The sequence below is a fragment of the Aquarana catesbeiana genome, linkage group LG02 (genome assembly GCF_042186555.1).
Source record: "Aquarana catesbeiana isolate 2022-GZ linkage group LG02, ASM4218655v1, whole genome shotgun sequence".
In the NCBI taxonomy this organism is placed as follows: domain Eukaryota; kingdom Metazoa; phylum Chordata; class Amphibia; order Anura; family Ranidae; genus Aquarana; species Aquarana catesbeiana.
In genome coordinates, this window is record NC_133325.1 from 583,874,828 (window position 1) to 583,946,916 (window position 72,089).

Here is a 72,089-nt window from a genome sequence, read left to right on the forward strand (position 1 = left end):
CATTATACATATTGCTCATTGGCAAATCATCTATCATTGATCTTCTTTGAGGATATACTGTAAGCACACCTATGGGTACTCCACCAAGGCTCACCATTAGAGCAAATTTACCTGGTATTTAATTATACTGTACAGTACATGTACAATGAGAGACTTCAGACACTTTTCTTCTCTTAACGATTTATTGCACGTACTATATAATATCAATACCACTGACTTTGTTCTTTGCATCCATGCATTGTGAATACCCAGATTTTGTATGTTACAACATTATACTCTATCCCCATTTGCATTGTTTATAACTAATTTAAAAATTGATCAAATAGGTGGGGTAGGGGGGCGTGACCAGATGTCGGTGTGAGTGAGCTCTCTCCTTGCTCCGGCCTCCATGCTGCCAGCCCCATCCCCAGCAGCTTAACCGAGCTCACTACCTAGTATGTCTGCCTAAATACAGCCTAAAATACAGCACGCGCTGCAGCTACTTTGTTTGGCTGTCCGTGTCCCACCTGTGAGAGGCGGTGCAGAGCGGAGGACGCTGGTGTTCGAAGCCGCTACGGAGTGTCGGCTCGTTGCTGTGGTGCTGTGCTGCCGCGCACTCGGCTCAGTATATGCCGCCCGTACCTTCCTGACGCTGTTTGCTTCGTTACCTGGCAACGTTCGGGGCTCTCGCGAGAGCCGAGAAAACCCCATGTGATTCAGCCACGAGTCGGAGGATCGGACGTGCCAGCTAGAGCGATCTAGCCCCCCCTGCTACAGCTACAGCGGCAGACGCCGAGCGCACACAAGGAGGGCATACAACCCTTGAATACTCCAGGACAGGTACGGGGGTATCTGGTTCTAAGCTCAGGAAGACCAGAAGTTATAGAGGTGGGCTTATGTAGCACCTTGCTGATAGTACACAGCAGAAGAGAAGTATGAAAGTGTAAAACAGGGGAAAGGAAAGGGGAAAGAAGGAGAACGAGAAAAGGAAGAAAAAGGTAAAGGAAACATTTGCTAAGGAGTGCAGAAGTTAAGCATTAGCTGTGGACTGTAAAACGCCATACATATCTTAGAGAGCGGGATATAAAGGGGGCGACAGTAGTAACACCCAGGAATATCAAACTGGGCAAGAGGGACTGTTAAAACTTTATTTTGTTACCTACCCCAATGATGACCAGGAAGAAGGGTGAGGATCCCCAACAGCCACAGGAGAGCTCAACAGCACAGCCTACCCGCTCCTCTAAGGAAAAGGGGAACTTGGCGGTACCGGCATCTACAGCAGCTACAGCAGCAGCAAAGTTAGAAAAATATGCACACACCCCTTTGCATTCCCCTGCTAAAAGCAATCAACTACCTCATGAGAAGACACAGACAGGTCTGACGGGGGATAGAAAGAGCGTGGGCAGAATGTCAGCAGCTTCAGTTGCATTACCAGCCAGCACTAAAACAACAAATAAAAAAAGCCCAGAGATAGACTCCCTGGAGAAAGGTGTGGTGCTCACCAGCGGCGCTTCTTCTGACTCAAGCACAGTTGGTGAACTTGAACCCACATTAAAGGAGGTACTGGCCGCGGTGAACTCATGTAAGGGATCCCTGAATGATCTGTGTAATCAACTAAGGGGCCTCAAGGAAGAACTACACTCTATGGGCCAGGAGCTCCAGAAAGTACTAGAGAGGACCACCCTTATAGAAGAAAGACTGAGCCAAGCTGAGGATACAGTATACCCAATGCAACGAGAATTTAAGAGCATGCAAGCGCAGTTTTAAATATATAGAAACAAAATGGACGAAATAGAAAATAGGATGCGCAGATGCAATGTTAGGGTGATGGGTCTCCCAGAGGGAAGTGAGGGCCCCCGTCCTGAGGTATTTATGGAAAATTGGCTCAAGGGGCTTTTCGGGACTGATATTTTTTCACCTTTTTTTGCTGTTGAGAGCGCACCGAATCCCTACTAGGCCCACTGCATCAGGGGGCCGCCCTAGACCAATGATTAGTTATTTTGTTACTTTGTTACAAGGATAAGGTGACACTGATGCAAAAATCCAGAGAGAAAGGAGACATTCTTTATAATGGCATTAGGATTTCACTGTACCCTGACTACTCTCCGGACCTGCAAAAAAGAAGGGCATGATTTATGAATGTGAAACGTGCTCTACGGTCTCACAAAGTTTCATACGCACTGTTATACCCAGCGCGCCTACGCGTAGAAGCTTTGGGGACAGTTCATTTTTTTGATACAGCTGACAGGGCCACAGTATGGTTGGAGGACAATAAAAAGAACTTATAGAGCCGGGAAATAAGGAAAAGGAAAGGGGGGGAAAAGGAAGGAAGAAAGAAGAAAAAAATGCTGAATTATTAAATGCTGAGTAGGGGGTGGGGTTGGGGTTTTTTTTGTTTTTTTTTTTTGTTTTGTGCAGCATGGGCCGGAGGTTGGGGAGAGTGAGGGTTGGAGGGGGAGAGCTCTTGATGGGAGCTGGTGCACGATTGAGGTTGTGGGGTGTTTTTTTCTTTTTCTTTTTTTTTTCCCAAAGTTTCAAGAATATTTCCGCTTAGGGGATTTGGTATAAAAGTGGTGGGGGGAAGGGGTGGGGGGCAGGCGGAGAATGCCGGGAGGGTAGATTTGTTAGTAGGTTGGGTACGGAAGTATTGGGTAGAATGGGTTGATGGGTGCACAAGGGTCACAATAAAGGCCTCCAGGGCTAGCTGAACCGGGCATGGGAGGGGTAGGGGGGGGTCACTGGATAAAGGGTTAATTATCCCATATGTGGGACTTAAGCACTATATTAAACTAAAGCAGGGGAGGGACAAGGGTAATAAACTATATAAGGGTTTGAGTTATCTACACATGCACGAGGAAAGAAATGGAACTTTGGGGGTTGGGGAGGGGGACGAGGGGGGGAAAGCAGTAGCTCCCCCCCCTCGCCCCTCACACCTCTAATTACAGTAATAGCACTGATTATTGATTTAGAAACCACAGATAAGTTAAAACAAATGACAAATCTTAAAGTAGGAAATTTGGTGTGTTTGATTGGGAGGCTTGGGCAAAATAGTGGTTTATATATTAACCCTTTCATGACTAAGCCTATTTTTGAAATTTGGTGTTTACAAGTTAAAATCCGTATTTTTTGCTAGAAAATTACTTAGAGTTCCCAAACATTATATATATTTTTTTAGCAGAGAAGCTAGAGAATAAAATGGCAATTGTTGCAATATTTTTTATCACACGGTATTTGTGCAGCGGTGTTTTAAACGCAAATTTTTGGAAAAGGGGCACTTTCATGAATTTTAAAAAATCCAAACAGTAAAGTTACCCCAATTTTTTTGTACAATGTGAAAGATGATGTTACGCCGAGTAAATAGATACCAAACATGTCACCCTTTATAATTGCACGCACTCGTGGAATGGCGACAAACTACGGTACCTATGAATTTCCATAGGCGACGCTTTAAATTTTTTTTACGGTTACCAGGTGTGAGTTACAGAGGAGGTCTAGGGCTAGAATTATTGCTCTCGCTCTGACGATCGCAGCGATACCTCACATGTGTGATTTGAACACCGTTTACATATGCGGGCGCGACTTCTGTATGCGTTTTCTTCGCTGCGCGAGCTCGCGGGGACAAGGGCACGTGTCGTAATGCGTAGGGATTGGCTGGAGCGGCACAAGCTGAAGCACAAGTGAGAGGGCGCTGAGAATGCCAGACTATTCACTTATTTACTCTGCCTGTTTTTATTGTACTAAATGTAAGAGCATTATCCAAATAAATACCCCCCCCTTTGATGTCAAAACGTTATCACACTAGTGGAGCCTTTCTTCTCTCTCCTCCTCCCCCATTTTTATCTCCCCTGATATTGAGTTCCACCAGAGCGGAGTGACATAGAAGAAAGTATGGAGAGATAACTACAAGGAAGGAAAGGCTCCCAGACACTGCTTCCACGCCTTAAAGATATAACTACCAAAAGCCTGATTATTGCAATTTTAAGGTGAGAGTTCTGTGAGACCACACTAGGAGGCACCACCACAAGAATAATATACCCAGCATACAAGATAAAACAGATCTGAATAGAAGAACCATTTATAAATACCTTTCTAATATCGCCATCTATCTATTGTTTCAAGAACTTTATATTTATAATTTTACAATTTTATCACCTGCACTTTTAAGGTTACATTTAAGTGAATTGTGATTGCATTTATTTTATAGATTATTGCTGGTACTTTCTCTGTTTAAAATGTATTTTATGACGGGTTGCACATAATATTATTTATTCAGAATTTTAGAAGGAATATTTCACTCACAAGTATTTATTTATTCACGATAATTTATTCATGATATTCTAGCCTGTCTTCGTTCATGGCATTTGTATCACAATATTATTATAGATACCTGCACGTTTTCACTTCACTATAGCACCATCACTTCACTGAAAAACAGTGGGAATTGCTATATGTTGCAACATAGAGATCGTTGATCCTAGCAACTACAGCTGCAGCAACCACTATATAAAAGTCTTAATTTTGTCTATGTTTACACACTTTTACACATATTTATTGAGTATTGGTAATATTGCGCGAAATTCATTTAAATATCTACTTTAAAAAAACATTTTTTTTTTTATTTATTTTATTTATTTTTTTACTTTATAAATTGAGTTTTAAAAAAAAAATTTTTTTTTTAACTTTTATTGCTGTCACAAGGAATGTAAACATCCCTTGTGACAGTAATAGGTGGTGACAGGTACTCTTTATGGAGGGATCGGGGGTCTAAAAGACCATCCCTCCTTTACACTTCAAAGTATTCAGATCGCCGAAAACGGCGATTCTGAATACTGAGTACTTTTTTAAATTCGGTGCCATTGGCAGCCGAGTAAACGGGAAGTGACGTCATGACATCGCTTCCGCGTTTACAACGAGAAGGCTGGAACGAAGCCGTCCACAGCTTCGTTCCAGCCCGCCCCCAGCCGCCAAAGGGGCCCGGTAACAGCGGCGGGAGGTGGCGGGAGGGGGGGGGGATGTCCCCTCCCGCTCCTCCAGTATAACAACCGAGCGGCTTTTAGCCGCATCGGTTGTTATGCTCGGGTAGCCGATCGCCCGCTGTAAACAACGGTACCGGGATGATGCCTGCAGCTGCGGGCATCATCCCGGTATAACCCCGGAAAGCCGAGTACGCATATCTGCGTACGGTCGGCGGGAAGGGGATTATATTGTATAAGATGGTGGTCCTGGGGTCACCCCCCTTTCTGGCCCTAATTTTGTATTCTTTTGTTGAGTCTTTTTTTTGGTTTCTCTGGGTTGCTTTTTTTATCAAAATTTTCTTTTTATTCTTTTCTTGATGTCTAGCACAGTTGGTATAAGCTCGTGGAATGTTAGGGGCATGGGCGACCCTGCCAAAAGAGCTGCTGTATTTTCAGAATTAGAAACCCAGGGTGTTGGACTGATTTGCCTGCAGGAGACGCACCTGACAAATGAGTCCAAGTCACGAATTGGGGGCAGGAGGTTCCAAACGCAATTCCACTCAGTTTACTCCTCCTACTCAAGGGGAGTGAGTATTTTGGTTAAAAAAGGGGTGGCGTTTACCTGCAGGGATGTCCGGATCGACACACTGGGTTGCTACATTTTCTTACATTGTCTGATAGACGGTAGAGCATTTGTTATAGCAAATATATATATCCCCCCCCCCATTTAAGTTGGAAATTCTACACTGTTTGTTGGAATATATGGAAAACAAGATAGGCACCCTGATGATTTTGGTCGGGGACTCTAATACAGTCCTTGACAGTCGTCAAGACAGGCTTCCACCTGGTGCCCGGACAGAAAGGGCAATGGAGGGAAGGCTCACTCAGTTCCTGGAGGAAATGGGGTGGTGCGATCTCTGGAGAATCCATAACCCAAATGTCAGGCAATATTCTTGCTACCTAGGGGCGCACTGCACATTATCCTGCATAGACCTAACTATAGGCAATAAAGAAGTGCAACCCCTGGTGCATAAGATAGAATATGGCCCAAGAGGGATATCAGACCACTCGCCTCTGAAACTAGCGGTGCACACCCATGATAGACAAATACAGAAATCCTGGACAGTAAACCCAGTATGGTTGGAGGTAATAGGGAGCACGGAAGAAATATCCACTAGTTTAAAAGAGTTTATAATATATAATTCAGGCACTGCGTCAGGGGGGGGGGGGGGTGGTGGTCTGGGACTCCTTAAAGGCCTTTCTTAGGGGGCTCTTAATCCAGCATATAACAAGGGTGAAGAGGAAAACTAGAATGCAGGGAGAATGCATCAGAAATGAGGTTATGGAGTTGGAAAGACAGTACGTGCTGGACCCTAACCAAGGGATAAGGGAGTTATGGATTAGGAAGCAACAGGAATACAAAGCGGTAATAATCAGAAATGCTGAGAACAGAAGATTTTTTCAAAGGCAGAGGTGCTTTGAGGAGGGGGAAAGAGTGGGCAGAATGTTGGCTCTACTGGCAAGCACTAATTCTCCATCCTCAACAATCTCTGCGATTAGGTCCCCAAATGGGGAAATTACAGCCGATCCTGTGAAGGTCAAGAAGATATTTTTTGACTTTTATAGTATTCTGTATAAATCAAAGCAGCCTACAGTAAGGGGAGAGATGGATAGATTTTTGGAGGGACTTGAACTACCAATTCTTTCTACAGTAGACAAAGCTAACCTAGAGTCCCTTATAACATTAGAAGAGTTAAAGAGCGCTGTGGCAGATATGCCCAACCATAAGTCCCCAGGCCCAGACGGACTCCCCCTTGAGATATATAAATATTATGGGGAGGTTTTGCTCTCCACCCTCTTGAGGACACTAGAGGAAGCGGCTATAGATGGTGGATTACCTGCCTCAATGACAGAATCTAATATAATATTAATACAGAAAGAAGGGAAGGAACAACTGGATGTATCCTCATACATAATAATATCCTCGCTACTTTGCTCGGACATTAAAATCCTAGCAAAGGTACAAGCAACTAGGTTAAGTAAATGCATCATCAGCCTGGTACATCCAGACCAGGCAGGGTTCATCCCCCAAAGGTCTACTAGTGTAAACATCAGAAGGGCATACCTGAACTTACAGACCCCAATGGAGGGAAGGGACCCCAGAGCTGTTATGTCCTTGGATATAGCCAAGGCATTTGACAGCCTGGAATGGGGATATCTCTGGGGGATAATGGAAAGATTCGGGTTTGGCCCATCATTTATCAATTGGGTGAAAATTCTGTACAGCTACCCAACGGCTAAGCTAAAAGTCAATAACGAGTATTCAGATAGTTTAACACTTGAAAGGGGCACAAGGCAGGGGTGTCCATTATCGAAATGTTGTGAAAAAGAAGGGATGATTAATGCGCTACCCAAAAGAAACAAAACCAGCTGCTACAAACCATGTGACAAAAAGGAAACAAATATAGAATAAATTGTAGCGCTAAAAACACACATATATAAATGGTAAATGTAAAGTTCAAAGTGCATATAAGCGTGATGTCCCAAAAAGAACAGATATAAAATCCAAAGAAACAAAAGTCTGCAGTGAAAATGAAGGATCCGTGTATCAATCCTGTCTGCTTCCCAACCTTCAGCTTGTATATCATCAACTTAAGCGAATAGATGGAATACACTTACCAGAAAAGTTGGATTCTACTGCCATGAGCATAGAATCAATGGAGCTTAATGCCACTCAGGGCGAAGTGGTGAAGTGTTGGAGGCAAGGGTAGAGCCTCTGCAAGGCCGGGACTTCCCCTCTTTATCCACCGAAGCAGAGCCGAAAGTAGGTTCCAAAAGACAAAGTGGTTTCTCAATTACCCAGGGTATGTGGAAAAAAGAAGAAATGCTCCCACATAGTGTAACTTCCGGGTATTTTATTCATAAAAAACCACAAATACATATAAAAAGTGATCACAAAATGAAGTAAAAAGCGGTGTATAGGGTCTGTAAAAAGCCGCCCTACGCGTTTCAGTCCAATGACCTTCATCAGGGGCATATGGGACCCTCATAACACTGCCCACATTTATAAAATACTATATGTCATCTAAAATAATCAAGACCAATAGGCTGTGAACAGACGAATAACAATGGATATCATTGGACCTAGGGAACATCACCTGTTAGGGTGTACCACACCCCCTGAATATGTCCAATTGGTTGACTTGTAGTGTAAAGTTAACTATGTCTTTTAGGCCAATGTAAGTTTAAAATTTCTCCATGTCCATATCTGTGTCTATGGCTACATGGTGGGCGTCCTCGTGTAGAAAACCCGGGAAATACCGCTGAACGTGCGCGTGTGACATCAGTAACTAAGGTGTGCAGGTGGGTTGCCTAGCAACCATGCACGCTATTGCCCGAAAAGCCTGCGAAATAGAGAGGCGTGTCAGCGCGGCCGTCACATGGCGCTGAATAGCCGGAAACATGCGGGCTGTGCAGGAGGGTTGCTTAGCAACCCTGCACGCTACTGCCCGAAAAGCCCGCGAACACAAGAAACGTGTCCGCGCGGCTATCACGTGATCTCGGGTTATCCCTCATGTGATGACTGTCGTCATTCACATATGGATACTCGAGATAGGTTGCCAGGCAACGGCGTCACAAGGCAAGGAGGGCCTGCGAACCCAAGCGGTGTGTCCGCACGGCCATCACATGACCCTGGGTTATCCATCATGTGATGACAAACATCATTCACACGTGGACACTGGAGACAAGTTGCCAGGCAACGAAAACACAATGTCGGGAAGGTCCGCATTAATGCGGACACACCCGCACTGCAGTCACCTAATCCAGGATGGGTCTCTCCCATGACCACTGACGTAAATCAACATTAAAGAATACGTCAGTGGGCTAGGAAGGATGGATGGCATAGTGAAATGGGCACCCTGACCGAATAATCCTAATGTCACTCAAAATGCAAAGAGGGGGCGTGCAAAGAGTGAAAATTAAAACTAAAATGAAAATTCAAATGTAGAAAAACTCATAAACAAAACCATATTTACTTAATATGTATGTGAAGGAAAAGGTGAAAATGTAAATGAATGAAGATGGGGTATTTAGGGCCGGACCTCAACCAAGCCCGACTCACTAAACCCCATAGGAATAAAATTAATAATAATATGTATCGTGACTGAAAGGTCAAGAATAAAGAGTATGTTTAAATATGCAGAAATCATGCAATTACTAATACATGTGTGCAGATACACGTGTAGAGAGAAAATATGTATGAAAGTGTAAAAATGAAAAATAAAATATGTGTGGAGTGTATAATCATGTGTGGAAATAAACTAAAAGAGGGTTGCTGTGGTGACAGAAAAAATAATACTAATAGGAAAAACAAAAATAAAGTTATATTATGATAGATTGATAAACGAATTCAGATCCCATTCCACATTAAGCCCAAACGGGAAATAAGATCTAAGCTGGTATATCCAGTACGTCTCAAGCTTGGATACCCCCCGTAGGCGGGACTCACCCCGCCAATGGGGGACAAACTTCCTTATAGAGGAACCTCTGGGTTTACACCATATAGAGGGCAACAGTGGGGAGGTAATCAAAGACCTAGATCATATAGTCGGGACTACCCCTATGAGAACCCGATACATACCCAAAATCGTTATTTACCCTTACAGGAACATCCAATATCAGATGTATATCACGAGTCCTACCCTCAATATGATAGAGAGGAAGATGTTTATAATAGGTCACCATACAATTACAACCAGAAGGGTTTAAATTTTGAACACGCATCGGGTTTTCAGAGGCCCATAGAAAACCATTCAAGCTATCAAGAAGGAAAAGAGGGACCAGAGGGGGGTGGAAGGCTAGAAGCAAAAAGAAAAAGAGTCTGAGAGGAGTAGGGATTTTCAATCTCAGCACTGTCCTTTTGACTGAAGCCGAAAAAACTGTTCTAGACAAAGGACTCAAATTTGTACCTCCAAGACCCTTAAACAAATTCTGTACATTTATCGATGTGTTGAAATTCACTAGAAAACTAAACATACAGAGACACTTTTTGAGCCAACCCTCGGTCTCTACTTCAACCAATAACATTTCCAGGAATAATGAATATACACATTCGGGATTAGCTAATTCCTCATTATTTAACCCTCCTGGAAATTTAGCCCCATCCCTTCAGGTTTTTAAGAACCTGGTCCTGCAGGACTTGGACTGGCTTCCTAAACCTAAAAGAAGGACTCATATAGATCCGCAAATCAAAATAGGGCTCAAAGAACTTTGTGATAGGAAAGATCTCATCATAAGACCTTCCGACAAGGGTGGGGGCATTGTAGTTCTCAATAAGAAGGACTACATTGGAGAAATGTCAAAGATCCTTCAGGATCGAGACACTTATACTCCTATAAACTTTAATCCTACCCATAAATATAAACGAGCTTTGGTAGAATTGGTTAATGAGGGTTATGCTTTGGGGATTCTCAATAAAAAAGAGAAGAATTATTTGGTGCCCCTTGTTCCACGGATCCCCGCAATATATTATCTCCCTAAAGTCCACAAGGACCCAGTCAATCCCCCTGGCAGACCTATTGTCAGCGGGATTGACTCGGTCACTTCCAGGATAGGGAGATATGTGGATTTTTTTCTTCAACCACTGGTTCAATCCACTCCGTCCTACCTCAAGGACACTAGGGATGTTATTCAACGTCTTGAAAAGGTTAAGCTTAAGGAGGGAACGTATTTGGTTACAGCCGATGTGGCTGCGCTATATACGTGCATACCACATCTGCTGGGATTCAGTGCGGTTGAAAAACATCTATCCAGAAACCACACTTTACCAATATTGCAGCACAACTTTATCATGCAGCTTTTACGGTTCGCCACCGGCCACAACTACTTCTGGTTTCAGAACCAGTTTTATGTACAACAAAAAGGTGTGGCCATGGGGGCTAAGTTTGCCCCCAGCCTGGCCAACCTTTTTATGGCCCAGTGGGAGGAGGATGTCGTCTATACCTGCCAGAGACCAGAGTTTGCTCTCTGGGTCAGGTATATTGACGACATCCTCCTCATATGGCAGGGGGACCGTGTGTCGTTGGATGCTTTCATGGCATTTCTGAATGCCAACGACCGCGGTATTTCCCTGAGTTATGAGGCCAGCTTACATTCTATTCATTTTTTAGACTTGGAAATTATGGTGGTAGACCAGCATTTGGAGTTTAAAACTTACTTCAAACCCACAGATCGTAACGGGTATATCCCGTCTGACAGTTGTCATCACACCCAATGGTTACGGTCTGTTCCACGCAGCCAGTTTTTACGATTGCGTCGCAATTGCTCCCAAATTAATGATTATTATGCCCAATCTCAGACGTTGAAGGACAGATTTATAGCTAAGTGGTATAACGAAGGAGAACTAGATGCAGAAATCAATCGAGTGTCACAGATTGACAGGAACTCGACACTCATAGAACGGCCCTCTGACACCTCTGATTCCAGAGCTAAATGGTCGTTTTTCACTACATATTCCACCCAGTTTAAAGAAATAAGGGCCATTTTTAGAAAACACTGGAAAGTACTCAAGAGTGATAGATTTCTAGGTCCTGCGTTACCGGAAAATGCTGGGGTCATTTTCAGAGGGGCTCGTTCTATACGGGGACAAATTGCCCCCAACATCATAGATCCCCCAAAGAAAATTTCCTTCTTCCAACAATGCCAAGGCTACTACCCGTGCCGTAGGTGCAATGTATGTGCACATAATGTGTTAACGGGACGAAAAATGGATACCTTTGGTTCTACCATCACCTCACATATTTACCATATGAAAGAGTTTGCCACCTGTACCACTCAATATGTAGTTTATTTGATCACCTGCCCATGTAAAAAACAATACGTGGGCAGGACTATCAGAACATTTACCATACGTGTAAATGAACACATTGCGGGTATAAAAGGTGGCAAGGATAAACACTCGGTACCCTGACATTACTTACTTCACCACAATAAGGATCCCACGGGAAGTACGTTCCAGGTGATTGACAAGTTTGTCCCCCATTGGCGGGGTGAGTCCCGCCTACGGGGGGTATCCAAGCTTGAGACGTACTGGATATACCAGCTTAGATCTTATTTCCCGTTTGGGCTTAATGTGGAATGGGATGTGAACTCGTTTATCAATCTATCATAATATAACTTTATTTTTGTTTTTCCTATTAGTATTATTTTTTCTGTCACCACAGCAACCCTCTTTTAGTTTATTTCCACACATGATTATACACTCCACACATATTTTATTTTTCACATTTTTACACTTTCATACATATTTTCTGTCTACACGTGTATCTGCACACATGTATTAGTAATTGCACGATTTCTGCATATTTAAACATACTCTTTATTCTTGACCTTTCAGTCACGATACATATTATTATTTTTATTCCTATGGGGTTTAGTGAGTCGGGCTTGGTTGAGGTCCGGCCCTAAATACCCCATCTTCATTCATTTACATTTTCACCTTTTCCTTCACATACATATTAAGTAAATATGGTTTTGTTTATGAGTTTTCCTACATTTGAATTTTCATTTTAGTTTTAATTTTCACTCTTTGCACGCCCCCTCTTTGCATTTTGAGTGACATTAGGATTATTTGGTCAGGGTGCCCATTTCACTATGCCATCCATCCTTCCTAGCCCACTGACGTATTCTTTAATGTTGATTTACGTCAGTGGTCATGGGAGAGACCCATCCTGGATTAGGTGACTGCAGTGCGGGTGTGTCCGCATTAATGCGGACCTTCCCGACATTGTGTTTTCGTTGCCTGGCAACTTGTCTCCAGTGTCCACGTGTGAATGATGTTTGTCATCACATAATGGATAACCCAGGGTCATGTGATGGCCGTGCGGACACACCCCCTTGGGTGCGCAGGCCCTCCTTGCCTTGTGACGCCGTTGCCTGGCAACCTATCTCGAGTATCCATATGTGAATGACGTCAGTCATCACATGAGGGACAACCCGAGATCACGTGATGGCCGCGCAGACACGTTTCTTGTGTTCGCGGGATTTTCGGGCAGTAGCGTGCAGGGTTGCTAAGCAACCCTCCTGCACAGCCCGCATGTTTCCAGCTATTCAGCGCCATGTGACGGCCGCGCTGACACGCCTCTCTATTTCGCTGGCTTTTTGGGCAATAGCGTGCATGGTTGCTAGGCAACCCTCCTGCACGTTCCGCACACCTTAGTTACTGATGTCATACACGCACGTTCACCGGTATTTCTCGGGTTTTCTACACGAGGACGCCCACCATGTAGCCATAGACACAGATATGGACATGGAGAAATTTTAAACTTACATTGGCCTAAAAGACATAGTTAACTTTACACTACAAGTCAACCAATTGGACATATTCAGGGGGTGTGGTACACCCTAACAGGTGATGTTCCCTAGGTCCAATGATATCCATTGTTATTCGTCTGTTCACAGCCTATTGGTCTTGATTATTTTAGATGACATATAGTATTTTATAAATTTGGGCAGTGTTATGAGGGTCCATATGAAGGTCATTGGACCGAAACGCGTAGGTCGGCTTTTTACAGACCCTATACACTGCTTTTTACTTCATTTTGTGATCACTTTTTATATGTATTTGTGGTTTTTTATGAATAAAATACCCGGAAGTTACACTATGTGGGAGCATGTCTTCTTTTTTCCACATACCCTGAGTAATTGAGAAACCACTTTGTCTTTTGGAACCTACTTTCGGCTCTGCTTCGGTGGATAAAGAGGGGACGTCCCGGCCTTGCAGAGGCTCTACCCTTGCCTCCAACACTTCACCACTTCGCCCTGAGTGGCATTAAGCTCCATTGATTCTATGCTCATGGCAGTAGAATCCAACTTTTCTGGAAAGCGTATTCCATTTATTCGCTTAAGTTGATGATATACAAGCTGAAGGTTGGGAAGCAGACAGGATTGATACACGGATCCTTCATTTTCACTGCAGACTTTTGTTTCTTTGGATTTTATATCTGTTCTTTTTGGGACATCACGCTTATATGCACTTTGAACTTTACATTTACCATTTATATATGTGTGTTTTTAGCGCTACAATTTATTCTATATTTGTGTCCATTATCACCCCTCCTATTTGCTCTAGCAATGGAGCCATTGGCGGAGACTATAAGAAGGTCACCGGCGCTGCGGGGTTTTAGGAGGAGGGGCGGCGAGGAAAGAATTGCGCTTTACGCAGACGACGTCTTAGTTTTTCTGGGAGACACGGGTCCATCCTTGGAAAAAATGATGCAGCTGGTAGAAGGATTTGGGAGGATCTCGGGCCTCGTAATTAATTGGGAGAAATCATCGCTTTTACAGATTGACTCAACTACTAGTACCCTCCCTGATGGTATCCCTGGGTTAAATATAACAGATAAGATAAGGTACCTGGGAATAGTAATGACTAACGATCCCAACCATTACATCCGAGACAACCTGGCCCCTTTGCTTGAAAAAAAAAAAAAAAAAAATGTGACATCTGGTGCCGGCTTCCCCTATCTTTGGCGGGACGATCGAACCTGATTAGAATGATATGGTTGCCACAGTTGCTATATATTCTCCATAACTCCCCATATGGATCGGGAGAAAATGGTTCCTGAAAATAAACTCTTTATTTAGGGAGCTAATCTGGAAGAAGGGCCAGGCCAGGATCAGCTTACAGGCATTGGAGCGACCTACTCGTGAAGGAGGGCTGGCAATCCCTCATCCCTATGGCTATTATTTAGCCGCCCAATTACAGCACATTGGGGGGTGCGAACTCCCGGGTGATGTACGCGCTAGTAAAAAATAATGTTAGAAGGTAACCCACATAAGTTCTTGGTGGAAGCATTAGAGGCAGGCTCGCTCCAAAGAAAGCTGCCATCATATAAACTAGTAACTAAAATCTGGCAGATAGTTAAGAAGATCATGGGGTATAGGGGCATCACCGAATTTTCACCCATTTGGCTTAACAAATCTCTGCGGGAAGTGCTGTCTATAGAAAGTAACCCCATTTGGGAACGCCATGGAGTGCGCACACTGGCTCATTTGTATAGAGATAATAACCTAAAATCCTTTATGGAGTTGAGTTTAGAATATGGAGTTCCGTATAATACATTTTACAGTTACCTGCAGATCAGGCATGCACTAAATACTCAATCCAGGGCCTGCCCTATGGAGTGGAGTAAAACACCGCTCCTTAATAAAATAGTCAAAGCAACAAATACTAAGGGTCTGATTGCGGATGTGTATGCGCAGCTGATAGATAAAATGATAGTCCAGCGTGCGACCCCTGGTCCTAGGGAGAGGTGAGGGGCGGACGTGGGGGAGTTGACGGACACCCAGTGGAAAAAAATACTGGAATCTGGGCCGATAGTGTCCGTCTCTCCGTCACAGAAGGCCTCGCACCTCTTCCTCTTACATAGAGCATATTATACCCCCAAGAGGTCGTAGACCAGACGACAAGTGTCCTAGGTGTTTAAAGACAGGAGACCTCATACATATGGTATGGAGGTGCCCAAAACTAGCAAGATACTGGCCGGAAGTGGTGGGAACAATAAACTACAGGTTTAAAGTTAAACTAGACTTGGATGCTAAGGTGTGCATCTTAGGGTTGGTAGGAGGTAACATGGGGAATCCCAACATGACCACCGCTATAATAAGGTGTCTATACCAAGTGAGAAAACTGTTGGCGCAATCCTGGCTTTCACCAGTATTAAGATATGGAGGCCCTGGCTCCAGGGGCTGAATACACGACACCTTTTTTGAAGTTAACTGTAGAACATAGGAGGCCCCCTGGGGGCAGGGGAGAATAAAGGCCCAAACTGATTAGACCTACGAGTAAGAGCAAGCTTTACTGTGATACAGGCTGAAGTAGAATATTGCGGAATCCAGTGCTAGCAAACTACGTGCGGTGACGCTCATTGGAGGGAGGGAGGGGGGGTGGTATTAGGGTGAGGAAGGGTTGGGAGGAACATAAGTAAGGGGGGGAGGGTAGGGAAGCAAAACGAGGGAAAAGCAACACGCTGTACCCTGGTGTCTTGCATTTGTTCTTTTTTCTTTCTGTTATAAATGATTATATTTAACATTGTGCATTGCAGCGTTAGCTGAATAAGGTTGTTTTCCTTGCAACTTTTTGTTTCTGGAACTTTTATATATATATATATATATATATATATATATATATATATATATATTATAACACAGCGTGTTTTGTAAACTGTTTTTTCTATGGCATTTAATAAATAATAAAAAAATAAGAGTAACATAAAAAAAATAAAAAAAATAAAAAAATGATCAAATAGAGTTTAAAAAGGCCCTTAAAATAGATTTTGCCACTGCTGTGGTTGATCTCTTGGTCTTTGTTTTGCTTGCGTCTAAATTGCAAGGTTACTCTGTGGTATAAGCAAGGAAGCTAAGACTTCTGCAGTGTGTAAATGTCCTTTTACTATACAAAGATGCTGTACATACAAAACTATTACAATCTTAGGAATACAATACAAGACTGACAGATATCTATAACAAGCAATATGCCTAGCAAATGAACAGCCTATGGTCTATAACAGTACAAATACACTTAAATGTTACTTATCTTCTGTATGTTCGTGATCTCCATTGGGAACGATTCTTCTGGAAATCAGGCACTTTTCTTCTATCATGAGCGGCTTCTGATCTTACAGCATGATGATGTGTGTGTCCCAGTCTCTACTCATCCCTTTGTATTTGTACAAGTTTGTTGCCAAAAGTTAATGGTTACAAACTTGTTTCCATAGCAACCAACTAACAGTCATTCTTTCAGTTTGAGAGCTGAAAGAATCTCAAACAAGTAAATCTCTTACTTGTTTACTGTAGCTATAGAGACAATAGCCTATTCAAACTGTCAATTTGAATACAACAATGGTATCTACGTACACATTGTATGAAACAGCATTTGTTTGAGAAATCTACTCAAGCCAAAATACCTGACAGTAATCTATGAGCAACCACTATTGTGTAATGTTATGTCTGATTAATATAAAAAAAATCATATTTTAATAAATGCAACACATTCCGCCCTAGATTTGTTTTTCTTTCAGACTCCATACAGAAAATCACTTCATTACTAAGAAAACTCATTCTAAACATTAATTTTTCTTGAATGCAACACCTCCCATATTTCTGTCATTGAGAAGATGTTTCAGTCTTTAACTAATTGTTCATTAGAAAGTTAATTCTAAAGTTCTTTAGAAATAAGTCCAGGCTTGTAATACATCAAAGGCCTTGTTCTCCACAGTTTTTGCGATCTTCCGTCATCCTTTCCATCATGTAACTACTTTTCTCTGGTCTTCCTATGGATCAAATTGGAGACAGCCTGTGGAGTGAAAAACAAAGCGGATTATCTGTTCCTTCTAATAATACATAAACAGTAGATCCAGGCCCTTCAGCTAAAATCTCTTCTCTAAGTGGCTTCTTGCCTGGATATCTGACTAACACTTTGCCCCCTGCCTGTACCCACTTCTGACCCTCCCAAAGAACATCAATAGGGAGGACAGGAAATATACTGATATTTCCCAGAAGATCCCTGCTGTTTATTTTGGAAGGTTTGATGTTATGTAGCCTCACTTTCCACTCTTGCTGAGAAGTATCCACTAACCAGAGTCCCAGCCACTCTTCAAGCTCATCTGCCAATGCAAATATAACTTTAAACCTTCCTGCCAGATTCCCTCTCATTCCTAGATAAGCTTCAGCTTCAGATACGTCACTCACGGTTTCTATGTCATGGGAAGCAGTAACATGGTATCTGTTAAGCCCTGTTCTTTCAGGAACCTTACATAAATACTGTACTCTGCATTCCAGCTGTGGAATCTGTGTCCCAGCCCCTATCATCCTCTCATATGGTATTCTTTTGGCTATTGGCCTAGAATTTAACAACATGACTGTCTGTGTGAGGACCCGATCCCACCCCCTTAGTGTATTTGTGGGTGTAAGTTTGTGTATCTGGTCCTTCAATAGCCCATTATATCTTTCAATCAAACCAGCTGCCTGTGGATGGTATGGGATGTGGCACAACCAGTACACTCCAGAATCTTTGGCCCACTGCTGTACTGTTGATCCAGTGAAGTGTGAGCCGTTATCACTTTGGACTTGTTTGGGACAACCATAAGCAACGACAAGTTTCTGGAGCAGTTGAAGCGCTGCTGCTTGATCTACACATTTGCAAGGATGAACAAGCATAAGGAATAGGTGTCCACTGCAGTGCAACAATATCTCAGTCCATTGTTTCTCTGGGGCAGGGGACCGATTAAGTCAATCTGCCAGATCTCTGCAGGCCTCTCACCCCTCTTAATCGACCCGGTGGAGTACTTTTGTAATGGCCATTGTCGCACTTCTCCACACACTGTACAGTTCCCTATTACATTCTTTATCATGTCCATGGATATAGGCAATCCTCTCTGCTGTGCCCATTCATATGTTGCTTTCTGCCCCAAATGTCCAGATTGCTTGTGGGCCCAGTTGGCCAAGTTCATCAAAACAGGATCAATTGGCACACTTTGGCGATTTCATCTGCAACTCTGTTATAGTTCTCAAAGTCTGGGACTAGGGGCACATGTGCATCAACGTGCCCCACTTTTATGGTGCGGGAGTGAGCTTCCTTCCAGATGTAGTCCCAGACTTCCTTGCCTTCCCACAGCACCTTTCCATGAATCATCCATTCATTGGACTTCCACGTGGGCATACAAGTTGTCAGTCCTTTAAAAACCACCCAGCTGTCAGTGTAGATAGTGACATGGGACGAAGGATCCTCCTGAAGAGTCATCACTACAGCTTTCAACTCTGCATACTGACTAGACCAGGGATCCTCAAACTATGGCCCTCCAGCTGTTGCAGAACTACACATCCCATGAGGCATTGTAAAACTGTGACATTCACAGACATGACTAGGCATGATGGGAATTGTAGTTCCTGAACACCTGGAGGGCCGCAGTTTGAAGACCCCTGGACTAGACCCTCCAATTCCGGTCTCCTGCAGGACTGTGTCGGTACTTGGGTTGTAGGCTGCTGCTGTCCATTTACGCCCAGATGAGGCGACTATGGCTAAACCATCAGTGAACCACGCTGACTCCTTCGTGTCTTCTGACAGAGACTCAAAGAGTGGAGCCTCTTGAATGGGGGATGACTGCAGCACAGGAATTTCTTCTTCTGGCCGGGTGCTGGTAAAAGTAACAAGCCCTGCCAACTGTTTTGAAATGTCTCTAACATCCCCAGCTGCAATACCCCCTCTTTCTTGAAGGTACCACTTCCATTTCATCAGTGTCTGGTTCTGGGCTACAGCTGCCCTAGTGGTCACTCCATTATCTCTCACCCATCCTGCTATTGGCAATGCAGTATGGATGGTGACTGTGTCCTTTCCTGTAATGGTCTCTACATGTTGAAGTGCTGTGTAGGCCCCGAACAGGTACTTCTCTAGGGGCGTGTATCTCTTCTGTGCCCCTGCCAGTTGTTTGGACCAAAATCCAATGGGTATTGCTCTCAGTCCTTTCTTTTCATTTGTCTGCCATAGACTCCAAGATATGGTGCCATTCTGCTCCACTTCATCCAGCTGAAATGATACTCCTTGTCTCACACGTCCTAATTCCTGATGCTGAAAAATAGCTTCTTTAGCAGCCAGGAATGCAGTCCGTTGCTCTGAACCCCAGTCTTTTTTCTGGTGACATTATATATAGGCCTCTGATTCAGTCCAAGATGTGGGATGAATGATCTCCAGAACCCCTGGATAGTTTGCACAACTGTCTCTGGAATTTTCCTCTGCGGCCCAGTCCACATCATTCCCAGGAATTTCACCTTTGTGGCAGGTCCTTGGACTTTGTCTTTGTTGATAGCCCACCCTCTGTTCTCCATGTGATGTATCAGCAGGTGCAGTGCTTCAGTTACATCTTCTTTTCTTCCAGAGATCATGATGTCATCAATGTAGTGAAACACAGCGACTTTCAAACTCAGGGTACTTAAATCTCGGGCAATCAGTCCATAACAAATTGTATGAACATAGTCTTCAGGAAGCATGGTGAAAGTGTACTGGTGGCTGTCCCACACCATAGCAAACTGGTCTTGACACTCTGGGTCTATCAAAATCGAAAAGAAAGCATTAGCCAGGTCTATCACAGCATGATATTCTCCTGCATCTTTAGCTATTTTCTCAACAACTGAGATCATATCTGGTACAGCTGACTTCAATGGAGGTGCCACTTTGTTTAGACCTCTGTAATCCACAGTCATTCTATATGTCCCATCAGGTTTCTTTACTGGGAACACCAGAGACAAGAAAGGACTTACAGCAGGTCTAAGGATCCCTACTCTCAACAGTTCTTGAATGGTCTCCCCAATTTCTTTGTGGCCTCCAGGAAGTCTGTACTGCTTGAGACAGACTGGCTTCTCTAGTGGAGGAATGTAGTCTATTTCGCATGACCTCTGACCACAGCCTTCACTGCCCTTACCAGATAAACTTTATCAGGATACCCGAATGTGAATATACCTCTTTTAGTCTGAATTGAGTGACCTTAAAGTACATCCATCCTAAGAATATTTTCGGGTAACTCTGATACCAAAATATTTGTCATAAATCCTGATCCCTTGCCAATAGCCAATTTCACCCGTATCCTAACTGCTGGTGTAGTTTGCCCTCTTAAACCTTCTACGTAAGTCAATTCTCCTTTGTGATGGGAAGGATTTCCTTGCAAAAGTGTAACTTCAGCTATCAACTAAAGCCATTACATGTGTAGGAGAAGATGACTTCCCCCACCATACAGTGACAGGTGCATATGGGCGTCGGTCTCCTGCTGTCACTGCCCTCACTGCTATTACAGGAGACTCAGCTTCCCTTCATAAAGGATAAGGAACCTACCAATCCCCTTTTCTGAGTCCCTCTAACTCCTCCCCAGGATAAAGGGGTTTGGGTTCATGTTCAGTTTTTTCGGAATTGGTTTGGGGCTAACAGGAGGGGTCTGTTCTGTTTTCTCTAAGTCTAGGCTGATGTTATCTTCACTAGGAGTAGTGTTTCCCTACTAAATGTTTCCACCTCTTCAGTACTACTGCCTTTAATAGGTCAACCCACATTTCTTTCCTAGAAATAAATAGCCTGGTTTTCTCTTCACCTCCTGTCTTCTCTACCCCATTCCCTTTCTTCTCTGTTCTTTTCTGCTTATATTCTTCCTGTCTGGCCTTGACCTTATCTACTGCCCTGACAGGTTTTGTTTTAGTCTCCTCTAGCTCCCCCAACTGGTTTAAAAGGGTTGTGGCTTCATGAATCTTGCTGTTTAATCCCAGGTCTCCCAACAAGGACAGTAATGGAGCCCTGAGATTAAATGGCGCAGACTTCATCAGCTTAGAGCGCAGAGCAGACATAAAGGGTTCCATATCTGGACCCATCCATTCTGGATGAATCCGGTTATACAACCCATCTCATGTAACCTGGAAATACCCTCTCCTATTGATCTCCAGGAGTAGGTATTTTCCAGGCCAGTAGGACTAGCGTATACTCGGACTATTCCATCTTTTACGAGGTCTAACAGTGAAAAATTCACGCTAAACTCTTGGGCTTTTCGCATTGCCTGACGCAATTGTGGATCATGGGTTAACACTCCCATAGTCACTATGTGACTATGTAATAGTTATATATACTTTTTAGATCTATATTAATAAAAATTAGAATTTTACAATAAATGTGTTCTAATCCATTTTTGGCACAGAGATAATCCCACTCCCCTTGCCCCCTTCGTATACTCCCATAGTCACTGCTTCCTTACCTGACAAAACAACACTGTCCGCCCCTTCATCCCATAAGCATAGGAGCCAACTCAATAGGGGCTCCCCAGACCTTTGTTTGTATTGTTTTGCCAGCTCATGGAGTTCAGTTTGTGTAAACTCCCGTACTTCTTCAAATTCAACATCTCTGGGGTTGCGATAATGCACCTCCCCATCTGTCATATCCTCTCTATCATGTTGCCGTTTCCTATGCTTAGTAATGAGAGGTCTGGCATACTTTTTCTTTCCCGCTAGCAGATCATCATGCGAAATATCAAACGCTATCTCCTCATCCTCACTATCATTTGAGGAGAGCACATCCTCACAATCCCAATTTTGGGATGTGACAATGGCACGTACCCTGGCTTTACTAACAGGTTTACGGCCCTTCCTTTTTCCTTAAGGCATTAATTGATTTGGTCACACCGCTCTTGCAAATCATCAGCCCGACTAGCGGTTGAACGTACACACTCTGAAGCAACTGCTAGCTGGTCTTTTATACCTTAACTTCTGCCTTCTCCCTTCTATGTGATTTGGTATAAATAGCATGAAGGAAATACCAGCTCACTGTGGACACTGTCCTCTTCTCTTTTTTACTTAAATCCAATCCCTTAAGGCTAAAATCTACAAAATGATCTGAGACTTTATCACACCAAGTCAGGTTCAATGGAGAAGCATACTTCACAAATTCTTTAGCAAGAGGCTCCCACTCATTGTCTCTGGCCCAGATAGGTAAGCTGCACACTTCCTTCTGGCCACCAGAACCCTCTGCAGCCTTGCTTTTCCTAAACAGCTTACGCAGCATTTTACCTAGCACAAGTTACACAACACACTACAGAAAAACAGGTCTGCTTCAATGAAATTATAGCACAGATCATGGCACGAGCCCCCAAATGTTTTGCTTGCATCAATCAAGCAAGGTTACTCTGTGGTATAAGCAAGGAAGCTCAGACTTCTGCAGTGTGTAAATGTGCTTTTACTATACAAAGATGCTGTACATACAAAACGATTACAATCTTAGGAATACAATACAAGACTGACAGATATCTATAACAAGCAAAATGCCTAGCAAATGAACAGCCAATGGTCTATAATAGTACAAATACACTTAAATGTTACTTATCTTCTGTATGTTCGTATTCTCCATTGGCAACGATTCTTCTGGAAATCAGGCACTTTTCTTCTATCATGAGTGACTTCTGATCTTACAGCATGATGATGTGTGCGTCCCAGTCTCTACTCATCCCTTTGTATTTGTACAAGTTTGTTGCCAAAAGTTAATGATTACAAACTTGTTTCCATAGCAACCGACTAACAGTCATTCTTTCAGTTTGAGAGCTGAAAGAATCTCAAACAAGTAAACCTCTTACTTGTTTACTGTAGCTATAGAGACAATAGCTTATTCAAACTGTCACTTTGAATACAACAATGGTATCTACGTAACCATTGTATGAAACAGCATTTGTTTGAGAAATCTACTCAAGCCAAAAAATCTGACAGTAATCTATGACCAACCACTATTGTGTAATGTTATGTCTGATTAATATAAAAAAAAATCATATTTTAACAAACGCAACACAGTCTTAGAATGTTTCAAGTAAATGGATGTAGCATTAAGTGATGGATTTCTTGAGGTTTCTAATCTCATTTCCTACATGGGTCTCCTGTCCATACGCATGTAGAGAACACAGTTAAAATGCTGAACTTTGGAACAGTTGTTTAATAGGCATGATCTTAGAGGGATGTCTCTTTGGAACTCTGTTGGTTCAGTGGTGTATTTAGGTTTTGTACTGCCCTAGGCCTGACTAAACACATGCACCCCTAATTTAAATACGACCCACCCCTTCCTGTCAAAGTCACACCCCTTCCTGTTTAAGACACACCCTAGCATCTGTACACCACACCCCTTCCTCTTTAGGCTTCACCTTTTCCTCTTAGAGCTCCACCTCTTTCTCTCTGTACATTAGCACACAAAATCACGTACCATTCATTCCATACTTACATCAATCACTCCAGTTGTAGTTGGCTGGCTCCTGTCTAAATGTGAGTTAGGGACCTTGTAAGCTCCTTGAGGGCAGAAACTGATGTGAATGTACAATGCAGGTCTCAAAATTTCAAGTCCTGAGCCACTAGCCAGGCCTTAAGAGTTACTCGCCACCACTTGGCCCACCCAACCCTACTCTGTCCCGCCCCGCAACATACCTCACACCTAAACATTTCTCATGAAATGACACTGTTAAATGTTTTATGCAGAATTAAGTTCTAAATTAAATATTAACAACAACTTTAATAATATCAACATAAAGCATATCAGTACCCATCGGTGCAGCCTCATCGGTGCTGCCTATCAATGCAGCCATATCAGTGCCCATCAGTACAGCCTCATGAGGACCACCAGTGCAGCCTATCAGTGACCATAAGTGCTGCCTTATCATTGCAGCTTAAGAATGCCACCTAATCTGTGCCCAACGGTGCAGCCTCATCAGTGGCCATCAGTGCAGCATATCAGTGCAGCTTAAGATTGGTGCCTCATCTGTGCCTAACAGTGCAGCCTTATCGGTGCTCATCAGTGCAGTCTCATCAGGGGCCACCAGTGTAGCCTATCAGTGGCCATCAGTGTGGCCTCGCCAGGGGCCACCAGTGCAGGCTTATCAGTGCAGCGTAAGATTGCCGCCTCATCTGTGCCCAACAGTGCAGCCTCATCAGTGCTGCCTTTATCAGTGCTGCCTACCAGTGCTCATCAGTGCAGCCTACCAGTGCTGCCTATCAATGCTCATCAGTGCAGCCTACCAGTGCTCATCAGTGCCGCTTATCAGTGCCCATCAGTGCTCATCAGTGTCGCCTATCAGTGCAGCCTACCAGTGCCCATCAGTGCAGCCTAAAAGTGCTCATCAGTGCAGACTATCAGTGCAGCTTAGGAGTACCGCCTCATCAGTGGCAATCAGTGCAGCCTAGTCAGTTTCAAAATATCACAGCTTACGAGTGTATATTAATTATGTTTTGATTATAGCATGGAGCACTTTGCAGTGCATTGATTTCAGCATGGCGCACTTTGCATATGCTGGAATCTATGCAAACTTATTAGACAGTCCATATTCAGTGAACGTTCACGTACTGCAAAGTTTGCAGTACATGAACTTTCACTGAATGTGGACTGTTCATTGAGTTTGAGCATGTATGGAGCACTTTATTGCAATATGCTCTAACAATTTGCATTTCATCCATGTTGAGCACTGCCATTGCCACTTTATATGAATGATGACTTACAAAAATACAGTAAATGTAATTAACTTACCTGCTGTCCTGGCCACCACCTGAGGGGGTTCCCGTCATCCTCCTCTCTTTTCCTCCTACAGTCACAGAGAGACCCCGGGTCGGGGAGAAGATGCATAAGGATGTCGTGCGAAGGAGGGTAGGCGGAGCATTAGGCTCCAAATCTGCCACTGGAATGACATGCACCCGGTCAGGCCAGTCGCTGGCCGTTTAATGGGGATAAGGAATAAAGTGTGGCGCTGAAAAAGACTTGTTCTTTATTGAGCAAGACCCACCAGAATAACAGTCTGGGGGCCAAATCTAGCCCAATAAGGTGTTTGATGAAAACAGGACTTTCGCTAATCCTGTGTGTAAATAATACTTATACGCAATGGGAAAAGGGTATATCTGTGAGGTGGTCACTCATATAATCCCACATATAAAGTGTGTGTGTATTACAAACAAGATCCAATGGAAAACAATCAAATGGGGAATTAGTTGCGTTAACCCCAAAGGAATATCTCTGTGAGATTATATCAATTAAGTGTCTTATTAAAACGTAAAAAAGAGAAAAAAGGAGAAAGAAAAAACAGTGGCAAAATTAAAATCAAGTATATGAAACACTAAAAAAATGTGAATACACATCTATTGTGCTCATGAGCGGATCTGCAAATGTGTTTGCCTACTCATAACAGGCAACATTCAGGTGCATATATATTAAATCGATGAGTACAAATGGGAAATGTATAAATATAAGTGCAACAACATTCATGCAAATGGTGTTTTTGCTATAGCCTGGATGAACAGTGAAAGTCCAAATAAAAGTCCTCTAGAAATATAACTGGAAACTTGACCAATGAGGCTTCTTTTGTAATGTAAGGTTGGTTCCTGTATGTTCTGCTGGTCAAACTGCTAATGTAGATAGAGATAGGTAAAAAATACTCTTACCAGAGGTGGTGGACTCACCAGCCAGCCATAGTAGCCAGAGGTGGCAGTGTGTGCATGTTCACTGTTCATGTGATTTGTACTGAGCTTCTCAGCAACATGTCAGCTAAGTGAAAACGACCTGGGACTTGGTAGGAAGATCTTCTTTACAAGATTTGTTTGAAGAACCGAGCACTGAGTATGGGAGGCTGTTCTTTGGGGATCCTCATCTTCCGGTGTCTCTACTAGCGGATGAAACAGCATTGCAACCACCTGCTGTCTGCTCTGCCATAAGCCTGCTTTGACTCCGAAGCCACTGGCTGGTGAGTCCACCACCTCTGGTAAGAGTATTTTTTACCTATCTCTATCTACATTAGCAGTTTGACCAGCAGAACATACGGGAACCATCCTTACATTCCAAAAGAAGCCTCATTGGTCAAGTTTCCAGTTATATTTCTAGAGGACTTTTATTTGGACTTTCACTGTTCATCCGGGCTATAGCAAAAACACCATTTGCATGAATGTTGTTGCACTTATATTTATACATTTCCCATTTGTACTCATCGATTTAATATATATGCACCTAAATGTTGCCTGTTATGAGTAGGCAAACACATTTGCAGATCCGCTCATGAGCACAATAGATGTGTATTCACATTTTTTTAGTGTTTCATATACTTGATTTTAATTTTGGCACTATGTTTTCTTTCTCCTTTTTTCTCTTTTTTACGTTTTAATAAGACACTTAATTGATATAATCTCACAGAGATATTCCTGTGGGGTTAACGCAACTATTTCCCCATTTGATTGTTTTCCATTGGATCTTGTTTGTAATACACACTTTATATGTGGGATTATATGAGTGACCACCTCACAGATATACCCTTTTCCCATTGCGTATAAGTATTATTTACACACAGGATTAGCGAAAGTCCTGTTTTTTTCAGCACCACACTTTATTCCTTATTTCTGATTCACAATTTGTCTGATTGTTGTGTTGGCAGCTTTCCATATTTTTGGATTGGCGCAATATTATTTCCAATTCGTTTAATGGGGATGTCAGGCGCTCACTCCCCCTGGCCAAGTACGCCCCATACTGCTAATGATTTTAGCAAGTCCCATGCTACGGGCCACTGTGCCGGGGGCTATATTTGTGCGGGAGCCGGAAAGGCAGCCATGGGAGTCGGGACTCGGGAGGATGGATCGAGGGAGGGGGTTTTCGTGTGGGGGGCGGCTTTGGTGCTGCTCCCCGAAAAGTGCCGCCCTAGGCCTTTTTGGCCTAGGCCAAGATACAGCACTGTGTTGGATACCATTATCAACTGTTTCCAAGAGTACTCAGCTTCCTCAATGGAAAAATTCTATAGAACAAACTGCAAAATCTTCTTGCTAACGATTAAGAAGCATCCTCTTTTCTATGTCCACCACTGCGCCATCCTTGTCCAGACAACAAAAGTTTGCCTCCCAGGCTACACAAAAGGTCTGAGTCTTCTCAGCATGAGGGTGTGTACCCACTTTCTAGAGTGGTGGGGGGTTTGTTAACCTTTACAGACACTTGACCAACTTCCATCTCAGATATCTGGGTGTGTGAGGTAGCGCCTCCTAGGTAGGGTTTTGCTTCCTTCCACCTTCTTGGTTTTTCACCACCAACCCTCCGACACAGATTAACAGATCTCCATCAAGCCCTCTCAGGTCTTATGAACAAGGTGTAATTTCCCCAATTCTTGTGGCAGGATGTTTCACCATACAATCATTTTCTTTGAGTTCTTGAGAGACATAGGTCCCACTCCTCTGTGTTTATGATCATGCTTTAGGTACTTCTGTACACTCCAGAAGATTTACCACCCTTCATTATCAGGCCAGTTTTTGCAATGCGACGCTGCGCTACTTGGGCGGTCATATAACCAAATTAAATTGATATCTTTTTTTTTTTTTTCCACAAAAATAGAGCTTTTTGAATAAAAATTGTCAGAAACCATGAAATCAGACCGAGACAGAAGTACAGTTAAATCACACTTGTTTAATAATAAAAGTAAAAAGAACAAACGTAGTCAAAACATAGCCAAAGTTCAGTGACCGGAATGGATAGTCAGCCAAGCCAGGAGTCAGGAATCAAATTAGTGGAACAGCAAGCATGATCTGTAGCCAGAAGGGATGTCAGCAAAGCCAGTCTTATTTATTTATTTTATTTTATTTATTTCAGGTACTTGTATAGCGTCGTCAATTTACGCAGCGCTTTACATATACATTATACATTCACATCAGTCCCTACACCCTCAAGGGGCTTACAATCTAAGGTCCCTAACTCACATTCATACATACTAGGGACAATTTAGACAGGATCCAATTAACCTACCAACATGTCTTTGGAGTGTGGGAGGAAACCGGAGTACCCGGAGGAAACCCACGCAGACACAGGGAGAACATGCAAACTCCAGGCAGGTAGTGTCGTGGTCGGGATTCGAACCAGTGACCCTTCTTACCGCTAGGCGAGAGTGCTACTCACTACACCACTGTGCCGCCCCAGTCTTAAAACAGGAATGCAGGAGATGGTTTCTTGTGATGTGACCAAGGCAAAGGCAGAGCTCATCTGGACTGGACGGCTTAAGTAGGCAGGACTGACGAGCGGAATGATCAACAGCTGGGTAACTGTGGAGAGAGATGGGAGCTGGCAATTAGCCGACAGCTGAGCGGCCAGCTCAGAGAAGGAAGGGCCTGACAAGAAAATATAAAATCAAATCTCTTAATAAATTTTGGCCAAAATTTAGTCTGCTATATGTCTTTGGTAATAAAAAAAAAATCCCAACAAGTGTATATTGATTGGTTTGTGTGAAAGTTATAGCCTCTACAAACTATGGGATACATACTGGAATCTTTATTTGTTTTTTTTTATACTAGTATTGGCGGCGATCAGCCACTTATAACAGGACTGCGATAGTGAGGCAGGCAATCTGACATTAACTGACACTTTGTGGGAACTAACTAACTGCCACCGACATCACCAGTGCCATTACTGCAGTGATCAGTGCTAATAATATGCTGGGACACTGGGCAGGAAAGGGTTAACATCTAGGGCATTTAAGGGGTTAAATGTGTGCCTAACAAGTGTTTGTATATGTACTGTGTGCTGCTTTTACTGTGGGTCTAGTTGCTTTTATTCCCTGTTAGCAGGGAATGAAAAAAACAACTAGAACCCCTGTCACATTAACAGAGCTGTGTTCCGTCAGACTCAGAGCCAATCGCTGGGTGCCAGCGGTCAATCACTGGGCAGGACCTGGTGATCGACATGTGCTGTGATGAATCACAGCACAGCTGGGCAGGTGCCTGCTCCACCTACCTGGAAATGCAGAATATATATTATATATATACAAATATAAATAAATCTCTTAAAAGAATCCCGTTGTCACACAATATCATTCATTTTCACATATAACTTTTAATATTGTTAAAAAACATGGAATTTGCTTAGAACTAGTTATCTTACCATTGAAGAATTTTGGAGTCCACCGATGTCTTCATATAGAAAGGGTAGAATTATACGTGACCGATTAGTGAAATCGGACCAATTTTCTTCAGTTGCTCCCAAAATAACATTTTTGGGACCAAAAAACGTGGGATCCTTCCCTTGCCTATCCTGTATCCAATGCAACTCAATGATTAGGGGTAAATATTTTACACATCAGCATAGAGGTTTTAATATTCCTATCAAGGGACGCTACACATGTCAATCATAGTTTGTAGTGTACGCTATTAAGTGTTCATGTGGATTAGTGTATGTTGGGGAAACTACACAGAAGGTGAAAGACTGAATTGCCAGGCACAAATACTCAGAGACAAGCTAACACAGCTGCCACTTGCCCGACACTTTGTAGAACAAGGACATACAGTTTCACAATTAAAATATATGGTACTAGAAGGCATTGAAAAAAAAACAGCAGAGGTGGTGATCGTGAACTCACCCTTAGGAGAAGAGAGGTACATTGGATACATTTTCTCAACACTATTTCTCCAACAGATTTAGATCTTTGTTTATATAAAATTTTAATTTTTTTTAGTGTAATTTTTATTTAGTTTTTATTTTCACACATATAATATATATGTTTATTAGATTGACAATAGGACAATGGGATGACTTCTAAGGGAATAATGAAATTGCGAGCAGCTAAATCATTTTTGTATCTATGGTGTGAAACTAATATTTAAACTAGACATTTTGTTGAAGCAGAGAGTAATTAAGCCATGTATTTGATTCCACATGATGATATTTGTAAGCATTTATAAACACATGATCTTGATGTGGTTGTTAGATGTGTTCTGACTGATTGGAAGAAGGGCGTGAACATGAAAGTCCGAAACGTAATCTTTGTCTGAACGAGCTTTGAAATATTTTTGTCTGAATGACTTTTGGATATGTAACTTTTCTTGGAAATAATTGAAAAATAAATGAACGATTTTTAAGTGCAGCAACCTTTGAACTTTATTCGTATATATGAGGTCGTGGGAAGACCTGTTTGCTGGCACTAACTTTAAACCGGGTGCGGTTCTCCTCTACACTATAATATATATATATATATATATATATATATATATATATATATATATATATATATATATATATATATATATATATATATATATATATCATCAAATGTAGAGCATGAAGGACTCCGCCACTCGCTGGTTCTTCTTTTTAAAGAGCTTTGTTTGCCCATTTTTATTAAAAGAAAGTTCAAAAAAATAAAGATAGGTTTACCTCGCAGGGGTTTCAGCATTCCTTTTCATCAACAAAACTACATTCAGCCTAGTTGGCTCTCACTTGCAGCACTGCAGCTCTGGCCTTACCCTCCAGGCCCTTGTCTGTCTCATACAGACTGTTTCACCGACCACCTTTGTGCACACAGCTAACAGCCTTTTGCTGCACTGGCTCCCCCGTGGAGCCCTCCTGACTCCTGGTACTCAGACTTCCTGTCTTCTGGGGTGGAGCCCAGAACTATGGTCAGGTTACTACTAAAAGCCCAGCACACACCTGACCAATCAGTATGCTGGCCATAGGCGTGCGCACAGGGTGTGCCAGGTGTGCCTGGGCACACCCTAATCGCCTTGTGTGGTGCATATTCCCCCCTGTTTAGACCACTGATATTTCATCCACAAAAAAAAGTTACAAAATAAAATAATTTCTAAAATATTCAAATAAAACTACTGACACTGTCCACTGCCCTACTGACACCATCAGTACATATACACATGCATATGTATTTGAGCTTTGGGGTGCACACCCTAATGCAAGAGGCTGCGCACACCTATGATGCTGGCTGTTTTCAAAATCAGGACCCAGGACTGGGGATTTCATCCCACCCGGATCTCTCAGAAATCTTCAGGTCCCAAAGTGGACCTTTCTAAGAAAGCCAGTTTCATCTTCATGTTACAAGCTCCCTGGAGCCCCTCAACCCATCTGGTTGAGAATTCTGGGTCACACCCTCCTTCTAGACCCTGGCAGGGCAACGCTCTGCCACATATCATCCCCCCATTTTGACCCCAGAGGGGGCGTAACACATCAGCCAAACCTCTTCAAAATGGCGCCTCTGTGCCAGTTACCACCAACAAGGGCCAAACCCAGGTCTTATCAGGTGACTTTCCCTATGTCCCCCTGCTACACTGACTTGGGTACTACAAAGACACCCCAGTACAAGTTCTCCAAATGCAGGAGAGGACGGCAGGATATACATCGGCTGTACACTCCAACATTCTAACATTTCTCTCAGCATATCTGTCATAAAAAGGCAGTGTGATTCTACACTCAAGACCTTCCTGGGGTCCTTAATGTTCCTTGGGATGTGGAAAGACTCATTTACTGATGGCTTAGAGGTGGTACTTCTTAAAGGGGCTTCCTCCCCACTGGAGGTATCCAACGCAATAACCTGGTGCTCTCCTAGAGCGCAACCGGGTGCAGGAGTCACCACAAAACTCTCAGGCTCAGTGTCAATGATTTGTTCCAGGTCTTTTCTATGGATAGTTTGGTATACCATACCAATTACTCCTTTATGGGTTGTGGGCACAACCTCTGCTATGTGCTCAATCTCTCTTGGCCCTTCCATCTTCTGAGGAATATCCTCTGCAATAGCAGCAAGCGAGCCCTTGTCCAAAAGCTGCTCTGCAGTCCCTCCATTTAGCACAGCAGAAATTGTGTCCGCTCCACTGTTACACACTGACCCTTCTTTCAATAAAGCCAACAGACTTGTCGCCCATCTGTCCCAGTCTATTTTCTCTGTGCTCCCATCAGACTTACTACTCAGTACCACTCCAACTGCCAAAGGAGACACAGGACAGAGTGGCTCCACAGCAGACACATTGCACATATCACTTTTGTTTAAACAAACCTGTGGCAAAACATTTTTAAACATAGTAAGTTCCACCTTGCTTGGGTGGCGCTTCATTAAACTCATGAAGACTTTTGCTGTCAGCAGTGACAGACCACAGTAACCCATTATCACCACAAGTAATTTCAGACATTTTAGTTTTATCATTTGACACATTATCACCAAGGTCAAGTACCCTCTTATCCATCAGAGTGGCACCACAGTCGTCCCGGGCAACCTCTGGCTCCAACATACAGAGCTCCCTTGAGGTTTCTAGGGACACCTCTTGAGCCTTATATACTGTTGCTAAGAGGAATAGCATATCCTGCTTAGAGATCACCCCTACCTCATTAAGCAACGCATTATCAGCATTAGTCAACTCAATACCAGTATGATTATACTCCTCAGTAAGTTTCAAATCATCAAATTAATCTTTGGCACTTGCCTCCCCACTGGACAGGGCACTGCAGTGAAGCAAGTCCTTTTCTGCACCATCAGTGGATCTCCCTTCTGGGATCACTTCCACTTCAGTGTGAGCAACCATACCATCAGTCTTTCCCATGATTTTAACAGCAAAAATCTTACCCATCAATGTAACAGGTCTTGACTTTCTTGTACTGCACTCCCACTGGCCCACTCCCTCTCTGTTGGCATGGATGGCTGTAAATACTTTAACACAGGAATCCTGGCTTACAGGCGAAGAGTTAAGCCCAGCAACAATATCAGCAGCTGTATTCCACAAGCGGGGACAAGAAAAGATCCCATGCCCCAGTTGACCACATTTCTGGCATAGTACTTGGTGACTTTCTCCTGTTGCTAAGGGAGATGGCACTCTCCCAACATGCAGAATCTCACTTGTATCTCTATGGGGATAGTGGGATACCTCTTGCCTGTAGCTCCTCCTTCCCATTGGCACATTTTCTCCTGTTGCTAACGGAAACGGGGCTCTCCCACACACAGACTTCTCTATGAAGCGGTGTTGCTTTAAACTTGCCATGATCCTCTGTAGGCAATAGTTTCATCTGGCAGTCCATCAACCTGACAACATAGGCATTGCTATGGGCAACTGCACTCCTCTCACACTTCTGATATGCCTGTTGCTCACTCCTGGCACTCTCAGACCTTTGCTAGGTAGCTTTACACTGGACCCTGGGAAAAAGGGCACTTGGAGACTGCATGCCCCCACTCACTGCACCAGGCCCGGACTGGCCATAGGGCATACCGGGCATTTGCCCGGTGGGCCGCCTTCCGTCGGGCCGCATGTTGTAAATTCGATCCCATGTTGAAACCATGCATTCACTCCTCTCCATTCTGTCATCATTTCTCAACTCCTGGGGGTGCGAGGCAATGCGAGCGAGTGCCGGCCATGGTTGCTCGGTGATCAGTGCAAGGCCCGCCCCCAGGCCCGCTGACCATTCAGGCTCTCGGGCTGAGTGCCGAGGGCTGCGGCCAGTAGGGGGACTTATGAGAGGCTCCTGGATGGACGGGGCAGCATGGATTCAGCCGCGGGATGGGTGGCGTCAACGGGCTCCTGGTCCTGAGAGGAGAGAGAGGGACCGAGAGAGCCCGGGGAGGAGGAGGACACTTCCTGGCCTGGGTAAGTGTTACTGGATGTGGGACGGTGGGAGGAGGGGAGGGAGAGAGACCAGTGAGCAGCTGAGAACTGGAGTGTGACAGCCTGCCTTCTATACAGACAGGGGAGAGACCACTCTGAGAGGAGACCTGTGTATGTGGGTGGGGGATGTATTGTACTTTATACAGTATAATGGTGTTACATAGCAGATATGCTGATCAACCCCCCCTCTCCTTCTCCCCCCCTCTCTCACTACCCCCCCACTTCCTACAACCCCTCCCCCCTCTCTCACTACTTCCCCTCCCCCTCTTTCATTACCCCCCATTTCCTACACCCCCCTCCCCCCTCTCTCACTACCCCCTCCCCCTCTTTCACTACCCCACCACATCCTACACCCCCTCTCCCCCTCTATCACTACCCCCTCCCCCTCTTTCACTACCCCCCACTTCCTACACCCCCTCCCCACCTCTATCACTAACCCCTCTTTCACTACCCCCCTCCCCCTCTTTCACTACCCCCCACTTCCTACACCCCCCTCCCCCTACTACCCCCTCCCCCTCTTTCACTACCCCTCACTGCCTACACCCCCTCCCCCACTACCCCCCACTTCCTACACCCTCTCTCATGACCCCCCAATTCCTACACCCCCTCTCCCCCTCTCGTTCTCTCTCCTCCCTCTCTCACTACCCCCCTCTTCCTGCACCCCCCCTCTCCCCCCTCTCTCAATATCCCCATCTTCCTACACCCCCCTCTCTCACTACCCCCCCACTTTCTACACCCCCCTCTCTCACTACCCCCCCCCCCCACTGCCTACACCCCCTCTCCCCATCTCTCACTACCCCCCTCTTCCTACACCCCTCTCCCCCTTCTTCTCTCTCCCTCCTCTCTCACTACTCCCCTCTCTCCCTCCCCCACCTAAATCCCCTTCTCTCACACTCCTTCTCCCTCCCCCTCTCTCTTGTACCCCCCCTCTTTCTCCTCCCTCTCTCCCCTTCCTCCATCTCTCTCCTACTTTCCCATTACCTCCAATTGAAAGCTCTATTTGTGGGAAATAAAGGACATACATTTTATTTGGGTACAGCATTGAGTGTGGGTGTGGACACAGGGGGCCCATGATCTCTTATTGCTCAAGGGGCCCCATGAGTTGTCAGTCTGTGCCTGGTATGGGCTGCTCAATCTAAAATGCCTGGGCCTATTATTTGTCCCAGTCTGGGCCTGCACTGCACTGCAAACAGCGCACTTGGTTCTTAACAGGGCCTCCCCTATTGCATTCTCTTGTAAGCTTGGGACTTTGCACATTGATAGCTGGCCTGCTTGCACCAGCATTGCCAGGGGCAACAACAGACACTTTTGCACCAACATCTTCACTCAAAATTTTTGCCTCATCTCCGCTGTGGCTCCTCCTTGATGCAAACACACTTTCTCTGGTTGCTATTGACTTTTTCCAGCGCTCTCTAGATTCGACTGCTCCTAGGAAATTGTCGTCATCATCTCGCTTATGACCCATCCAGCGGTACACCTCTTGGTACTCCTCCGTCAGAAATGGTTGCACCAATTAAACCCAGCGACATTTGGGCCTTTCTCTGTAGGAAGCAGTTATCGCAAACTCACCCAAACTCACCCAAAAAGTCTTCAATATGTTCAAAAGGCAACATAGGCTGTATAGTCAGCAGCACAGATTTCTCCTTTGTTGCCACAGGCAACCACACCCATCTGCTCACTCCTTTCACTGAGTGATGGTTTCCCAGACACAGATGCAGACTTTGGTAGATTCTCCATACTCATATTCACCTGTGCACTCATTGCACCAGTGTTGCTAGGGACAACCCCAGCCCTCTTTCTCCTTGGCAAACTCTGATTAGTCATGTATGGGGTTTGATCAGGCAGTAACAACCCCTCCAGCCATAGAGCTCTATCTATCATCTCAGCCATCCTTGCTTTTTTTTAAGAGCTTTGACCGCCTCAGGAACAAATTGGAGCACTGTCTCTTTAAGGCTAGTTACCTTTTTCTTGCAGGTTCTCCTCACCTGGACACACAGATTATGCAGTCTCATGCATCAAAACACAGTTCATATAACAGATGAACTTACTTGATTGTAGGGGTCTCAGATTGTGCCCACAGCACTTTTCCACCACGTGTAAAGGATTAGCATCAAATGTAGAGCTTGATGGACACCTTAACTCGCTGTTTCTTCTTTTTAAGGGCTTTGTTTGCCCATTTTTAATAAAAGAAAGTTGAACAAACAAAGATAGGTTTCCCTCGCAGGGGTTTCAGCATTCCTTTTCATCAACAAAACTACATTCAGCCTAGTTGGCTCTCACTTGCAGCACTGCAGCTCTGGCCTTACCCTCCAGGCCCTTGTCCGTCTCATACAGACTGTTTCACCGACCACCTTGGTGCACACAGCTAACAGCCTCTTGCTGCTCTGGCTCCCCCGTGGCACCCTCCTGACTCCTGGTACGCAGACTTCCTGTCTGCTGGGTGGAGCCCAGAACTATGGTCAGGTTACTACTAAAAGCCCAGCACACACCCGACCAATCAGTGTGCTGGCTATTCTCAAAATCAGGACCCAGGACTGGGGATTTCATCCCACCTGGATCTCTCAGAAAGCCCCGGGCTCCAGATCCCAAAGTGGACCTTTCTAAGAAAGGAGAAAACTGAAAAGTCACTTTCCTCTTCATGTTACAAGCTCCCTGGAGCCCCTCAACCGTCTGGTTGAGAATTCTGGGTCACATCCTCCTTCTAGACCCTGGCAGGGCAAAGCTCTGCCACTATATATATATATATATATATATATATATATAGGGTGCATGTTATAGGCCGATCCCCGCCAATTTTGTGTGATCGGAGCGATCGCGGCGATTGCCGCGATCGACGCCGACATACACAGCCATGTGTAATTTCAAATATGGCACCGAGACTGCAGGGACTCGGCGGAGCCGAGATACACATACCCGAGAGTCCTCGGCTTTTCTCGGCGCCGCTTACAGTCCTGTCCAGTCCCGCCATTGGACCTGTGTGATGTCCATCATAGGGCGGGACAGGCGGGACTGTAAGCGGCGCCGAGAAAAGCCGAGGACACTTGGGTATGTGTATCTCAGCTCCGCCGAGTCCCTGCAGTCTTGGCGCCATATTTGAATTTACACACAGCTGTGTATGTCGGCAGGGATCGTGGCCATCACACAAGGCTGCACTGGGGCAAGGCTGCACTGGGGCAAAGCTGCACTGGGGTAAAACTGCACTGGGGCAAGGCTGCACTGGGGCAAAGTTGCACTGACATGGCTGCACTGACAAGGCTGCACTGACATGGCTGCACTGGGGCAAAGCTGCACTGACAAGGCTGCAATGGACACTGGGGCAAGGCTGCACTGACAATTCTGCACTGGGGCAAAGCTGCACTGACAAGGCTGCAATAGACACTGGAGCAAGGCTATATATATAGCGCTGGTAGATTTGCGATCTACCATATGTTAGGTAAATTTAGTAACTTGTTCGTTAAATAGGTTAAGTTTGCCTCTGTTTCAGCTTTGGCTGACGTTGTGAGTGTTTCCAGGCTGACCGGAGGATGTCGCTGTTATCACTGGTCAGTGTTGGAAGGGCAACGTGTCGAAGAGTATGGATGCTCTTCTGTCCTTTAGACAACTCGGTGGAGGTGGTCCTCCGAGTTGCATTCTGGGCGAGGGTATTTATGGGACAGACGCCATATTGTGGGGTTCGTTTTACAGCCACCTGCTGGCCCTCCTGGCCGACAGGTATGCGTTAGAGAAGCGGCGCAGGGGTGGGCCCAGAAGCTTGTCTGGGGCCTACCACAGCAGCCGAGGAATGGTCCTGAGCTGTCTATCCAAAGGGAGGAAGCTGGACAACCGAGGAGATCCCAGGGAAGTACCCCTCATGGAAGGATCACGCAGCGTGCTGGCCTGGTGACTCGGTTGGAGGACGTATCCTAAAAGTAACTATACAGCATAGTGTTGCCGGGTTGGCTTAAAGGTTCAAGCACTGTGACTGACGTTCATTGCAGAAAACCCAATACATCCTGTGGCAGAGGATCGTACCGGTTTATCCCCAAACAAGTCTGTGGCAGAGACTTTTGTTCGTGCTACGTACTGGCTGCTAGGCAAGTGAGAGAGGCCTATCCAGGTGAGCAAGGAGTGTGTCCCACGAGGGGAGCGCATTCTATTATAATATTCAAATTCTACCAGGACACTTGTCAAGAACCTTATGAGAAGATATTTGAGTTTCTTCTGCAGTTTCCCTTCTGCCTCTTTCCTGCTATTTCCTTAGTAAATTGTTCAATAAAGCATTGAAAACGTACTCAAGTGTTGGTGCGTGTATTGTGCAGAGGTAAACTCAATGGAACCCCTAGACCCGGTGCCGGTAAAACAGAGGGAAGGAGAGTGAAGGTGACAGGCCCGCTTAAACCAGCAGCTCCGGCGAGAGTTAGTGCTACATATCTATATATATATATATATATATATATATATATATATATATATATATATATATATATATATATATATATATATATATATATATATATATATATATATATATATATACACACACATACATACATGATTCTGTGCAGATCGACCGCCCTGTAGCAGTAAAGCTACATGAGCCAGCCGGCAAGTGGTAGTAAGACTTCTTGTGTCCCTCAATAAATTCCAAGAAAAGGAATTCACAGTAAGTACAGAAGGCCTGTTTCTTGTTCATACATCACGGAACACAGAGCTATATTCATTACATCATGGGTTAGATAGCTACCTTCACCTTCAGGTGTTGGACACTGGCAACCCTAATTGTAAGGAGAGTTCCTCCCCTATATAACCCCTCTCATATGGAGAGCACCTCAGTTTTTTCGCCAGTGTCTAAGGTGTTTGGTCACATTGAAGATGTGCTAAAAAAAAAGCTTGGGCCAATAAAAAACGCCTAAGATGGATGGTACCCGGGCCTCGTGGGAGAAGAAACAAGATTTTGCCTGTAATGTCTCTCTTTGTGGACTGGGCTCTGGGATCCAGCACTTTGGGCACGTATTAAATATGCGCAAAGGTTTTTTCTTCTACAGGTCCAGGGAAGAGGCTCCTGTAAGTAGAAACCCAGAACCCTGAAGGTTGGCACAACACTACCCGCTGTGATGGGTGAAGGTTGGGTCTTGCTGTTCTCAGGAGTGTCCTGCAGTGGATATAAGGTAAGTGAAGACAATCCTAGGTGAATACATAAGGATTGTCTTCTTTGAGTAGTAAGGGGGTTTTGGTAGATCATAAGCTCAATAATAGCATGCAATGCCAAGCTGCGGTTTCCAAAGCGAGCAAAGTCCTTTCTTGTATAAAGAGAGGTATGGACTCCAGAGAGAGAGATATCATTTTGCCCCTGTTCAAATCATTAATAAGACCTCATCTGGAATATGCAGTTCAGTTTTGGGCACCAGTTCTCAAAAAGGATATTGGGGAACTGGAGAAAGTGCAGAGAAAGGCAACCAAACTGGCATGGAGGAGATCAGCTATGAGGAAAGATTAGAGGAACTGAATCTATTCAATCTTGAGAAGAGGAGAATAAGGAGGGATATGATCAACATGTACAAATATATAAGGGGTCCATATAGTGAACTTGGTGTTGAGTTATTCATTTTACGGTCAACACAGAGGACAAGGGGGCACTCTTTACATCTAGAGGAAAAGAGATTTCATCTCCAAATACGGAAAGTTTTCTTCACAGTAAGAGCTGTGAAAATGTGGAATAGACTCCCGCCAGAGGTGGTTCTGGCCAGCTCAGTAGATTTCTTTAAGAAAGGCCTGGATACTTTCCTAAATGTACATAATATAACTGGGTACTAGCATTTATAGGTAAAGTTGATCCAGGGAAAATTCGATTGCCTCTTGGGGGATCAGGAAGGAATTTTTTCCCCTGCTGTAGCAAATTGGAGCATGCTCTGCTGGGGTTTTTTGCCTTCCTCTGGATCAACTGTGGGTATAGAGTTTGGTATATTGGATTGTACGATATTATTTTATTTATTTATTTTTTTTGTGGTTGAACTGGATGGACTTGTGTCTTTTCAACCTGACTAACTCCTCCTTGGTTTTTTTCTTAAATTCCCATAGGTTTCTTGTACCTTCCCAGTCCGCCCATTGCCACTAAGAGGTGAAGAGCCTCCACAAGGTCCTCATGCAGGTGCTTCTGAGTTGCACAGTGCTGTGCACATTGTTGCTAACACACAAGCAACTGGTCGCATGAGTGCGGGAATGCACATCAGCGGAGGATAACTTCCTTTTTTTTATCAGTCCACATGTTTACTTAAATACATGAGTTGGATTGTACAAGATGCATGTGGCAAAACATGTTATTCATATAGAGATACATGTTTTCTGTTCGTAGTGGACTTTCATAGTCGCATGAGGATGCTTGATCGTTTAGGTGCCTGTCTGCGCAGAAATGCCTAAAATAGCATAATTGCCTAAGAACGCATTGGTGTTTGTTTGCATAAGGTACGGGATCACACAAGAGTGCTTGATCTCACAAGAGTCCTTGTTTGCTCAAGGATGCTTGGTCACGCAGAAAGGCTTGTTTTTACAAGAAATGCCTAAATCGCATAATATTGCTTGGTTGCATAAAAATGTGGGATCGCACAAGGTTGTTTGATCTCACAAGAGTCCTTGATTACCCAAGGATACTTGGTAATGTGGAGAAGCTTGGTTTTTACAAAAATGCCTAAAAATTGCATAAAAATGCTTGATTGCATAAAAAATGCTGGATCACACAGGGGTGCTTGATCACACAAGAGTCCTTGGTCACACGAGGGTACTTGTCCGCACAGTAGTGCTTATTATGCATAAAAGGTTTGATAGCATAAAAAATTCAGAATCGCATAAGAACGCATGATCACCTAAGTTGCATGATCACCTAGATTTGCATGGTTGCATAACAAGGCATGTTAATTTAACTTATGTTCACATAAGAATACGTGTCTGTCTGGATACATGATGTGTAAATTACACATTCAGAGATGCATGCATGATGCTCGTTCCACAGCACATGCTATAGGTATGCGTCTATACAGCGCACACCTTTTTATGTTTTTGCCTTAAACATATTGTAGGAAATTCATGCTTCCATGAACACACACTTTTATTGAGGCATAGGGCGTTTACTCTTGCCACATACACATATGAAGAGCCGTTTGCATATGTGTTTATTTGCATGACACTACAGAGGTTGTCTGCATTTCACAGGGAAACAGCACCTTCTCCAGTTAGTAGGCTTGGCCTTGGGTTAGCCACCATGTTCGAGTTTTAAAGAGTGCTAGGGCCCGCCTCTAGCGGGTCTAAGAGGCCAGGTATAGCAGTAATGGCATGCCAAGGCAGTCTGCTGCCGAGAGATCAGTCTGTTGCATGGCTGGACCTAGGTGCGTCCAGCATGCTCAAGTATCTGGAACTCCTGGATTAGGATCCCAGTCTATGGTACATTCTCAGCCAAGGAGACTCAATGTGCTCAATACAGTAAAGACTTAAGAGCACTTAAGCTGGGTCCTCAACTTAGAGAAATCGTCTTGCAGCCCCTTTGGAGGCTGGAGTATTAGGGTATAGTCATAGGCACAGCCCAAAGCAGGGTGTCTTTACCCAGGTCAAAGGCCAAGACCATAAAAAAAAAAAAAAAATTTTGGCCTAAGTAGGCAAGCAGGGGAAAGACCTTCCATTTACCTTTGTATGAGGTTGTTGGGGAAGATGGTAGCCTCATTCAAGGCTGTTCCCTTCGCCTAGTTTCACTCAACCCCATTAAAGAACAGCATGCTGTCTGCTTGGATCAAGAGAATCCAAGCCTTGGATTTTCCAATGTGCCGGACGTCAGAAGTATGTAAAACCTCAGTTGGTGATTACTAGCCAAAAGTCTAAGGAAAATCCTTTATTCCAGCACCAGGAAAGTGGTAACTACGGATACCAGCATCATAGGCTGGGGTGCAGTCCTAGAAGAGCTTTTGGTCCAAGGGAAGTGGTCCAGAGCAAGAGGTTCCTGTCCGTCAATATTCTGGAGGTTCGGCAGTACGTTTGGCCCTCAGGACCTGGACATACAGGTCACAAGGTGGTCCTGTCTGGATACAATCCGACAATGCTACAGCAGTGACCTATATCAGTCACCAAGGGGGCAACAGGAGTCTGGATGCCCAGAGGGAGGTGAACCATTTGTTTGTTAGACAGAGAGGCATGTTTCCTTGCCTATCTGCAGTCCTATTCCAGGGGTGGAAAAATTGGCAGGTGGATTTTCTAAGCCGCCAGCAGCTGTACCTAGGAGAATGGTCTCTACACCCCACCATATTTCAGGCCATATGCCAGAGATGGTGTACCCCGGATGTAGATATGATAGCTTCCAGGTTCAACTAGAAGCTAGACAACTTTGTCTCGAGAACAAGTGATCTGCTAGCACTAGGCTCAGATGCCTTGATAATTCCTTGGGATCAGTTTTCTCTGATTTATGCGTTCCCTCCAGTTCCGCTTCTTGCGCGATTCTTTCACAGGATCAAGGGGGGAAGGAAGCCGTTAATTCTAGTAGTCCCGGTTTGGCCCAGAAGGTCCTGGTATGCAGAGATCGTGTGAATGGCAGTTTGAAGGCCATGGGTTCTTCCGCTACGGCCAGATCTGCTTTCAGAGGGGCCAATTTTCCATCCTTCCTTACAAAATCTGAATTTGACGGTTTGGCTATTGAGACCCACGTCCTAAAAAAGCGTGGGATCTCAGGTCCAGTCCTAACCACTCTGGTTAATGCCAGGAAGCTGGCCTCCAGGCTCATCTATTATAGAATCTGGAAGGCATATGTCTCCTGGTGTGAGTCCAAGGGATGGCATCCTAGAAGGTATGTCATTTACAGAATTCTCACTTTCCTTCAATTAGGAGTAGAAATGAAGCTGGCCTTGAACACTATCAAGGGTCAGATCTCGGCCTTGTCGGTATTTTTTTTCCCAGAAACCGATTGCCTCTCATTCCCTAGTCCGGACCTTTATCCAGGGGCACTGCGTTTAAATCCGCCAGTCAGGCCACCTGTGTTTCCAGAGGCGGCTCTAGACTTTGTGAGGCCTTAGGCAAAACTTAGACATGAGGCCCCACTCACTCCCATAATGGGAAAAATAATTCAAGGGATGAAAATGAACTGTATTAGGAGTGTACAGTATAGGGGAGTGGACAGTACAGGGGGTAGGTAAGTGGGCATAATAAAGATATATTTTCCTCAAGCAGAGCTGCACAGGGAAGCTGCTCTCACAGATCCTACCTATTCTGGTAGGCTGTCACAAAGAGAGAAATAAAGGGGGATGGGTGGAGAAGGAAGAAAGGAAGGAAGGAAGGAAGGAAGGAAGGAAGGAAGGAAGGAAGGAAGGAAGGAAGGAAGGAAGGAAGGAAGGAAGGAAGGAAGGAAGGAAGGAAGGAAGGAAGGAGAAAAAGAGAGAAAGAAAGATGGAAGGAAAGATGGAAGGAAAGAAAGAAAGAGAAAGAAAGATGGATGGAAGGAAAGAAAGAAAGAGAAAGAAATATGAATGGAAAGAAAGAAAGAGAAAGAAAGAGAAAGATGGAAGGAAAGAAAGAAAGAGAAAGAAAGATGGAAGGAAAGAAAGAAAGAGAAAGAAATATGAATGGAAAGAAAGAAAGAAAGAAAGAAAGAAAGAAAGAAAGAAAGAAAGAAAGAAAGAAAGAAAGAAAGAAAGAAAGAAAGAAAGAAAGAAAGAAAGAAAGAAAGAAAAAGATGGATGGAAGGAAAGAAAGATAGATGGATGAAAGGAAAGAAAGAGAAAAAAAGAAGGAAAGAAAGAGAAAACAAGATGGAAAGAAAGAGAAAACAAGATGGAAAGAAAGAAATAAATAGAAAGAAAGATGGAAGGAAAGAAAGAAAGAAAGAAAGAAAGAAAGAAAGAAAGAAAGAAAGAAAGAAAGAAAGAAAGAAAGAAAGAAAGAAAGAAAGAAAGAGAGAGAAAGATGGAAGGAAGGAAAGAAAGAAAGAAAGAAAGAAAGAAAGAAAGAAAGAAAGAGAGAGAAAGATGGAAGGAAGGAAAGAAAGAAAGAAAGAAAGAAAGAGAGAGAAAGATGGAAGGAAGGAATGAAGTTAAGAAAGAGAAAGAGAGAGAAAGATGGAAGGAAGGAAGGAAGGAAAGAAAGAGAAAGAGAGAGAAAGATGGAAGGAAGGAACGAAAGAAAGAGAAAGAAAGATGGATGGAAGAAAAGAAAGAAAGAGAAAGAAAGATGGATGGAAGGAAAGAAAGAAAGATGGATGGAAAGAAAGAAAGAGAAAGAAAGATGGATGGAAGGGATGGAAAGAAAGAAAGAAAGAAAGATGGAAGGAAAGAAAGAAAGAGAAAAAAAGAAAGATGGAAGGAAAGAAAGAAAGAGAAAAAAAGATAGAAAGAAAGAAAGAAAGAAAGAAAGAAAGAAAGAAAGAAAGAAAGAAAGAAAGAAAGAAATAGAAAGAAAGATGGAAGAAAAGAAAGAAAGAGAAAGATGGATGGATGGATGGAAAGAATGAGAGATAGAAAGAAAGAAAGAAAGATGGATGGAAAGAAAGAGAAAGGGGTGGAGGAAGAAGGGAAGGAAGAGCATCCCCTACATCAGTGTACTCACTGGGACGCAGGAGGGACTGGAGGGATGGATGGATGGATGGATCAGACTCCCCTTTTCCTTTTCTGTTTTCTTCTTCAGCATGAATCTTCCCGCCCACACATCCCCTTCTGAGGCAGAGCAGAGAACACTGCCGAGGAGAGTGGGCGGGGCAGACACAGGAGGAGAGGGCGGGAGGAGGAGGAGCAGAAGCTCTCTCTCCTCTTCTGTTTGGCTGTGCGGGCAGCAGGGGGAGGGGGGAGATCTGTCAGAACAGGCTATGCTGAGCGGCTCTCCCTGTCTGTGACCCGGAGATGTATGCGAGCTCCGATTACACATCTCACTCGCAGCCTTGTTATCTCTCCCTGTAACAAAACGAGGGGACTCAGGACTGTGTGATGGCGGATACCTCTGCTGCTGGAAGAGGCGGCTCTCTGATTAGGTAAACAATCCAGCTGTGCGAGGCCCCTATGACTGCGAGGCCTGAGGCCACCGCCTATTTCGCCTAATTAGAGAGCCGCCTCTGCGTGTTTCCATGGGATTTGAATTTGTTTTTTTCTGTTCTACAAAAACAGCTTTTTGAACCATTACACCATGCTTCTTTTTTTCTTGTTAACCACTTGTATACTGGGCACTTAAATCCCCCTCCTATCCAGACCAATTTTCAGCTTTAGCCCTGACGCACTTTGAATGACAATTGCGCAGTCATACAACACTGTACCCAAATGAAATTTTTATCATTTTTTTTCCCCACAAATAGAGCTTTCTTTTGGTGGTATTTGATCACCTTTGCAGTTTTTATTTTTTGTTAAAAAAAAAATGTAAAAAGACTGAATTAAAAAAAAAAAAAGTTTTTTTTTAAATATTTTGTTATAAAATTTTAAAAAAGGTAATTTTTCTCCTTCATTGATGTACGCTGATGAGGCGGCACTGATGGGCACTTATAGGTGGTAGTGATGGGCACTGATGGGTGGCAGTGATGGGCACTGATGGGTGGCAATAATGGGCACTGATCTGTTACACTGATAGGCAGCACTGTTAGGTGGCACTGATTGGCACCACTGGTGGGCATTAAAAGGTGGCACTTGTGGGCATTGATAGGTGGCACTTGTAGGCATTGATAGGTGGCACTCATGGGCATTGATAGATGGCACTGGTGGGCACTGTGGTCACTGTCAGCTGGCAATGGCAGGTGGCACTGGCAGGGGGTACTGGTGGCACATATGAGACATTATTGCCTCTTCCTCTTCGGGACCGATGTCCCTTGCTGATGAGCTGGTGATCGGCTTTTTTTTCTCCTCGAGCTGACAAAAAAACGATCACAGAGATTTGACAGCTGATCACATGGTAAGGGGCTGGGACCTGATCGGTGATCACCCGAGTCTCAGTGACTCGTGATCACAGCGCGCTCCACGTGCGCCCTGCAGGGCGCGCGCAGGGCGCGTGCACAGGGGAGGCCGTTATAAGACAGCCTCCCGGGAATTCAGGTCCGCGCTGTAGCCGTCATTCGGCTATAGCGCGGATGGCAATTGGTTAAATTGGTTAAATATATTTATTGAGTTTTCACAAGAGAAAATAAAAGAATATAATGCATGGATACATAGCATAGATTCAAAATGTTTTACAATATAATAGTAAATTTAGACCTATCTTACCACTGTGTTTACTTTATATATACTGTCAATTAAAGACGTAAGAAAAGAGTTAAGGATCAAACAGTCAGGTTAAATATCATTGTCCAGTTGTAAGATATGCAACATAAAAAGGAGAGAAGAAAAATAGATAATGGGTATCCCTATATTATATATTGCATGGAAAAAGAAAGGGATACATTTCTGGTATATCACTTCGTAATATATCAGCCTAATGTAAGAAAAGCTTAATAAAGAAATCAAAATAAAATAACAAAGAAGGGGAAAAGGAAAAGATAAAAGGAAGGAATTTCCTGAGGTGGTGTCAGGTCCCACACTTACCAGACAGATGAGTCCGCTTGGGCAGAGGGTAGGCTCCCTTATGTATCCGATTCGGGGAACCTGGTAGAGTAGACAGGAGGCCCACGAGTGCAGAATGGTATGAGGGCCTGAAGCTAGGGTCCTGGAGAAAGATGGTCTGGCAAGCAACCGGTAGAGATTCAGGGCTGGATGGAGCAGATGCTGAGCAGGAGCTAATCAGGCTGGTCACACACAGGCAGAGGTCGGCAACGGGCTGGCAGCAACGGTACAAGGGAGAAGGCAGAAACAAGGTCAGACAAGCCGGGGTCGGGTTCAGGCAGCAATCAAGGGAGGTCCAAAGGCAAGCCGGGTCACAACGGGTAAACACTACGGAGATACAGGAACACAAGATGATCACGGAACAAGACACGGAGCTGTTTGATCAGGCAGCACCGAACAGGGACAGAGGCAGACTTAAATAAGCTGATTGGCGCCAAAACGCCGCGCACGTGCGTACGCTGATTCACCAAAGCGCCGCGCGCCCCCGCACATGCCCGAGCGCGTCCCCGATGCCGGCGTGCATGCCAACGCCACCGGGCATGCCTGCGGTAACGCCCATAGGTGAACGCGCGCTAGCGCGGACGCACATCCGCCCGGATGCCACCCTGCACGCCACGGCCGGTCAGACCAGACACGCCAGCGCCCCCCGGAACACGCGCCCCAGCACGCACCAACGCGCTCCGGCGCGCACCGGCGCCCAACCAGGTAACCTCTCTGACAGTGCCCCCTCCTCAAGGGCAGACTCCGGATGCCCAGCTGGGCCATCTTTGCGGCATGAGAAGTTTTAAAGGACTGAAGAAGTTCTCTGGCATGCAGGTTACTTTCTGGCTCCCATGAATTGTCTTCGGGTCCATAGCCCCTCCATTTTACCAGATATTGAATCTGATTGCGTCTTCTTCTGCAATCTAAAATTGCCTCCACCTCAAACTCCTCCTCGCCGTTAACCAAGATAGGTTTGGGTGGCCCAATACTACGGCCAGAAAAAGAGTTGGGGGTAACCGGCTTCAAGAGGGACACGTGGAAGACTGGGTGTATCCTCAGGGAGTTAGGAAGGTCAAGTTCGTATGCCACATTGTTGATTTTCCTTTTGATCAAGAACGGACCCAGGTATTTGGGGCCCAGTTTTCTGGACGGGCAGGCCAACTTGAGGTTAGCGGTAGACAACCAGACAGAATTGCCGGGTTCCAGGACAAGTTCTCCCCGTCTTTTCCTGTCAAAGATTTTCTTGTAGTCTTCCTGAGCCTTGGTCATGGTTTCCTGCAGCAATTTGTTGTTGTTTGAAAAAAGATCCAAAGTTTCGGATACCGCAGGAACAGGGCACTCAGGAAATGGTCCAGGCAAGAAGGATGGGTGGAAACCATAATTGGCATAAAACGGAGACTGATTAGTAGCTGAGTGTAGTGAGTTATTGTAGGCGAACTCTGCGATGGGAAGCAGGGAAGCCCAGTCATCCTGGAAGAATGCAGAAAAACAGTGGATGTATTGCTCCAGGGTTTGATTCGTCCTCTTGGTTTGTCCATTTGACTGAGGGTGGTAGGCTGAGGAAAAGGACAATTCGATTTCAAGGGCGCCACAAAGGGCCTTCCAGAATCTGGAGGTAAATTGGACGCCCCTGTCTGAGACTATATTGGTGGGAACCCCATGCAGTCTGACGATCTCCTTAATAAAGATGGAAGCGTTCTCCATGGCCGAAGGGGTGCCCTTCATGGGGAGAAAATGGGCCATTTTCGACAGTCTGTCCACCACAACAAAAATGGACGAAAAGCCTTCTGATGGGGGGAGTTCAACGATAAAGTCCATTGAAATCATGGCCCATGGTCTCTCTGGGACTGGTAATGGTCTCAACAGACCCCATGCTCTTGTCCGGCTAGTCTTGTTTCTGGCACACGTGTTACAAGACTCCACATATTCCTTGCAGTCCTTAGTAAGGTGAGGCCACCAAAAGGTGCGTTGGACAAGGTCAGTTGTCTTCCGTGTGCCAAAGTGACCAGCAAGTTTGTGATCATGGCACAGGTTTAACACCCGTACTCTTAGCTCCTCAGGGACCACAATTTTATTCTTGAACCAGAACAGCCCATCTTTGGCACAAGCTTCAGCAGGTGGAGACATTCCCATAGAGGCTCGTCTGATTTGGGAGATTAGATCTTCCTGTAGGATTAGGAAATTTCCAGAGGGCAAGATGGTGTCTGGAGACAGGGTCTTCTCAGAATCGGGAAACATTCGGGAAAGGGCGTCGGATTTGACATTCTTGGATCCGGGTCTATAGGTGATATGGAAAATAAATCGGGAAAAAAAGTGCCCATCTGGCCTGCCGTGGTTTCAATCTCTTGGCCGTTCTTAGATATTCTAAGTTTTTGTGGTCTGTGTAGACCAAAATGGGGTGCGCTGCACCTTCCAGGAGATAACGCCATTCCTCCAGAGCTGCTTTAATGGCTAGAAGTTCCCGATCTCCCACGTCGTAATTTTTCTCAGAAGAGGAGAGTTTACATGAGAAGAATCCCACAGGGTTCAGGAGTGCCTTGGCGCCTTGTCTCTGTGAGAGCACAGCTCCAACTGCAACTTCGGAAGCATCCACTTCCAGAACGAAGGGCAAGGCAGGGTTGGGATGCTTGAGAATAGTGGCTGACGTGAACAGCGCTTTGAGTTTTTCAAAGGCCTCTTGTGCCTTAGGGGTCCAGCAGAACCGGCTTCCTTGTTTAATAAGTTCTGTAATGGGAGTTATGATCGAAGAGAATCCCTTAATAAATTTCCTATAGAAATTGGCAAAGCCAATAAAACGCTGTACCCCCTTCTTGTCTATAGGTGCAGGCCAGTCCAGGATAGCGGATACTTTTTGTGGATCCATTTTAATGCCGTCAGGGGAAATGATCAGGCCTAGGAACTGGATAGATTGGAGCTCAAACTCGCATTTTTCAAGTTTGGCGTAAAGCCCATGTTGTCTAAGCCGGGTGAGTACGTTTCGTACGTGTTGGCGGTGTTCCATCAGAGAAGCAGAGAAAACCAGGATATCGTCCAGGTAAACGATGACGTATAAGTCCAGGAGGTCATGAAAGATATCGTTGACAAAATGCTGGAATGTAGCCGGTGCGTTGCACAGACCAAAGGGCATGACGAGGTACTTGTAATGTCCGAATCGAGTACGAAAGGCCGTCTTCCATTCGTCCCCCTCTCTTATGCGTATCAAATTATAGGCTCCACGGAGGTCTAGCTTAGTGAAGATGGTAGCAGATCCTAATCTCTGAAATAATTCGGGAACCAAAGGTAGTGGATATCTGTTCTTTATAGTGATCTTATTAAGCTCCCGGTAATCAATATAGGGACGTAAAGAGTGATCCTTTTTTCCACGAAAAAGATGCCTGCCCCAGCTGGTGATGTGGAAGGACGGATGAACCCTTTCTTCAGGTTTTCATCTATATAGTTTTTCAAGGTGCCCAGCTCCTGCTCAGTTAGAGGGAAAATCCTCCCGAAAGGGACTTCAGTACTCGGTAAAAGTTCTATTGGCCAATCATAGGGTCTATGTACTGGAAGGGTTTCTGCCCCCTTTTTACTGAACACATCCAGGAAATCCCGGTAAGGTTCGGGAAGATCTTGGTTGGACTTAGTTTCTGAGTCCATGCACAGGCATTGGGAGGAAGTTAAAGGAGTCCCTCGTAAGCAATGTTGTTTGCAATATTCAGAAGAGAACTGGATCTTGCCCGTAGACCAGTTGATACTAGGATTGTGGGCCTGTAGCCAAGGTATTCCTAGGATAATTGGGAAGAGGGGAGAGGAGATGACATCTAGGCGTAAAAGTTCCTGATGTTCCGGGCCAATGGTGGCCAATAGGGGAACCGTTTCTTGGGTAACAGGTCCGGAGCGGAGGGTGGAGCCGCCCGCTAAGAAAACTGCCAGTCCCTGGGCTTTAGTTTGAGTAGGGATGTGATGGTTTTCGACGAAGGTCCGGTCAATGAATCCACTACATGCTCCCGAATCAATGATGACCGGTACTGGGATGCTCCTTCCAGGTAACTGTAATACAATGGAAAATGTTAGGTGGTTACCGACACTGGGTAAGACAGGTGCACACAACGAGGAGGACGGCAGGCACTTACGTCTTTTATTGGGGCATGCTTTTGCAAAGTGTCCAGGCTCCCCACGGGGACGCTGCGTCATTCCACTCCGTATTGGAGCTCCAACGCCTAAATTCCACAGCGTAATCTTTGGCTGCTCTGCGGCCTTGTTGAAGGGAATGCAAGGCGGTTTCTGCCGTGGCTGTTAGCTGAGGGTCCTCATACAGCTGAGACATGGCTAAGAAAAAGTCACTCAGAGAATCTAGAGATTGGGCCTTTTGCTCCAGCAGATGGTGGGCCCAGGTCTGAGGCTCGCCGGTTAACAAGGATATGACGAACCCCACTTTGGTAGCCTCCAAGGAGAACGTACGGGGTTGTAATGCAAAGTATAGTTCACATGCGTTACGGAACGCCCGGAACTTGCTACGATCTCCGGAAAACTTTTCGGGTGTAGGCACCCGGGGCTCTGGTGGAAGCATAACTACAGAAGGTGCTGAGGCAGGATTAGCAGATACTGTTCCCGGAGGAGGGGCCGAGAGGGCCTGGACCTGTCCTTCCAGTCTGGTATAGCCCTCCTGTAGGCTTTTGACAGCTTGGGTAAGACCCGCTAGATGTCTGCACAGTTCATCCATGGGGGAGGCCCCCGGCCCGGACTCAGTCATGGCTGCCTGATTCTGTCAGGTCCCACACTTACCAGACAGATGAGTCCGCTTGGGCAGAGGGTAGGCTCCCTTACGTATCCGATTCGGGGCCCCTGGTAGAGTAGACAGGAGGCCCACGAGTGCAGAATGGTATGAGGGCCTGAAGCTAGGGTCCTGGAGCAAGATGGTCTGGCAAGCAACCGGTAGAGCTTCAGGGCTGGATGGAGCAGATGCTGAGCAGGAGCTAATCAGGCTGGTCACACACAGGCAGAGGTCGGCAACGGGCTGGCAGCAACGGTACAAGGGAGAAGGCAGAAACAAGGTCAGACAAGCCGGGGTCGGGTTCAGGCAGCAATCAAGGGAGGTCCAAAGGCAAGCCGGGTCACAACGGGTAAACACTACGGAGATACAGGAACACAAGATGATCACGGAACAAGACACGGAGCTGTTTGATCAGGCAGCACCGAACAGGGACAGAGGCAGACTTAAATAAGCTGATTGGCGCCAAAACGCCGCGCACGTGCGTACGCCGATTCGCCAAAGCGCCGCGCGCCCCCGCACACGCCCGAGCGCGTCCCTGATGCCGGCGTGCACGCCAACGCCACCGGGCACGCCTGCGGTAACGCCCATAGGCGAATGCGCGCTAGCGCGAACGCGCGTACGCACATCCGCCCGGACGCCACCCTGCACGCCACGGCCGGTCAGACCAGACACACCAGCGCCCCCCGGAACACGCGCCCCAGCACGCACGGAGACACGGGCACCAACGCGCCCCGGCGCGCACCGGCGCCCAACCAGGTAACCTCTCTGACAGGTGGTGGTCTGCCTCATGGTAGATATACACATTTAATTGGTAAATATTCAATGTACTCTAGTGTGGTAGCAACAAAGATTGGTCAAAATCAGAGGAGAAGTAGTGTTTAACCCATGGTTGCCAAATTTTGCAAAATTTAGTGATCTTATTCTCTTCAATAGCTGTCATTTTAGCATACATGAGTGCTCTGTTCATTCTGTGTTTGGCTTCGGCAACGATTAGAGTTTGGGACTTCCATGCCTTAGCAATAGTTTGTTTAGCTGCAGTACTAAGTTGAATAAACAATTGAAATTTAGTGTGGGGGGTAGGGATGAGCCGAACACCCCGCACAAACGTTAGAACCCCATTGAAGTCTATGGGACTCGAACGTTGGAAATCAAAAGTGCTAATTTTAAAGGCTAATTTGCATGGTATTGTCCTAAAAAGGGTTTGGGGACCCGGGTCCTGCCCCAAGGCACATGGATCAATGCAAAAAAAAGTTTTAAAAACGGCCGTTTTTTCGGGAGCAGTGATTTTAATAATGCTTAAAGTCAAACAATAAAAGTGTAATATTCCTTTAAATTTCGTACCTGGGAGGTGTCTATAGTATGCCTGTAAAGGGGCGCATGTTTCCCGTGTTTAGAACAGTTTGACAGCAAAATGACATTTCAAAGGAAAAAAAGTCATTTAAAACTACTCGCGGCTATTAATGAATTGCCGGACTGACAATACACATAAAAGTTCATTGATAAAAACTGCATGGGATTTCCCCACAGGGGAACCCCCGAACCAAAATTTAAAAAAAAACTGGCGTGGGGGTCCCCCTAAATTCCATACCAGGCCCTTCAGGTCTGGTATGAATATTAAGGGGAACCCCGCGCCAAAATAAAAAAAAAAAATGACGTAGGGGTCCCCTGGATTTTAAGGGGAACCCCGTGCCAAAATAAAAAAAATGTCCTGGGGTCCCCCCAAAAATCCATACCAGACCCTTATCCGAGCACGCAACCTGGCAGGCCGCAGAAAAAGAGGGGGGGACGAGAGAGCGCCCCCCCTCCTGAACCGTACCAGGCCACATGCCCTCAACATTGGGAGGGTGCTTTGGGGTAGCCCACCAAAGCACCTTGTCCCCATGTTGATGAGGACAAGGGCCTCATCCCCACAACCCTTGGCCGGGGGTTGTGGGGGTCTGCGGGCAGGGGGCTTATCGGAATCTGGAAGCCCCCTTTAACAAGGGGACCCCCAGATCCCACCCCCCCTGTGTGAAATGGTAAGGGGGTACTTTTGTACCCCTACCATTTCACAAAAAAACTGTCAAAAATGTTAAAAATGACAAGAGACAGTTTTTGACAATCCCTTTATTTAAAGTCTTCTTTTTTCCATCTTCTATCTTCTTTCTTCTATCTTCCTTCGGTTTCTTCCTCCATCTTCTTCTTCCTCCAATCCTCTGCTTCTTTCTCCGGTGTTCTCGTCCGGCATCTCCCTCCGCGGCATCTTCTTCTCTTCTTCTTCTTCTCTTCATCTTTTTCTCTTCATTTCTTCTCTTCATCTTCTTGTCTTCATCTTCTTTTCGGCCGCCCCGCATCCATGATGGCATGGAGGGAGGCTCCCGCTGTGTGATGCTTCTCCTCTTCTGACTGTTCTTAAATAGTGGAGGGTGGGGCCACCTGGTGACCCCGCCCCCCTCTGAAGCACGGGGACTTGACGGGGACTTCCCTGTGGCATTCCCCGTGACGTCAGAAGGGCGGGTAACCTGACCAGACCTGAAGGGTCTAGTATGAATTTTGAGGGGGCCCCCAACGTCATTTTTTTAAAAATTTTGGCGCGGGGTTCCCCTTAATATCCATACTAGACCTGAAGGGCCTGGTATGGAATTTAGGGGGACCCCCACGAGAGTTTTTTTTTTAAATTTTGGTTCGGGGTTCCCCTGTGGGGAAATCCCATGCAGTTTTTATCAATGAACTTTTATGTGTATTGTCAGTCCGGCAATTCATTAATAGCCGCGAGTAGTTTTAAATGACTTTTTTTCCTTTGAAATGTCATTTTGCTGTCAGACTGTTCTAAACACGGGAAACATGCGCCCCTTTACAGGCATACTATAGACACCCCCCTGGTATGAAATTTAAAGGGATATTACACTTTTATTGTTTGACTTTAAGCATTATTAAAATCACTGCTCCCGAAAAAACTGCTGTTTTTAAAACTTTTTTTTGCATTGATCCATGTCCCCTGGGGCAGGACCCAGGTCCCAAAACACTTTTTATGACAATACCATGCATATAAGCCTTTAAAATTAGCACTTTTGATTTCTCCCATAGTCTTTTAAAGGGTGTTCCTCGGCTTTCGAATTTGCCACGAACACCCCAAATTGTTCACTGTTCGGAGAACTGGCGAACAGCCGATGTTCGAGTCGAACATGAGTTCAACTCGAACTCGAAGCTCATCCCTAGTAGTGGGCTTAAGATTTAGAAGTACCATGGCAGGATCTGGAGAAATTGAGGTTTCCAGAGCTTTTGATGCCTTTAAAAATATGTTCTTCCAGAATTCTTTGACAACTGGACATTGCCACCACATGTGGAAATGGGTGCCTGGCGTGTCACACCCTCTAAAGCAATTAGGTGGATGTGTGGGGATGAATTTTGCTATTCTAGCTGGTACTAGGTACCAACGTGCTAGAACCTTATAATTTGTTTCTACAGCAAAACTGTTTGGAGAGGAATTTTTGGTGGCTAACCAGATACTAGACCAATCTTTAATGTCAAACACTCAGTTCATATCCTGTGCCCATTTAGTAGCATACGAGGGTAAAATTTTACTGGAAATCTAGTTGAGTTGCTGATATAAGATTGAAATTAGTCCTCTGATGTGTAGGTCGCTTATACATATCCACTCAAATTGAGTCATTTGATTGAGAGATGAGCCTGTACTAAGAAATGGTTCATAGAAATTTTTAATTTGTAAGTAACGGAATATTTCTGTTCTAGTTAACCCAAAGGTTTCACATAGTACAGGAAAGGTATGGATAGTAGTAGCAGAGGTTAGATTATATAAGCGAGTCAGGTTTGTAGAGGACCATGCAGAAAATGATCTTGCAAATTTCCAAGCAGGATAAAAGGCTGGATTATTAATGAATGAACGCAAAGGTATATGTGGTGATTGGAGATTATGTGAACTCTTACATTTGTCCCAAATTGCTAGGGTAATGTAGTGTGTCTTTTGACCAAGAAGTTGGCTTTTTTTGTTGCCATATCCTCTGCCAGGAGGGTATCAGAATTAGCGGCTTTTTTATGTAAAGAGCCATACTTAATTGTTCACAAAGACAGGGTGGTGTTGCGTCCTCACCCAGCTTTCTTACCTCAGGTGGTATCAGGGTACCACCTAAACCAAGATGTGGTCCTACCATCCTTTTTCCAGATCCGCAGTCCGCGGAGGAAACATTGTTACACTCTCTAGATGTTGTTAGAGCAGTCTAAATATATCTGGTAGTGACTGCTCAGATACGGAAGACTGATTTTCTGTTTGTGTTGCCAGACGGTCCCAGAAAGGGCCAGGCAGCGTCAAAGTCCACTATAGCTAGGTGGATTCGACAAGTTATTGTTCAGGCCTATGGCTTGGAAAAGAAAATTCCTCCTTTTCAGGTTAAAGCGCACTCAACTAGAGCTGTAAATGCTTTATGGGCAGTGCATCACCAGGCCTCCATGACGCAGATCTGCAAGGTTGCAACTTGGTCTTCGGTCCATACATTCACTAAATTTTATCAGGTGGATGTAAGAGGGCATGAAGATACTGCTTTCGGGGGCAGTGTACTACAGGCAGCAGTGTAGGTTCTCACGTCCAATGGCGTTTTTTTCTGATCTGTGTCTCCCTCCCCTCAATTTGTGCATTGCTATGGGATGTCCCATGATGTAATGAATAGAGCTCTGTGTCCCGTGATGTATGAACAAGAAAATAGGATTTTTTAAAACAGCTTTCTGTAAAATTCTTTTCTTGAGATTACATCACGGGACACAGAGCTCCCCGCCCCTCCTCAGGACTTATGTATATAGATATGCATTGAGATACTTATTGCTTTGCTATAAAACTGAGGTGTTCTCCATATCGGAGGGGTTATATAGGGGAGGAACTCTCCTTACAATTAGGGTTGCCTGTGTCCAACACCTGAAGGTGGCTATCTAACCCATGATGTAATGAATAGAGCTCTGTGTCCCGTGATGTAATCTCAAGAAAAGGATTTTACAGATAAGCTGTTTTAAAAAATCCTTTTTTTTCAGAATGAGATCAGCAATGACAGCCTTGCTTATTCCCCCTTTAATGCACACTGTAACCAATCAGTCTTTATCCAACATTTGACAAACAAAGCTAAGAACTGAGCCATTTGCTCTATTTAATTACACACAACAGGTATTGTCTAACTCAGGGGTCTCAAACTGGTGGCCCTCCAGCTGTTGCGAAATTACAAGTCCCATGAGGCATTGCAAGGCTGACAGTTACAAGCATGACTCCCACAGGCAGAGGCATGATGGGACTTGTAGTTGCGCAACAGCTGGAGGGCCACCAGTTTGAGACCCCTGGTCTAACTCAAAGAATCCATAATATTTTTTTGTTAGTGAGCAGTCTCGTTGAAAGTACACTACACAATAGGTTTGTAGTTAACATGTGATTGATGACAAGATCAAAGTCTGCTCTAGTAGGAACATGACAAATATTTAATAATCAAGCAGGCTTCTTATTAAAATAACGGTTTTGCATAAATGTTTATTTTGTGTTCTAGTCAGTAGTCTATTATCATGCGCAATTAGGTAACATTTTATTATTGGCACCATCTTAATTTTACACGGTTAGCGATGTGCAAGAGGTCATGACCTTTAAACATGGCTCTGCACAATAATAGTTAAACTTCAACTTTTATTGATGACCTAGGGGTCTGATTTAAGTGTGAAGTGAGGTAAAATCATAAACATGGGACATATTTATTAAAGGGGACCTGTGTTCCCGTCAAACTGCTAATTGTGTAAATAAAGTTTTTTTTTTTGTTTTTGTCCTTGGTTTTTTTCAAATTTCCTATGCACATAATTATATGCATTCAACTGAATTCCAAGAAAAAGTACCCCACCACCATCTTTGCTGCATCCCCGCAACCATCGGGCATGGACAGGTTCATCCTACATGACCTCGCAACTACAGCCACAGCCACTCACCCTTTCTTCTCCCCGCCGAGCTCACATGCGGCCATCATGGCGGATGCAGGGGAAATGTCCTCCATGCCGAGCCCCACTGAACACATATACGCGGCTCCCTCCATCCAAAATGAACAATATGCGGGACTGGCTCAGGCTGTGGCAGCCCTCCTTTCACCCACAATCACAGCGGCAGTGGACAGGGCAATCGCAGCAGGGATCACCCAGCTCAGGAAAGAGCTGGGAGATCACGCAAAGCGCTTGTCTGAAGTGGAACACCGCTTACCAGACTTGGAGGATAAAATGCAGAGCTCCCATACCACTGAACAGCAGAATCAAACCACAACCCACCCCACGAAACCCTATTATGAAAGTTTTCTCCTGGAATGTCAAGGGTTTGCGCTCCCCTCAAAAACGCATGGCGGTCCTTCGACATCTAAAACGCCTCAAAGCTGATGACGCGATACTCAAGGAGACACACTTGACAACAGCAGACTTCACCCGCATGCGCAAACTCTGGGCAGGCCAGATCCTTGGGTCACCAGCTATTAAAGGGAAAGCTGGCATCCTTCTACTTATTCACAAACGATTCCCTTGTGAGGTCCTCTCCATGCAAACAGATGACAAGGGACGAATCCTCATAGCTAAACTAAAAACCTCTACACAGGAATGGGCTATATCTAATGTCTATGCCCCCAATTCTCCTCCCAAACAATTTTTCCAACATCTAACATCTCTCCTGGCACCCTATATACATCTCCCCCTCTTGGTGGGAGGCGACTAATTCAGTACTCAACTACCAAGAGGATAAATCTCAAAGTCACCGCTCCCCTGCCTCAGCCCCCTCAAGCTCCCCCTCCCTCTTGTTGAACTTCACGGAAAGCCTTAACTTAGTCGATCTATGGAGACTTTCAAATCCTGACGGGAGAGAGTTTACCTTCTTTTCTCCTCCACATAACACCTTGTCCAGGATCGATTAGATTATACCTTTGGTAATGCTGCCTCCTAGAACACATCGCAGACCCCCACATACATGAAATAGCCATATCTGACCACTCCCCAATATTGGTAAACCTTTCAAGTTTCATCACCTCAAACTCAGCCAAAATCTGGCGTTTTCCATTCTTCTTGGCCCATGATTTAACAATTCAATCGATCATTGGAGACACTTGGGCTGACTACACAGCTACCAACTCAGCACATATAGACAACCCAAACTTACTATGGGATGCTGGGAAAGCCATGTTAAGGGGTAAAATCATTTCCTAAACCCCGGCCTACAAAAAAAGGGTCACCAGAGAATACTATGAGGAGAGCAATGCCTTGTGTGTAGCCCAGTCACAACTATCCCAACATAACTCTCCAGAGAGTAGGAAATCCTGGCGCGTGACGCCAAAAGCCGCTTCAATTTTTGGGCAGAGGCACAGGAAAAAATGCACCAGTCTCTCCTAGACTTGCAATACCATAAATACGGCAATAAAGCAGGAAAACTCCTGACCCATTTATGCAAAGGCCCTCACACTCCTACTCACATAGCAGCCCTGAAGGACAAATCAGGAAACCTCGTTACATCCCCCAAGAAAATCAACACCGTCCTAGAGAGGTTCTATGCAAATCTCTATGCACCTGACCCCATTGACGAGAATACAGCAAAAGACTCCTCAGATAAAATCTCGTGCCCTACCATCGATGACGCCCACCTCGCTCTACTCAATGCCCGGATTTCAATAGATGAAATCACAGATGCAATCAAATCCCTATCTACCGGTAAAGCCCCAGGCTTACACATTGGAATTTTACAAACTCTCTAAAGACACTATATCCCCCACCCTAGCTTCAGTTTTCCAAAATATACTTGATGGAAACCCCTACCTTCCCTTAGGATTCCAAGCACACATTAAACTGATACCCAAAAAAGGGAAACACCAGGCAGGCTGTATGTAAGTTCAACCAGGACTCTCTTTATTGACAGGAATACAGTCTCTTTTATACAATAAAAATCCTGCTCATATTACTCTAACAATACAGCTGTAACCTAATTAACCTAATTAACATGAGCTAATTAACTAATCCCTTTAGACAGCCTAGATGACTCAGACATGACTTTTAGGCCAGACTGGCCGTCTTGTAGTTCAGAAAATCCAATCAACATTATCACAATAGCAGAGTTAAACACAAACAACAATGGGGATCTAATGACTCTTAGATCCCATACTAGAGACTTATTTACAATACACATTTTAGCAGACAACAGACAGGTAGCTGGAACTGATGACATTAGCATTTAACAGTAGGAGTCCCAACGGTATGAATCAGTCACTATTCCAATATGGCAAATCCAGGGTCCCCAGAGTCCTTGTGTCCTGGGGGACCAGGACCTGAATCCACAGTAATACCACCTCAAGGGTCCCCAGGCATACAGCTCACAAAGAGCACCGTTCCCCCAAATGCCAGAGCCCACGATCGATCGGCAAGAGGCCAGCACCCAGTCCCCTCCAAAAGTCCCCCCCCCCCCGGCCAAGTCTGCCACATGCTCCATATCCACAAAATCTTCACATGCTTTGAGACATGTTCGGGCCTAAGAATTAACTTCACAGAGAGCGAAATACTACTCCTGTTTCGTACCCGCCCCCCTCCCTGGGCGACTGGCTCTATCCTCCCTGTAGCCACAAACCACGTTATCTACTTGGGAATTAAAATTGGTAAAACACCATCCTCCCTTTATCAACTCAACTATTCCCCCGTCCTCTCCAAAATCATAGCTGAAATGGAGAACTGGTTAAATCTCCCTCTCCTGCTCTTCGGTAGATGCCACCTGTACAAAATGGTAAGCTTCCCGAAACTCCTTTACACCCTACAGACCATCCCCTTAATATCAAAGCACAAAGACCTATAAAGACTCCAGAAAGCCCTTAATAATTTTTTATGGCAGGGTCGTCGCCCTCGGATTTCTATTCACAAGCTATACCTCCCTAAACATGAAGGGGGGCCAATCTGCCAAGCACGAGACTTTGCAACCTGTCCTGTCTCTTGAGAAGGGGTTTATTTATTTTTTAATATAATTCTTTATTCAATATTTTTTTTCCAATTATATACAGAACATATGAATAATATAAAACAATAACAACAAAAAGAATAAACCTATATTAAAGTAGAGAACAAATCTAACATTCCAACCTCACAATAAAACAAACCTGAGGCATCTCATATTAAGTTCATACAATTAGGAATTTTAGAGGGGGTTTAGACTGGTTGACACAAACCTCTAGGCACTCTACCTTCGAATTAGAATCTCAGATGGTGAGCCCCTATGGTCTGCCAGCCTTGCTGCATTGTGGAATCAGATCTCTTCCACCATCACTAAGGCAAAATCTTTTGATAAGAGACACTGTGCTAGCTTGGAGAAAGCTTAGGAAGAAAATGGGGCAATCTCCCCTTCTCTCTGCCATCTACCTATTACCAAGCACCCTCTTTTCCCACAAGCGCAGCAACACGTGGCCCTTGCCACATGGACTTCACAGGGTTTGACTAATTTCGTACAATTATTTGACATCTCCTCAGGCAAACCCCTCCCCTTTCCCCAGTTAGCCCAGAGCTATCACCTAATTCATACTCAACAAGCAATCAGCTTTGTGTGCAAAATATTCCCATCCAGGGATTTGCGCTTCAAGACCTCTCTTATAGACTCTCTTGTGGACCTCCAATGCCACAAAATTTCTCATTTGTATAAACCATTGAACTCCTTACTCACGAAAACCGGTGCACTCTACTGCAGCAACATCATGGAACAAAGACTTGCTCTGCTCTGAGGCAAAACACTGCATCCTGGTCGGATACAATACTACCTGCTCTTTTATAACGAACAATTTCTGAGGTGAGCAGCAATACAGGGTTATGCATCGGGCATACATCCCACACTCAAGGCAAGCTCAATATCCTGACCGTCAATACCGTCCCTTATGCAATGACCACAGGTCCTCCCTGCTACACAGGCTCTGGTCATGCCCCCTCATCTCACATATTTGGGACCAACTTGAAATATTTGCTGCCACGGTTACTGGACTCCAACCTCGTAAGGATATATACTCTATACTTTTTGGCTCATTGGATATCTCTTCTCCCGGCCAACCGAGAACGCAAACCAAAATTATTCAGCACAACAAAGCATGGCTGGCTACATGCTACATGGCAGCCAGAAGAGCCATCCTTAAACATTGGACTTCATCCTCCCCTCCTACCATCAAGAATGATAAAAATGACCTGCTGAACTCACTGGGGAAGAAAAACTACACCTGGTCCTTTCTCATATCCAAACAACAGTCAAATTCAATCGCAAGTGGGGCCTATACATAGCTAGAGTGCTACCGGACCACAAGAATTAATCTTTTAAGGATTTCCCGACTACCACCAACGCCCCAAAAACTCCCTCATCTCCAGCTAAAGGCACAAATAAAGCCTCGCCATTATAACAAGAACACTGCCCTCTTGAACTTTATACTCTTCTAACATTAGCCATTTTTCCGTTTCCTTCTCCTAAGGATTTCTGCTATTCATGACCGTAATGGCACCTTCTACAACATAACATGGACAGATCATCTAAAATAACACCACACTTCCACATTATCACCTCATGATTTTTCTGCATATTTTATGGCTGTCTGGCATATCTGAGCTAAGTGATAGCTCAATTCCTGAAAAACAGTTTGTGACTCTGTCCTGCAGCCTCATGTTGGCACATTGGGTATTCATCAAGATGCTGGCCCCAGTTCTTAACCTGCTACACTTTCCTGGACCATTGTAGGATACATGCCTTTGACTGTCCAGACATTACAGTAATTCAGATGGATCCTGAACCTTCAAAAATCGTTGCTTGAACTAACACACTCATCATTTGAAGTATCTGGGTCTAGTTCTGGATACAGCTCAGACCAGAGTGTTCCACAGGAGAAACCCTCTGGTCTCAACTCTTCGCTTTTATGTAAGGTACTAGGCCTAATGGTAGTCTCCATGAAGGCAGTTTAATTTGCCCAGTTTTACTCCAGACATCCACAAAGCAACATTCTGTGGTCATGGGAAAAGTTAATCTGGTCTCTAGAGAACCACTGAGAACCAGGTTGCCTTTGGTTTGGTGGCTCAGGAATCCAGCTCTGGAATCAGGTAAGTCCTTCATTCCTGTCTTTTGTAGGATCCTCATGCTGCATGCCAGCCGGTTAGGCTGAGGAGGAGTCCTGGGCACCCTGTCACTGCAGAGGACTTGGTTTTGGAGTGGGAGAGGGGGTCTCATCTACAGATCAGGATACTTGAACTTTTGGCGATTTGGCTGTCTATACAGGCTTGGACCATCCTACTAGAGGATCTTAAGATCCGGATTAAGCCAGACAACACCACAGGTGGCATACATCAATCATCAAACAGGATCCAGAAGTGTTGCCAAGGCAGGAGAGGTAGATCGAAAATAGTTCAAGGACAACTTCAAGTTCCAGCCTTGACAGCTGTGTACATTCCATGAGTAGGAAATTGGCAAGCACATTTCCTAAGCTGGTAATGCCTGATTCTTGGTGCTCCACAATCTGTGTTGCAGGTAGGGGACACCAGATGTAGAACTTCTGGCCTCCTGGTTCAACAACAAACTAGACAGGTTTATCCAGGTATACAGGGATCCTATATTGGAAACATTTGGTCCTCTGGTGGCTCGGTGGGGTCAGTACATCCTGAGCTATGTCTTTCCTCCCCTGAAATGTCTGCCTTTTCTACGTCTCAGGATTGAAACGGAGGGCATTCCTGTGATCCTCATTGATCCAGTTTGGCTCAGGAAGATGTGGTATACTGATCTGGTAAGACTTCTGCCACATGCTCTGTGGCCACTGCAAGATCATCGGGATCTTCTGTCCCGGGGACCAACTTTCCATTCTGCTTTATGGTTGCTGTCCTTAATAGCTTAGCTTTTGAAGGTTCTTGGAGCCTTCTCTAAATCCTTGGATCAGTCCTTGGACCCTTCCAATCTTAACAACCTACGCCCTATCTCTTTGCTCCCCTTTTCCTCTAAACTCCTTGAATGCCTGGTTTACAATCAACTGAGTGACCACCTCATTAAGAACAACCTTCTTGATCCCCTTCAATCTGGATTTTGCCCCCAACACTCCACAGAAACTGCTCTTTTAAAACTCACAAATGACCTACTAACTGCAAAAACCAACGAACACTATTCTGTACTCCTAATTGTGGACCTTTCAGCTGCCTTTGACACGGTTGACCACCCCCTCCTCCTCAAAAAACTTTACTCCCTCGGTCTCCATGACTGTGCTCTTCAGTGGCTCTCATCTTACCTATCCCAATGCACCTTCAGTGTCACTTACAATTCTACTTCCTCCACTCCTCTTCCCTTCTCCGTCAGCGTCCCCCAAGGTTCTGTTCTTGGACCTCTTTTATTTTCAATCTACACCTCTTCCCTGGGTCAGCTGATAGCCTCTCATGGCTTTCAATATCATTTCTACGCTGACGACACACAAATCTATCTCTCCACCCCTCAACTCACTCCATCAGTCTCCTCACGCATCACTAACTTACTAACCAACATATCTGTATGGATGTCACCACTTCCTCAAACTCAACTTGTCCAAAACCGAGCTTATAATATTTCCTCCCCCACGTGCCTCTTCCCCTGACTTATCTGTCAGTGTCAAGAGCAATGGCACAACCATCCACCCATCCCCACATGTCAGGGTTCTTGGTGTTATCCTGGATTCTGAACTCACCTTTCGGCTCCACATCCAATGACTTTCCAAAGTTTGCCGCCTCAACCTCCACAACATCCCTAAACTACGTCCCTTTCTAACCAATGAAACCACAAAGCTCCTGATTCACTCCCTGGTTATCTCTTGCCTTGACTACTGCAACTCCCTCCTCATTGGCTTACCTTTAAATAGACTATCCCCCCTTCAGTCCATCATGAATGCTGCTGCCAGACTCATCCAACCTTACAAACTGCTCAGTGTCTGCTACCCCTCTCTGCCAATCCCTCCATTGGCTGCCACTCGCCCAACGAATTAAATTCAAAATACTGACAATAAGTTACAAAGCAATCTACAACTCTGCCCCCAGCTACATCATTAGCCTAGTCTCAAAATACCAACCTAATTGCCCTCTCCGTTCCTCCCAAGACCTCCTGCTCTCTAGCTCCCTCATCACCTCCTCCCATATCTACCTCAAGGACTTTTCCCGAGCCTCGCCCATCCTCTGGAATCCCCTACCGCAATCTGTCAGACTGTCTCCAAATTTATCCACTTTTAGGCGATCCCTGAAAACTTTCCTCTTCAGAGAAGCCTATCCTGCCTCCATCTAACAACTGCAGTATTTTCTCCATTAGCTCATCCCCCACAGCTATTACCCTTTTGTATAACTTGACCCTCCCTCCTAGATTGTAAGCTCTAACGAGCAGGGCTCTCTGATTCCTCCTGTATTGAATTGTATTGTAACTGTACTGTCTGCCCTAATGTTGTAAAGCGCTGCATAAACTGTTGGCGCTATATAAATCCTGTATAATAATAATAATAATAATAAATCTGTGATTCATACAGTGCTAAAAGCTAGGAACTATACTTTCTGTCAGGTCTATAATAGGACACAGAAGGAATTCTTCACTTGGTATGAATCTCAGGGCTTCTACCCCATCCGTTTCTTCATAGGATGAATCCTTTTGTCTCTGTAGCTGAATCTGGACCAGTGTTTGGCTCTCAGCACTATCAAGGGTTAGGTTTTACATCTTTCTATTCAGTCTGAGTCTGTTGGCCTTACTCTTTCATTAAGACCTGTGTACAGGGGGTCTTCCATGTAGCTCCCCTCATCTGTTCCCCTGTGACTCTATAGGATCTGAATCTGGTTCACCCTACATTTTGAAACTATTTCCCAGCAAGGTGGTGTTTCTTTTAGCCATCACCTCTGTAAGATGAGTGTCGGAATTGGCAGCCTAATCCTATAAAAAAACTTTTTCTGGTTTTGCAAAGGGATGAGGCCCAGGACTTCCTTTTTGCATTTCACCTCAACCAGGACATTGCTTTTCTGTCCTTTTTGTCTGATGCCAGTTTATCACAAGGAAATTTCCCCCCATTGTTTGGATATGGTTTGGGGTGTGAGAGTCTATCCTTTCTGCCACTGCTTTTTTCAGAAAGACTGATTCCATTTGGATATCACAGATGGACCTGGAGAGGATGTACCATTCTCACGCTCCACCATCTATGAGTGATCCAGGCAGACCTTCAAACAGTCCTATTGTCCCAATTATTGGTTTCCACCCTTTACTGTCAAGGCACAAGGATACATATGAGTGCTATTTGGGATTTTCCACATCAGCCAACTCTTTCTCAGATGTACTTGGCTACTAGCTGGTCATCTGTATACACTTTCCCTAAGTGTTACCAGATCGATATTTTGGCTTCATCCAATACCACTTCTGGGTGAAAGGTACTTCAGACAGCTGTTTGAACTGCAAGCAGTTCCCAGTTCTGCTTTATTTTTCAGGGCCCATTTAGCCTTTGTTTGCTGTGTTGGCCACCCCTTAGTTAAACTTTTTTTGGCATCTAAAAGAGTTAGGACTTCCTGTATACCTCAAAAGGGAGAAAATGGGATTTTTGTACTTGCCATAAAATCCTTTTCTTGGTTTATATTGAGGGACACAGGTTCTACCATTCTGTCTTTATGATCATGCTGTACTTTCTTTGTTACAAAACTGAGGTATGCTGGTAGTAGCAAAGGTTATTCATGGCTGGCCTACAGTTTTTTGTTTGCAAGTGTTCAAACCTCTGTAGAAAACAGAATACCCTGAAGTTAAAACATACTGTGTCCCTCCAAAAAAATTATTCATGCGAGCACTGTACGTACCCGAGTTTGACTTTTTATCAGCCTCTTGCAGTATGTAGGAGAGTGAGAAGTGGCACAAAGAACCAATAAGTGACTGACAGAAAACATGCTGATAGGAGGAAGGAACATAGATGAGCTTTTCATTGTACCGCTGGTTCTTTCTCTGTCTGGTCACATGCTGGGACTGGGGAAGAGACAGGGCTGAGCTGTATGATGCAGCTGACAAATTCACAGAAGTGCATTGACAGAAAAAAAATCCTTTAGGAGATAAAACATTTCCTGTTATTTCATCTGCATATTTCGCTGCTTGCCTGAAGCATGGCTGCAAAGTAAAACTATTATGAGAGTAATCTCTGAAATACAGTATTACTATTGACTTCCTAAAAATGTCAGTTACTGCCCATTGTGCTGACCTACTGTCTTTAATAATGGAAGAAGATGTATTTGTTCCAGATCAGTTGCTCAAAGTGTTGTGGAAAAAGAATCAGTACGACATTCAGGCAGCTAACATTTTCATAAGAAGAGTTCAGCAAAGGCAGCCTCTCTCTCATGATAGGTTTTTCTTTAAAGCCTTTACATGTGGTTGTAGAAAAAAAAGCAAAATGACCCTAAAGCTACATAATTGGTACGTGACGAAACGTGTAGGGCACAGCTAAGACATGGTGATGTCACCACACACCCGGTTTCATCCCTGTACAAAGTTTGGCACTGTGATTTATTTTATTCAAATTCGATTTTTAGTTGTATTCATAAAATTATATGCAGCTTTTGGCGGTGTGCCTTGTTTTCCTTTGTATTTTATCTATTTGGCATAACCAGGTAACGCATTGCAGAGCATGTTGCATTTACCATAATGTAAAACACAGCAAATTAATACTTTTCTATAAAACCAAAATCCGGACACTGTTCCAAATCTCCCCAAACTGGACACACACGCCAGAAACAAAGCATAGTTCCATGTATCAATGCATAGCAGTTATTAGTAAATTTAAGTAAACCTGTTGTCACTTTAGGGGTTTGTATATACAATATGGGCATTTGTCTTTTGTTGTCTCCAGCCTTTACTGTTGCGTTTGCTTTGCATTTCTTTGTGGCTTGATTACTGCAGAATTTACTATTCAGCTGAGATGTTCCACACATCCCTTACAGCTAAGAATGAATGCAACCAAAGCAATTCTGTGCAATGCAAGTGACTCAAATGTACAGCTTTTTCTCTGAAAACATGCTGAATTTGACACAGACACAGGCTGTAGCAGGTGGCAAACAAATGGACAGTGGAATCCAAGAAATGGGGCAGATTGTAGCTGAAATTACAGCATGGGTTGCAGGTTCAAGTAATAAAACAGGATCAGTTACTTTACACTGAGAAAAATGGATATGTTTTGCTTTGTGAAGTTATGTTTTCAATGCTAAGCATACTTGAGCTGCATTTTATATTTAGGCCAGCAGATAGAGCAGGCTTAATTCTAGGCACAGCATGGAAGCTATAAGGCCTGGTTCACACCTATGCAGTCTGCTTTTGATCCGTTTCTGCAGTACCTTAAGAAAAACACACAACGCATCAAAAATACGTAAAAACACTACATGCTTTTCTGCACCATCTCCATTGAAGTCAATTAAATCAAAAAGCACAGTTTTGCTTTTAAAAAGTCCCTGACCCTTTCCAAAATCGCAACGGCTGAAAAAAGTATAGATGTGAACGTGTCCCATAGGAAATCAAGTTAAATGGACTGTAGTACGTTTCTGCAAAAAGCACCAAAAAACACATAGGTGTGAACTAGGCCTAACAACATAGCTTGCCACAGTGGCTACATGAGTTGCTGTCTGTTCCTAAAGTTTTCCTTGGGAAGTCTTGACATCAATTTGCATAACAAATATCTGATTCTACCTTGACCCTTTTACATATTACAAGTTTTCAAGCCAATGGCAGGGTAATTCCACACAACTCTTGATACGCTTGTGCAGTGAAGTTATTGTTCAGTCAATGGGGCTCATGTAAATGGAGGTGCACTTACTCTTAGAGGAGGCAAACGTCATCTCATCTTTTAGCTGTTTATATAGTCAAACTACAAAGGTTGTTATGGGTTACTGCCATAGGCGTGCGCAGCCTATTGCATTAAGGTGTGCATCCCTAAGCTCAAACACACCTGCTTGAACTACCAATTATCCTGAAGAAGTCAAGCACCCAGCATAGCCACATGCCCAGTTTTTCTAAATGCTGTCTATCTGATTGAACAGACAATGCTGGGAAATATGAAGAATGTAAACTAGTGGCCTGGGATGTTTAATAAGCCCCAAGAATACAAACAACTGAATTAAAATTCCCAATTTTTTTTAATACCGTGTCTTAAAAGAGACAATAATCTACAACATATTAAATGGAACAAAAGAAAGTGTACATAGATTCAAAACCACTATATGTATGGTACAGCACATCCTCAATGCCTAAAGTTTACAAAAAAACAATGCGTTCTGGATACCTATTGATGTGGTGATGCGGCTGTGATTGTAGGATCTGTTCCTTCTTCCCCTTTTTTAGAAATTCTGATGCACTCTTGTTGACTCTTGTTGACTTCAGGTTAACTCCATTGAAGCCTTTTATATTACATCTTGCAGTTTTTTTTTTTTTTTGCCACCTGTCCTGATACTTTTTGTTTAAGACTTTTTAAGGTGATCTGCTGGTTCATTCTATGGGGAGTTTATTGCATCCTTTGTGCTATGCTGGAAGTTGTCATGTAACTGCCCTTGATAAAGGCATCCATCCTACATCATGTTATACTGAGTAATTCTATGTATCATACCACTATACCAACACCCTGAAAAAGACTTACAACTTTTGAGTTGAAACTCGTTGGGGGGTTTTGGAAACTTTAAGCATTAAAGATGTGCTGTACATATATATATATATATATATATATACATATATATATATATATATATATATATATATATATATATATATATATATATATATATATATATATATATAGTGATTTTGAATCTATGTACATTTGTTTTTTTATTGCCTTTTAATATGTTGTAGACTATTGTCTCTTTTAAGAAATTGTATTAATAAATACTGTGATTTGTAATTCAGTTGTTTGTATTCTTGGAGCCAATTAACAATCCCAGGCCACTAATTTACCTTCTTGATATGACTATACAGGGATGTGGCACCTTGAAAATACTTTGGGTTTAATTAAGCCTATCAAATGCTGGGAAATATCTACAATGGACACCATCAGCTAGCATTGCTCCTGAAGCTATCTAATCATCCCTACAATTAAGTGCCCCCTGAAATAACATTTGTCTCCGCATTAGTGTCCCAACATTCTTTCTTGAGTGAATGGTTCCAAACAAGTTGAACATCAGGGACATGAATATTTCATCTCCTAAGTTTACTGGAAACTAAGAACTAATTCACAGGTGGTTTGGCCTTTGTGCGTCAAATCCTGGCATTTTCGGATGTCTGGGAGGCACAGGTGCAGTGTCCAGTCCTGCTCCCACCAGCCTATAATTATCTGAGAGGCTGAAATACACAGTGGCCAATTGCTGCACTGAATCGAGTTCGCATTTGGGCTGTATGCATTCTGGAATGTATGCCTGGAATGCAAGAATTCCGCCTTCCGGTCATAGGTCTTTGAACACATACAGTTCTAAACGCAAGTACCACTAAGTGCAAAGTCCAACCTTTGCTTCCCAGGCACCTGAGAATGCTGGGAGTTGATGCACATAGGAAAAACCACCTGTGTACAAGTAGTTGTGGTTTGAATCATGTGTTCATAAAACTCCCAGGCCTACCCCAGAATCCCATTCCATGTACAGTCAAGGGTACGGGGTACTTAAAAAAAGCGGCCTGTGGAAAGCACAAATGAGGAAGCATTGATTTTTGAGGAGTTATAATAGTAGTGATCTTCAGCAGTGAGTGCAGTGAGTGCCATGCAACATGTCTCAAATCTATGACTGTTTGACTGTTTCCTGAAGCATGTCACCAGACACCAACACCTCCTATAACAGGTTTGCAACCTCTGACCATCTCATGTTGTATTTCTACAGTCTCTGACAGGTTTCTATAGCATTACATTCACTGAATATAATGGATGGTCCTTTGGTGTTGCTAAGAGATGCACTTGAGACCACCTATATCAAATAGGTTGACTTCCACTGCCATAAGTGCAAAGAAGCACTGGGTGTTAAGAAAATGCAACTGAAACTGATAGAGTCTTTCATTGCTACTTTCTCTTTCTGAAAATGCTAGCTGCCTATCTGTCATGCTGATCCAATAACTTACATATGTTCTGAGTCAGAGACGTACCTACAGGGGTTGCAATTGCGACCCGTGCCCATGCTGCAAGGGGCCCGTGCTGCCTGGATTGGAGGATCGGCGGGGGCAACTGCATATGGAGGAATCAATCTCTCCATTTTCCTCCTGCAAGAAAATAAAGAGATCAGTTCCTCTATATGCAGCCACTCCTGACTCTCCTCCTATCCAGTTTGTTTCTGCTGCGCCATGTTCTCTCCAGCCCCCCGGGGCTCTCTCCTGCCTCATCCCCTTCAGCTCAGATATCTCACCAAACCCCCCACAAGGGGCTCCTAAAATAATAAAACAAAAGAATGGTAAAAAAGTGATAATAAAAATAATAAACTACTGACACCTCTGACAGAACTACTAGGGTCACAAAGGTCGCACTTGCAATCGGGCCCTGGCATTCTGCCACTGGGTTCGCAGGGAAGAGCCCTGGCCGGGGGTCAGGGGGGCCCTTCATGGTTTTTCTCACCAGGGCCCTGAAGGTTCCAGTCACTGACCTGTAACAATTGACCAGATCCAGAATTATATTTACAGACAGCTGTCTAGTCGAGGATTGCTCTTTAAGCAAATCCATTTAACTGGAATAAATATGTCTCATGAGAGGTTGTTGTGCTGGTACTGTAGGGCACAGCCATGTGCTAATCCAAAATGCAGACTGGAAAACAGGATAGTTCCCTAAACGTTTATCTCTTCTTAGCCAGCATGTATCTGTCCCTATGTCATACTCCTCACACTGCAGGACTCCCCACGGAAACCAGCAGGGGCTATATTCAGACTGCATTGCATATTCTGCATTGCATTTGTTGCAAGAGGAATGAGCCTGGGGCCTGCGCTTGGCATAGAGCTGCCTGCTTGCATTCCAGAAGCAGTTCTTGCAGAGTACAGTCAGTACTGCTTCAATCCCAACTATGTGTCCTGCATAACGTTTAGTTACTGTAGCACATTCATGCCTGGAAAGGCAGTGACATGGGTCACCACCATTCAGGCGTCACACCTACCACAAGGATGGGTAACTTATCGGCAGTGTCCAAAGCTATCTGAGGAGAGTCCAAAGTCTGATACTGTTTGTAATGTTGTTGATAAAAGGCATAGGTAATCCCAGTTCCAGTATCTATCACACAGCACGTTGACCTTTCATTCATGACTGCCATTGTTGCCGAAACAGGTAGCAGCCATCATAGCTACAAGTTGGGCACTGGATGAAGTACTTGCTGAAGCATGTCCCCCTAGATTGAGGGGTGAACACTTTTACAGCTTAGCCCCCTCCTGACTGCAATTCTGAGTGAAATGACGAGGAGGGCCACAACACCAACAGCATTGATCCATGTTGCAACTATTCCCGTGCAAGCACTGGGTGACTCCCTGCCTCACCTTCTGCCTAATGGCAGCCTTTCAGTTCTTTGATAGCCTCCCTTAATAAAGACATGGGAGAGATTTTGGACAGCTATTACCCAAGCTCTTTCATCCTTCAGTAGTTCTTTATTCTACTGGAGAATACTGGAGACCCATTTCAGCTTCCCAGATCAGACCCTGGAAAAAAATGATCATGAAACCCCACACCCTGCTGGGTCTCTCCTATAGCTCTGCTCTCTGCGCAGGCTATGTACAGCACAGAGATTATGCATAGCTCCCAACTGTCCCTGATTTCGAGGGACTGTCCCTGATTTGAAGGAATGTCCCTCTGTCCCACATTCCTCCTCATTTGTCCCTCATTTTGGTCTGATCTATATATTTGTATATAAAATGGACTTTTTATCTATCAAAAAGTGTTTTCCAGAGCTAAACCTTTCATCTGATTTCTAAATTGCTGCATTTGTAAATTCCAAAAGTCAATATAAAGGAATAATATTGGTAAAAAAAGCACTTGTGGGTTCAACCAATCTTGTTTT